This window comes from Nelumbo nucifera, chromosome 2 (assembly GCF_055504915.1).
Source record: "Nelumbo nucifera cultivar China Antique chromosome 2, China Antique-T2T, whole genome shotgun sequence".
NCBI lineage: Eukaryota > Viridiplantae > Streptophyta > Magnoliopsida > Proteales > Nelumbonaceae > Nelumbo > Nelumbo nucifera.
The window spans coordinates 68,079,932-68,152,020 of NC_142650.1; the positions used below are offsets into that span (position 1 = coordinate 68,079,932).

At 36.5% G+C, this 72,089-nt stretch overlaps 2 protein-coding genes and 1 pseudogene across 5 annotated transcripts; 1 reads left to right on the forward strand and 2 right to left on the reverse strand.

Annotated features, from left to right (window-relative positions):
* Positions 1–14,018: 14,018 nt before the first annotated feature.
* LOC104601436 (5'-nucleotidase / magnesium ion binding protein) lies at positions 14,019–56,948 on the forward strand. 4 transcript variants are annotated; one of them, XM_010264757.3, is made up of 11 exons: positions 14,019–14,184; positions 14,464–14,617; positions 20,622–20,682; positions 20,777–20,909; positions 30,733–30,856; positions 32,141–32,197; positions 32,328–32,424; positions 34,591–34,798; positions 45,083–45,143; positions 55,449–55,515; positions 56,752–56,948. In XM_010264757.3, exons 1-10 carry the CDS (start codon positions 14,093–14,095, stop codon positions 55,512–55,514), a joined length of 1,053 nt encoding a protein of 350 aa, XP_010263059.1. In that variant the 5' UTR covers positions 14,019–14,092; the 3' UTR covers position 55,515; positions 56,752–56,948. The 4 variants fall into 4 exon arrangements, with proteins under 4 accessions (XP_010263059.1, XP_010263060.1, XP_088754603.1 ...); XM_010264758.3 differs by having other exon boundaries at positions 14,026–14,184; positions 56,748–56,948; XM_088898477.1 differs by lacking the exons at positions 45,083–45,143; positions 55,449–55,515; positions 56,752–56,948 and adding an exon at positions 44,681–45,035 and having other exon boundaries at positions 14,026–14,184.
* LOC148802307 (small nucleolar RNA U3) lies at positions 19,137–19,321 on the reverse strand (annotated as a pseudogene).
* Positions 56,949–61,602: 4,654 nt separating the features above from the next.
* LOC104601437 (uncharacterized) lies at positions 61,603–67,126 on the reverse strand. The gene is made up of 4 exons (XM_010264759.3): positions 66,411–67,126; positions 64,339–64,494; positions 63,553–64,233; positions 61,603–63,078 (listed from the first exon to the last, which is right to left on the reverse strand). The coding sequence occupies exons 1-4, from the start codon at positions 66,750–66,752 to the stop codon at positions 61,975–61,977; spliced, it is 2,283 nt and encodes a 760-aa protein (XP_010263061.1). The 5' UTR covers positions 66,753–67,126; the 3' UTR covers positions 61,603–61,974.
* Positions 67,127–72,089: the final 4,963 nt, after the last annotated feature.

A 72,089-nucleotide genomic window follows, 5' to 3' on the forward strand; every position in this document is an offset into this window, starting at 1 on the left:
TCTAGAAATAGTTTTGGTAGTCCTAATTATTAAATAAGCCATTGTTGCACCTTAACATAGGAGATATTTTGTATCCATAGTACTTTTTATATAGTCAATTCTAAGCACCTTATGTTTTTATCTTATACATGATAGAGACATGATAGATTGTATCAAAAAGAAGTTGCATAATCTCTTGACAAGCTCATTTTACTTTATTTTTGCCTTTCCCATTTTTTGTTATCTATAGATGTCCTTTTAGTAACATTTATTTCATTATTTCATTTTCTTAATTCACTAATGTTTCAATTCTCATTGTGAAGGATCTTATGGAGTTGGATGGTGTAGTGAATTTATCTACATTATTGGCTTCTGAAAAGAAAGAAGTTAGACAATGAGACACATCCATTAAGGAGATATTAAAGCAACATATGCTAAAACATGAACTGTATAGAAGCCTGCAGTTTCTTCTGAAGTAAGGCTCCCTAAGGTTCCACAACAAAGGTAATAATAGAACAGTTTCTATTGGGCCCACACTTCATATCATCTCCCAACACTTACTCAGCTAGTTACAGTCATTCCACCATTGCCACCATTATTTAATTATGCAGTCTCCACCAAAGGAACCACCTAGTTCTCCTATATTCAGCTTTGGCTCTAAATTGTTGACAAATAATTTTCTTTTACATCCTCTGGCTTTAGTGAACCATCAGCATTCAATTTGGCTCAAACAGGTCAGCTTCAAACCTATTTCCTTTTGATATTATGATGTTATTCATTTTAGTAACATTCCATGTCAAGTTTTTTGCTATTCTAGTGCTCTTTTTACTTCAGTGATACATGAAGCATAAAAGACACCACTTCTCAACTCTACAAAGTAAAAAATGAAAAAGGAATTTATATAAATTGATCTGCCCCTTCCTCTTTTCATAACCTAAATAAATCAACTTCTTTCCCAGAATTCAGTCAATGCTTGGGAACTAAAAATTCCTTACCCATGGCTAGTTGTTCAATGAGAAAGTGAATGTGAACTCAATGTTCCTCTGGGATTCACAAGCATATCTGATTCTATGGTTCTCCTGTTTGGAGGAAAATTTTCCAGAAGAGACCTTGTAAGTTTTCACGTACCTTCTATCTTAGCTAACTATTTAGACTATTTTTTGTTCTGGTCCACTTGGATATTTCCTTGCACATTTTCTGGTCCAGCCTTTTGATAAGGCTAGGAACCTAAAAATGATGGGAGGATATGTAGAGTTCTTCATGAAACCTGCCTTGGTAGAAACATACGTTAACCTCTAAAGATGGAACTTGAGGAACTAATTCAAAGCAAAGTATGTGAAGCCCTGCCTGGCAGCTGGGGAACAAACATGGACTGAATTTCAATAACCACATATTTGATTTCCTATTTTTCATAGTAGTCAAGCCCAATTTGTTTGTTTTCCTTTGCTGTTATGCCCTTTCCCCAAGGTTGCTCAATTGTGCAGTCTAGATTTCACTAGGCACTGTTACCAAACTCTGTTCTAAGACTCACTTGCACTTGTTTTGGCACATTTGACAATTGCAAGAGCAAATAGAAAAGCCTCTAGCAGAGGAAGTAGAACCATGTTATACCTTTTCATTGCAATCTCGGTTCAAATTGCACTGAAGGAGAACTAAAGAAAGCTTTGTGTAAGTTTCAGACCCAAAATGACCCAACCTTGTCACATACAGGGTATATACGATATTTTGATAATAGAGAGCAAGAGATGTTTCAGGTTTACTGTCAAATTACCAAGATAAAGGTTTGTAAAGCATAACCAAGTTAGTTGGGTCAGACCCAAAAAACATAATTAATATAGGGTTGACTCTGGGTATAGTATCTACAGACCCTATAGGGTCTAGGTTTTGACCTAGTTTTCAAGATCAAACTGCTATTCCTTTATATTCTTTACATCAAATTAGTTCCTTTAATATCAAATTGTAGTGAATCCATTTTGTTAGGGTTTTAAGAATGTCAGCTAGTTCACTGTCTAGATTCCATCCGGGAAAAGGTCCAAAAACTTTGATGATTAATGCCTTGATGTGTGGAATTCAGAAAAATGGTTTAAAAATCAGAAATTAAAGCAATTTAAACAGGTGAAAAATTCAGAAAAAAACAAGGTTAAATATGTTGCTCTTGATGTGCATGCAATAGTTATAATATGTAAGAACAATCTCTATTTTATCAAATTTAGATGCCCCTGGTGGACTTTAGCACATTTGTTCTTTGTCAACCAGGATTTAAAATTTATATGTAAAAATGATCTGCTTATGTGTTCTATTGAATTATGTGTACCCCAACCTAGTCTGTAAATATGATCAAGGCATGTTCTCACTTCTAAAAATGTTAGTGTCTAGCACTTCTTGGGAATAGATTCCCAACTAAGTTATTCTAATGCTTGTTCACGACCCATGCTTATAGATGTATTGATCTTTGCTATGCTAATCCTGTTTTGATTTTCTTAGGACCTTAAAAGAACTATTCCATGTCTTCCAACAAAAGAGATGAAGTTGGTCCATAATATTTTTGAAGGTAAATCGTTTGTAGGTCCTGCCCAGTGATCATTTTATTTCTACTTCTTGTTCTTATTTAAATTTCCATTTTTCTTTATTCCTTATAAGACTATGGGTTCCAAAAATTAGCCAAAATCCAATTTAGCATTGTTTGTTGGTCTGAATTGAACTCGGGTTGGGTTCTGATATTATTTATTCTTTAAAAAATCTATTTATATGGGTTTTGAATCTCCAAGAGTTAAATAAAACTACAACATTCTAACAATATTCTTTGATAATAATTGTCTTTGATTTTGATTTGATAACAGATCATCTAATCCATTGGGGATATTACTACTCTGCAAAACAAAAACAAAAAAAAATCTCAATGTAATTTATTGTTTTAAAGAAATAATGAAATGAATATATTGAGCCTCCCAGACTTCATATTTATTTGTCTTTGTTTTCAACCTTTTCTGTGAAGGAAGACACATGTGTGAAGCCCAAATTAATTCTCATTTACTATATTTGAATTGTCCTTATAAGAAAAGACCATTAAAGTTTAAGGGTTTGGAATGAGGGTTTCTATCATGGTTTTCAAAACTGGATCGGACTGGACGGTTGGACCAGAAAAACTGAAACTTGACTGGTTCCGCTTTCCTCCAAAACCGTTGATTTTGGTCAGCAAACCGCTGAACCATCCGGTTAACCGTTCAAACCATTTGAACGGTTTTGACCATTTTCCAATTTTTTTTAATTTTTTTTGTTAGAACGGGCTAGCCATTCGGGTTGAACAGCCAGACCGTTCGAACCGGTAACTGGACCCTTGACCGGTTCGATTACCGATTCATTTTTAAAAACCGTGGTTTCTATATTTTCCTTTTCTGTGCATAATTCTTTGCATTCTACTATATAATATTGCACCACTAGATGAGATAAAAAGAATGATATTTCATTGGATAGCAAGTGGGCTAGGGGGTAAGTCAGGATTTAGCATTAAAAAAAACATTTTTTTCAAAAATATTCTTTTTAGAAAAATAGTTTACCTATATTGGCAGCCATACCAAAAATTAAAATAAAATTCTCTTATTACTCTCTTTGAACATAGGCCATGTCCTCGTCCATGTTTTCCTCACAGGGGGACGTCACAAAACCGACCTAGAACTGAAACCACTTTGGCCACCGATTTTCGGGTTAGTGGTTCGACTGCCCAAGACAATCTCTTTATAATTAGTTCAAAGTCTTCATCTTCCTCTTCTTTGGCCATAAGGGCCTCCACCTACCACCTTCTTCCCTATCACAGCTCTAGCATCCCTCTAACAACAAACGGACAATGGGTTTTTTCTCATGTTCCTTGATAAATCGACCCACAATAACATTGAATATTGGGATTTGATCTTCACATAGCACACCTTACGCCGACCTCACAGCCCTATCCCACCATGTAATGGGAGCATCTCTCTATGAATAACAACACAAAGTACGGGCGATGTTCTCGATGTACGGCTGGGAGGCATTGGGAGGTCAGTGTGAGGAATAGATCCAAGCTCAATAACATTTGTTCCACCCAAAAATTGAGGAAGTTGGCAGCAAGCCGTAAAACATGACCATGGGTTGCCAATGGAAACCTATCCAACCATTAGAAACATCTGATTTTGCTTTGGATCATAATCATTTAGACTATGTTTGGTTTGAAGGAAAAGGTAGGAAAAGGAAGCGAAAGGTAAGAAAACTTATACGAGGTTTGTAAAGGTTTTTGTACCTTTTCCTTCATTTCCCTACTTTTTCCTTCAAACCAAATACAACCTTAAGTAATTAACCATTTAAAATTTTTAAAGTGGATAAGGGTAAAAGACTTAAACCTCCCCCTAATATTTACCTTAAATATTAAGACCTCCCCCCTCTTTTTAAAAGAAGGCAAAGACCTCCCTTGTAGAATGATGTCACCAAACAATAACCTCCCTTCCATTAGTAATTGATCAATATCTGTTTACATCTCACGTTATATGTAATTGATTTTTTCAAAAAAAAAAACCCAAATTTATCCTTTATAGGTCCTCAACAACAACCGAGGAAAGAATATCACACAAGAGGTCATACAGATAGCCCTCCGAAGAGACACTAACAAAAAGATCTCCTCTAGCATGGGAAGGTTCGATAGAAAAAACAATATTAAAAAAGTGGCGGACTCACCACCATCACCAAAGAAGATGTTGGATAGAAACAAGAAGGTGATGTGATTGAAAGTGCTTCTAATGGGAACTTTTTATTGGAGATTAGGGCAATAAACCCAGTTTTAGGATCTCATTGGGGCTTTCCTAGCTTTGTTTGGTAGCTATGGGCTTTTGTTGTACAATTAATCAATCCAATCTTGAGAATCATTGGAAGAACCTGAAGCATCCAACTCAAATGTATTTGAGGCCAATCCAACATGTTATTGACAAATTTGGAGCCAAGGGCAATGAGGTAATTTTTGAGGTCTGAAGGCTACGAGTCCGGCCTGCTAAGAGTGAAAAGATGTAAGAGGCCCCGAGTGTGTTCCCAAGGGTGAGGACTCTGACAATCAAGTTAGCCAGTGGCTCAAAATAAGCTAAGATCACCACAAGAGAGTAAGTGATAGCTCAAGTATGTATGTTGTACCTTTAGTTGTAATGTCCCTTTTATAGTCAGAATCACTCGGGAGAGAATTAACCATCCCATAGATTGCAGTCACATAGGGGGAATTAGAAAGGTGTTAGCTGACCACGACCCTTAATTAGCATCCCAGGAGTAAATGCGCCAAGATCGTACATTTGCATTAAATGCTCCACAACCTTTTAGGGGAGGTTTAGTCTTTTACCCTAAAATTATTCAAGGAAAATAGAGCCTAAAGTTTTCTCTTTTTCTTCACTTCTACCCTACCCAGCAAGTTGTAGTGGGAGTGAAGTGATCTCTAACGAACCTATATTGAATGAAATTCTACCCAAGTTTGTTTTACTCATTTTTTACTTTTATTTTTTTCTTTTGCAATTTTCTCACATGGAAAATGTCCCCATGCTTTGTATTTCAAACTAATAAGAAAGGAGTATTTTGTTGTTTCTAGGCTTTTTACTCTAGTAGTAGTTAAGCACATGTGTTGCACAGAAGAACTTTTTTTCATATTAATTACTTGAATTTTGGATATATCACAGTTAAGATAGGAATTGAAGATTAACAAAAGTAATAGTATGATTAAAAATAAACTTAAATACTTATAGTAAATGTGCACATGCATTGCAGTGGAAATTTTAAATTACAATGAAATTTTAAATCACATCATCATCATCATCATCATCATTATTATTATTATTATTAAATTTTGTATTCCATTTCTATCATAAATAAGAATAATTTTTATTTTAATAATTATTTTTATTTAATACGATGAATATATAACATTAGAAATGTTCCTAAATGTTTTTGACAAAATTATATACTTTTCATTTTTTGTGTTCTATCTTTTTTTTTAATATTTACTTTTTTAATTATGACATCATGAGTTTCTTTAAAAGGTTAGATCATTAACCCACCATTTAAATAAGAAAATAGCTTTGCTCTGGTCAGTTTTAAATTATATACTCTATCTACGTTATATAAATATTTGTTACTTATCACACTTAATTTTCATTTGACATAATTAATATATAAAAATCTATGATGCGGGAAAGACATGGTAGGAAGAGTTTTGACCAATCAAAACCCACCCATGAATTTTGATAAAAAACATTTGATTGGCTACCACATTTTTTATACCAGTTGATTGGTAAAAAATTCAAATCACATATCTTTCCAATATCATAGTCGAACCCAATTTTTATATATTCTTTGGAATACATGCACTTTTTTATTACTTTTTTAATATTTATTATTTAACTATCATATTATCGATCAATCCATTTGACCCAAACCACTTAGCACACCACCCAAAAAGAAAAATAGTATGCTTTCTAGGATGACATTAAATTTTATATTACATTCCCATCATTGATAAAATTATTTCTTATGTATAATATTTATTTGTGTTCAATATAATGAATGTATAATATTATAGATGTACCCAATATTTTATCTTTTTATAAATATATAACATTAGATATGTGCCCAAAATTTTCTCTACCTTTTCAATTTTTGTGATTCTTTGTATTTTCTATTTTTAAAAATTTTATTATTTGACTATGACATTATTTTATTTCTAGGTTGATTCTAAATTTGGAATTCCATTTTCATCATTAATAAAAATACTTCTTACCAACCACTGGTGGTAAGATTTTTTTTTGTATTATATATTTTACTTATTTCAATCTTTATTATTTAATTATGGCATTATTTATTATCCCATTTGACCCCAAATGGTTAAATTGCTTACCAACCACTAGGAGGGAAGAAAATGGTTTTGTTTTCAAATTATTTTTAAAAATATTTATTCTTATATTATTAAAATTGATATTGTAGATTTAATTAGTAAAATTTAATGATGAGAAAAATATATCTGAAATATAAGATTTAAAAAGAGAATATACCTTAGATATGAGATTTAATGAGAGAGAATATGACATCATTTCATTCTAGGTTGATTTTAAATTTGGAATTCCATTTTCATCATTAATAAAAATACTTCTTACCAACCATTGGTGGTAAGATTTTTTTTTTGTATTATATATTTTACTTATTTTAATCTTTATTATTTAATTATGGCATTATTTATTAATCCATCTAACCCCAAATGGCTAAATTGCTTACCAACCACTAGAAGGGAAGGGAATAGTTTCGTTTTCGAATTGTTTTTAAAAATATTTACTTATATTATTAAAATTAATATTATGGATTTAATTAGTAGAATTTAATGATGAGAAAATTATATCTTAAATATAAGATTTAATAAGAGAATATACCTTAGATATGAGATTTAATGAGAGAGAATATGAAAATAATTTTATTTCCAATTGGTTTGAAATTTTACATTCTATTCCATCATTAATAAAAACATTTCTTATTTATCATCTGTGTTTTCAACCTACCATTGACCTGGTTGATTAAATCGTTCGAATCGTCACTTGGCCTTGATTTCGGATCTGGTTCTGTTGAGATTCACCCTTTTGGTAAAAAACCATTGACTTGGTCAAAAATTGTCTAACCTAGGTAGTTCAACCATTGACCCTTCAACCCAGTCACTAGGTCGCGGGTTGCACACTTAATTATGTGCAAAATTTTGGAGGACATAACTTTGCACTCTGGTGTCTAATTGGGGTGAACTTTTTATTTATTTTAGGTAAGTTTTCAAGATCTATATGCCCAAAGGGCCTTAGGCATCTTGCCTTTCTATTTTCACAAAAAAATATCCCTTTGTTGGCCCCAAATTGTAATTTTTAATATTTTTTATAAATAAAAAATTTTAAATTGAATTAAAAAACATAAATAAATGTAACATAATACATATATTATATGTAAAACATAATTATACACTATTTATTGATAAAATATGTTTTTTACACACACACACACATATAGAGAGAGAGAGAGATAGATAGATATAGAGAGAGAGTTGATGTGGAGCGGTTTGACCTGTTCGACCTTGATAGTTAAACTGATGATTTGTGTTAATTATCCTACTTACTGTTTAATATGTCAAATATATGATGTTAAAAATGTTCACAATTTTGTTTATTTCAATATTTTTTTTGCATTTTATATATTTTGAATTTTACTATTTAATTGTGGCAACATTGATTGTCCCATTTGACCCAAAATGGCTTAATTTCTTACCACCACCTAGATGAAAACATTATTTTTTCAGGTAGATTTTAAAAGTTTAAGTTTTATGTTATTGGAATTATTAATTTATTATTATGGATTTAATTATAGAATTTAATGATGAAAAAACAAAATGCCTTAAATATATGATTCAATGAAGGTGAATACAAATTAATACCTTAAATATTGGATTTAATGAGAGAAAATTGAATGCATTGAATATCTTAAAACTACCTCTTTTCAAATCATTTAATAGCAATATTAGATTACCCTATTTGCCCTCATTTTTTATTAATAAATTTAAATATAGAGAGGTAAATTTTGTTCTCAAAAAAAATTCAGAAATATTCTTTGGGCTATTAGTACTTTTTAAGGTAGTATAGATTAATGAGTTAATAACAAGGTGTTTGATTCATTAGGAAATAATGCTCTTGCATTGTTAAATGAGATACAGATGCCTCGGTGTTCAATAAGGGTTAAAATAGTTACTCTAATGCAAAAATCATTCGACAACCCTTTTTATCATCAAATGCTTAATATTAAAAAAGGAATTTGAAAAAAATAAATAGATGAAAAAACACCTCATCAAACTATAAGAAGTTGTTTATTTAATAAGCACTTATTCAATAAGTGATTCTTAAAAAGCCCAATTAGAAACCCAAAGGCAGTAATTTGGAATTATAAGGAGGAATGAAAAAGGTTTTAATGGCTTAAATGTAGTATGACATTAAGGATTTAATGGGAAAGGAGATTGGCCAATGTTTTGGCAGATTTTTTTAGATATGCAAGGGGTTTATAGGGATAATCTGTTTTGAGCTCAATCGTAAACAAAATTTTATGGGTAAAAGACTCAAGGAGACCCTAAGTTTTCATAAATTTACTTAACATACCCTTAGTTTTCCAAATAGACTTAAAGATACCTTGTGGGCTGACCCCACATGACTTAAATTTATCGAAAAAGTACAGACAAGTCTAATGCAGATTTTTTATTTCTATTGTAGAGTTATAAACATTCAAAATGTCAACAATCCACACTCTATGCATCAACGCCCCTTGGGAATTGGCATCAATTTCAAGCTGGAACCTACCCCAACAATACTTTGGGCCTACAAATTCTGACCCTGGGCTTAACTGTCTTTCTCCCTAAATTTATCCTCATTTGATAAAACGTAATATGCCGTTTCATGAACCTTTTTTAATATTTTAAAATTCCTATTTTAACCATTATAAAGAATAAACCTCTTTTAAATGACAACAAGGTATATTTAAGTCTATTCACTTAAATTCTCTTTGAAAATTTGAAGAATGCAGAAGGGTAAAAAAGTCATTCACTTAAATTTCCTTGTGCCCAATGACCACAAGGTATATTTAAGTCTTCGAAAAATGCAGGGTATGCTCAAGTCAATTTGCGAAAACTCGGGATATGTTTGTCTTTTACCCAAATTTTATTCATTTCTTCGGGGGAGTTATGCACCTCGCACCTCCTGCTTCATGTTTCTATTAGTGTTCTTAAATAATCTAGTTTTAAAAGGCAAAAATACCCTCCTGCTTCATCATGTCTCTATTAGTGTGCTTAAATAATCTAGTTTTAAAAAACAAAAATACCCTCATGAGGCATCTTTGATACCAAGTTGTTTTTTGTCTTTGAATACCAAAAAGAAGTTGTTCTGTCTTTTAAACAAGGATATTAGGGGTTATAAGGGTTTCGTTAATTGAACCATGGGCATATATTTCAAATTGAATCGGTCCTTTTTGGTTTTTGCAATGCTTTGAATTAAAACCAAACTGAATCAACCGATTAAATCAGTTTGATTTTTAACCAGTTCGGTTCTTCAAATTTTCAACTTTATATATATATATATATATATATATATATATATATGTATATATATATTGTAGGCGCATTCGGCTCCCCCAATACGGGGCTGATGCGTGTGAGAGAGTGGGTGACAGCATGGGGTCGCCATAAGGACACGCGGACCCCTTCGGTACAATTGTAGGCGCCGCGTGTCCTCCGTTGGAATATCTCGTGAGCCCTCGTATGGCTCGCATCTGAGCCATTCGAGCCCAGCCGTTCTCAGGCAATGCGCCTCTCACAAGGTAAGGGATTTCAGAATTGTTGAGACCTCTCATATTCTCTCCTTTGAGGACTTAGTGCCATCAGTGACTTCATCTGGACCCCTCGGCTCTAGACTTACTGCTTACCTAGTGCAGACACTAACTTGACCGTCAGAGTCCTTGCCTCAGGTTTCCACCCGAGGCCTCTGACACTCTTTTCCTTGGAGAGCAATTTCCGAGAGCTCCTCTAGACCCCTCGTACACACAAGTGAGCAGCTGTGTCTTGATCTCCTTGAACGTCTTTCTCAGTACTAGCCCTCGGCCTCTACAGTATCTGAGGGAGCGATCTGCCTCGGCCTCAACACATCCTCTCTGAACCCTCAAAGCCTTCGGCCCTCCTTCGAAGCTTGGAAGTGAATTTACTTTGTTGCCCTCGACTAATCCGAGTGCCAACATAAATAAATATATAATAAAAATACAATACATGTATAATATTATACTATAACTAACAAATAATATATAATATATTATAAATACTGTAAATGTATATAATATATTATAAATATATTATATTTAATGCATATTATATATATATGGATACTTCCTGATCAGTACCCTAAACTTTAGGGGTCGTGTCAAGTCAGCCCTCAAACTTCAAAACGTGTATATGCAGTATCTTGAACTTTTAAAATGTGTCTAATAGGTCCATGTCGTTAACAGTTCATCAGTTAATTTTGGAAATGTCAAAACTACCCATCAGGTGTCATCTAATTTTCTTTATTTGCCACATCCACATAAACCAATTTAAACAAAACTCTTTCCGTTTAAATCATGATTCCAGTAAACTATGTTTTTGTTTCACCTTGATTCCAAGCAATCTTGTTTTTTGGCTTGTGGAATGATCGATTACCGGTTATCAACGAATATGTGGGTGGGCTACAACATAATCAACAATCAACAAAACCTTTTCCTTGTAAATGCTAAGTTCGACATCATTTCCCCTTGCATCCTAGCTGAGATAAGAAGGTTGCAGCAACTATCCAAGATGGATTTTACAAAATATAGGAAATTTTCATTAGTTACATAAAATAAAAAATTCAAGAATATATAGGAAATCGTAGCAAATGGCAATTTCAGCCATTGTCAGAACTTGGTTAGTTCCCAGCACCATCATTGGTTTGTTCATATCTGTTCTTGGCACCATCGTCAGTTCCCAGAACTGTCATAGCAATGGCGTAGCTCTTCAGACTTAAGATAGAATACAATGAACAATGTCTTTTTCTCAAGGATAGTTTGGGTATTTTAAAAAATTTAAGTGGCACATGTCATCATGTGATATAGATGACTAACGGAATGTTAACGACAAGGACCTATTAGATACATTCTAAAAGTTTAGGGATACTACATAGACACGTTTTGAAGTACAGGGACTAACTTGAGACAACCCCTAAGTTCAGGGTACTACTAGAGGTGTAAAGTGGGCCCATGGGCGGCCCATGCTAAAGGCGGGCCGTGTCGTACTGGCATGAGGGCCGTCATGGGCTGTGCCACCCTCCTCGATGAAAATTTTGCGGGTTGGCTCGGCACGGCCCATGGTCCAGGCCTAGGCGGGCTCGTGCCGTGCCTTGCCGTGCTATAGGCCTGGGTCGGGCTGGGCTGTAGGCTGTGCCATGGGCTTGGGTCGTGCCGGGCTGGGCCATAGAGCGGGCCTTGGGCCTGGGCCGAATCGGGCTAGACTCACTAATTGGATTATGGATATCAGGACATGATACGAATAATTATGAATTTGCGATTACCCAAAGAATAAATAAAGAAAAGTATAAAACAATTCAAATGGGAATTTAAGAATTTTATTTCATTTAAATTTGAACGAATAATGATACAAATTACAAAGCATACAATTATACAAATATTGAAATTATGAAATATACAATAGTTAGATACTTTAGAAACTTTATATTGGGATGAATGGAATATGAAAATGGAATAAATTAATAAAATGTAAAAAATACAATATAGAATTATAGACTATATAATTACAAATTGAAAATACAAAATTATATTAGTAGCAAATAAATTAAATAAAATTAAAACAAAATTTACAACAATTTGACAAAATAAAAAATTGTGGGTTATTTGTTAAAATTTACAATTTAAACAAAATTTACATATACATTATGATGAAAGCATTCACACACACTTTCATCATCTGCTTTAGGTAAAAAATGAAATATTGGGTGTATGTAGTAGTATCATGCCCTCCTTTGTCTTGTAATTGTAAAGTTGTAATCTATATTCTACATCATGATTCTTGACTGCATCTAGCCAACCCTGGTACAGTGGTAGTGTGGTACCTGCAGGTCCTGCACTAAAATGACTTAACAAGACTCCGATGGAATTGTAGCCTAGACACTGGAGGGGTTAGTAGATCACGGGTCATGTGCCATGGCGGGATTGGCGGCGAGAAATGTTCTCCGAGACTCTGACTTCTCCCAATATTTTTAAAATATATTTTCCATTATTTCAAAAATTCATTTAAATTGTGGGTTATTTCTTCTTCCTTCTCATGTGTGAGAAAATGTCTAGTCAAATGGCCAGTAACACCATTGCTACAATAGCTAAAGTCTTTTCTACATTTTTTGCAAACTGTTTTTTTCCCTTTCCCCTAAACATCCTCTATTTTTAAATATTCCCCAAATCGGGCTACTAAACTTGAGGTTTTGGGAAGAGCTGGCCATTGTTTTTTCAAATTCTAAAAAAATAAAATTAATTTAATTGGACTTACCTTGGATTGCCGGTTCAAAATCCCAACTTGATTTCAATGGTTAAAGCCTTTCAACGTGACAACGTTCAAGGCTCCAAGCCTCCCAAATTGCTGACTTGGAGAATTAGACTATGAGAGACTGAGAGTTAGAGACAGAGAGAGGAAAGACTTAAGAGAATAACTTAATAAGAGAATTGTTGAATGTTAATTGTTGAATTGGTGTGATGAGAATGGTGGAGGATAGGGCTATTTATAGGAATTGAACATAATTCAATTGTCCAAAATACCCAAAAAACTAACTATTATTTAGTTGTTGGGAGGGGTATTTTGGTCATTGTAAAGTTATTTATAACTTTACCCAAAAAAACCCCCTAAACTAGTTGTTATATAGTCATTGGGGGCATTTATGTTATTTTTTAACCCCCATAAAATACACAAATACCCCCTTAATATGACTGTTTATAGCTGTTGGGGGGTATTTCTATAAACCCCCTCCAAAAGCTGAAATTAGCCGTTGGGCCCCTTTGGGGCTAGCCGACAGGGCACCGGGGGGGCAACGGCTATATTCTGGGCGGGCCGTGCTTGGCCCGCTATGGCCCTTTAGGCCATGCTGGTGCTGGCCCATGAGGGGCCGTGCTGTGGGCCATGAGCAGACCCCCGACCCAGCACGACACTGACCTTCGTGCTGGGCCTGGCACGGCCCATGGGCCTTCGTTCCGGGCCAGGCCGAGGGCAGCCGGGCCCAATTTACACCTCTAGGTACTACTGATCAAGAATTTTCTCAATATTTTAATCACGTGTTTTTTCTAGGTTAACCGTATCTTCGGTTTATTTATTTATTTTTTAAAATATCGAACTGATCGATTCGGTTAATTCGGTTCGGTACCGGTTCGGAATATGAAAATGGGACGTGGTCGAATCGTTTCCCTTTGAAGCATATTATCCGAGTCCGAGAGTAAAGAAAAGCTTCACTCTCCGTTCCACTCTGCAGTCTCTCTCTCTCTCTCTCTCATGACTTGTCGACTCCGTCTCCAAAGCATCCTCGGTGTGAGCAGAAGTAGCATTTGCGAACGACGTTTCTCTCCCGCTCGGACCAAACCCAGGTTCCTTCTGTGTCTCTCTACATACACACCTACATGCATTCAGCATTCATTCCAAACCCATATCCTTAAAAGTTAATGGGATTTAGAATTCTTTCCAGTTTTCACTTTCCTAAGTCGCATAACCGCGCATAGATGTATACAGATACATGTATACATACATGGTACATATGTCTGGGCATATTTCTCTTTGTTACGATCGTCTGTTCCGGGTTCGATCCTCTACAACTGCACTTTATGCTCTCTGTTGATTCATTTGTTGTATTATATATATACAAATAGGGTTTGGTTCAGTACGAGTGCATACAGGGCTGAGGTTGGAATGGAGAGAAGTGATCGATCCAAGGTCTCCGATGGAATGGTGGTGGTCGGCGATCCTCAGTTGCTCGAGAACAAAAAAGCTGCAATTCGGAATGCCGGTCCTGGAAAACTCCAGGTTTTCATCTGAACTTGTTGACAATTTATTTGTGTTGGTTTACATCTTCTTTATAGTTTGTTTTATTAAAATTTTGTTTTTTATTCAGTTTCTGGTATATAGATACGAATGTGATACACCATGAAAACTAAGGAATCGTTGAAATTATGGTGCTTTAACGTTGCACCCAGAAATGAACTTTGAATTACTTTGGCCCAGATGGCCAAAAACAGAGGAAAATCCTCTCCACTTGTATATCACAGCTTCACAAGACTTGGATTGCTTAACAATAACTGCTCTATTCGGTTTCCTTCTATTAGCTACATTTGGTTGCTCCTGAACCTAATGATTCAATTAGCAACTTAAAGGATGCTAAACGACTAGGCATTTCCAAGACAGCCCAGAATTGGGTATCAAGTGATGCCAAGTCTGCTAGGTAAACCTATATTATAGTAAGAGGTGATTAATGGTTTACCAGTTCAGCATATACCAAGCTCACGAGACAATGATTTGCCAAAAAACGTACTACAGTTGATGCGTTTGTGAACTAGAAGATTTTGTCAAGCTCAGTCATCAATGTGGAGGAAGAATGGTATGTTAAAGGGGGCACCTGAACCCCATACATTTTTGGAGAAGGATGAGGGGGAGGCAACCAAGAGAGTCATGAAGAATAAATGAAACAAGAAGATGCCTCTCACATTCCACCTTGAACTGATTCTCCAAATAAGATGTTTAACCATACCCTTCAAGCTTCCTACTAGCTTGGTAAGAGCTTCTACTTCCAGTATTTAAATACATCCTAAGTGAAAGGGTGCTTGTATTTTTTTTCCTCTTTCACATTAAAGCAGATATTACATAAAACTTCTTTTTCTGTTTCTAAGGCAAAGAAATTTATGTGAAGCATACATGATGGATGCTGTGGGCATGGAATCCTTTCCAATTTCACACTTTTTCTGAACCTCAGTTGGTATATTAACGAAGGAAAGAAAATAGGTAGGTTCATTTAATATGGGGGGTTGAATTATTCAGTTAGACGTTCAATGAAGGATTAGTAGTATGTTTGCCCACAAGGTGAAAGTTAGAAAATCTTATATATATATATATAAAACAAACCATTTCTAAATTTTCCCCTAGAAATTTTGATGCAGTGCATTACTTTTTGCTTTTACCCTCAAATTTGGGAAGAAAGGAACTCTAGAATCTTTCTAGAGAAGGAGAGAAGCAAGGAAGATGTAGACCAGAAGTGCTGGCCCTGTTGGAAGGTGTTCAAAGAGCAAATGATCTGAACATTAGGAAGTTGGTTGTTGAGGGTGACTCCGAACTGGTAGTAAGTTGGTTACAAGGAGAGGATTCAAAGTTTCGGATATATAGCAATGGAAAGAAGAAAGTCTGGTGGTTGACAAGAGATATGGAAATTTCCTTCAATTGGGTTAAACGTTGCGCCAACATGGTAGCTGATGTACCCCCTTTCGGAGGTTTTTCCTTCTCTCTTTGAGCTTTCTAGTTTTAAAGGTAAACCTATTTGTGATTTTATCAGCTCTCCTCATCCCTTTCAAACCCGAGTTGGAATCTTGGCTTCACTAGAAATCTGAGAGAATCTGAAATTTCCAATGCCTCAGCTTTGCTTCTTCTGTTGAGTTCAGTATGTTTGGGGAGAGTGGTTCAGATTCTAGAGTGTGGACCCTTAGTCAGTTGGGCTCTTTTTCCTGTAAGTCCTTTTTGAATTCTCTTATCTCCACCACCCCCTCTCCTCATTTCCCTGTTAAGGAGATGCGGTCTCGGCCCATCCCTCCAAAAGTCAGTGCTTTTTGTTGGGAAGTGTTTCATGGCTCCATTAACACCTGTGATTTGCTTCAGAGGAAAAGACCAAATTGGTGTCTGTCCCCAAGTTGGTGCTCTTTATGTAAGTTGTATGGTGAGACTACCTTTCATCTTTTGATCTCCTGTGCTTTTGCTACTTTTATTTGGGAGTGGTTTTCATCTCTTTTTGGATGCAGTTGGCTTCCCCCTGATTGTCTGGAAGGTGTTTTTAGCTCTCACCTTTTCAACTGCCCTAAAAGAAGAGGCAGAATTATGTGGAGATGCACTAGAGCAGTAGTAATCTAGACAATTTGGGAGGAAAGGAATCTTAGAATCTTTGAAGACAAGGAAAGAAGTAAAGAAGCTGTGATTGAGGTGATTACTCTCAGAGTAGCACATTGGGTGAGCACTTTAAAGCTCTTTGCTGACTTTAAGGTTGAAAATTTCTGCAGATCGTGGGGAATAATTTCAGGTTCTTCGTCTAGAAGGCAGATTGTTCATGAGGCTTGGTCTCCTCCATGTGTTGGGTGGAAGAAATTATACTTTGATGGTAGTTGTATGGGCAATCCTGGACCATCGGGTATTGGTGGGGTAATTAGGGAAGAAAATGGAAACATTCTAGCTTTGTACTCATGTCCTATTCAGCATGGAGATGTGGTGAGATCAGAGTTATTGGCAGCAGTCTACGGAGTAGAGAAAGCTAAAGAAATGAGGATTACTAAGCTGATTATTGAAGGTGATTCAAAAGTAGTTGTGGGCTGGTTGAAAAAAGGGGAAGGAATCGTATGGAAGTTAAGGAATGAATTCAGTAGATTCAAGCAGATTTCTAAATATATGATGATCCAAATAAGATGGATTAGGAGGTCTGCAAACAGTTTGGTTGATGGTCTGACAAAGCAAGGAACTCAAAGACAATCTATGTTTTGGGCAATTCTGTAAATAGTGAATAGTTCTGGGTGGGCTTTGTTTTTGTGCGCACAACTCTTTGTTGTATCTCTATTTTTTAATCTAATGAATCAATTTTGTGTTGCTGATAAAAAAAAAAGAAATGCTAGCTGATGTTTTAGCCAAACAAGGGGTGGGGAGAGATTCTATGTCATGGGCAATTTTGTAAATAAGTGAATAATTGGGGGAGAGATAAGGGAATTTATCTCTCATTGACTAACACTTACTTCTGGATTTCTTATGTTGTACACTTAACTCTATCTCTTTAATGAATTGAAATTATGCTGTTATTGATAAAAAAATGAGTACCAATGAAAGAGAGTTCCTTTAGGATTGAGGAATTCTGATCTTGTCTCTCTGTTGTAAGGTTTGAAATTAGCCTACTCCTTGGGTTGGACTGATTGTCATTAAGGCTATGTTTGGTTTGAAGGAAAAGGTAGGGAATGGAAGGGAAAGATATCAAAACCTATACAAGGTTTGTAAAGGTTTCCTTGCCTTTCCTTGCCTTTCCCTACTTTTTCCTTCAAACCAAACGTAGCCTAAGGGTGACTGCCAAACAGTAATTGGGTGGCTGTCACTAGTGTAAATGGCCCTTGGGCTCTTGGAGATTACATTAGATAGGCAAAAGCATTTTATTTTTTTGATAAGCAACACAAAAATGATTCATTAGATTATAAAAGCATATACAACAAGAATGCAAGGTGCCAACCAGCTGGTTGGTAAGGTCTCCTGCTGGTCGTAGCAGAGACTTGGGATCGAATCCCTCCTGCACCTGAGTTGGGTGGGCTATGAGTTGGGGGATGGGCTACCCCCTGTTGTGTAGCCCTTCAAAAGATAATCAAAAAAAGCATATACAACAACAAGTTGTGGGCAGAAAAAGAAGCCCAAAAGAAATATCCCACTAATTACAAAACAGCACAAAACATAGATTGTCTTTGAATTGTGTTTAGCTGGACCATAAGCCATGCTGTTAGCTGATCTCCTAATCCATCTTATTTGAATCAACATGTCTTTAGATATCTGCTTGAAGCGCCTGAGCTCATTCCTTAGCTTCCATATTACTCCTTCCCCCTTCTTCAGCCAATTCACAACAATTTTTAAATCTCCTTCAATAATCAGCCTGTAAATCCCCATTTCTATAGCTTTTTTCAATACCACATACTGCTGCCATCAGTTCTGATCTCACCACATCACCTTGCTGAATAGGACCTGAGTACATGGCTAAAATATTTCCATTCTCGAACCTTTAGAGAGGCAAAAGCATTGGCTTCTAGGGTTTTCCAGATAGGTTCCTATAACTGCCAATGGTATTGTTGATGCATTTGAAAGGGAAAGAGTAAGGAGATTAGATCTTCTATGGAGTGTCCCTGGCTCGGTGATTCCTTTATAAGGGTGGCTTGATTTGTTTTTAGTACCTAGCCTTTTATGTTCTTATGTCTTTTTTAGCCGAGAGCTGTGCATCCATCCTCACTACTCTTGATCGTATGCAGGGTAGGGTTTACAGTCTTCAATTAATGATCTACTTTCATTGTTGTTGTTAAAAATGATATTCAAATTAGACATAAGGAGATTAGATCTTGTATGGAGTGTCCCTAGCTTGGTGACTCCTTTATAAGGGTGGCTTGATCTGTTTTCAGTACCTAGTCTTTTATGTTCTTGTGCCTGTTTTAGCCAAGTGCTGTGTATTCATCCTCCCTACTCTTGATCATATGCAGGGTAGGGGTTTTACAGTCTTCAATTAATGCCCTACTTTGATTGTTGTTGTACATGACATTTTAATTTAATGAATTAATTTTGTCTTGCTGATAAAAAAAGGCCTACTTTGATCGTTGTTGTTAAAAATGATATTCAAATTAGACTTGAAGGTTTTTTTTTTTTTTTTTACATAATTCTTCTACCAGACTTAGGTTCCTATCTCCTTAGAACTCAAGGATACAGAGGTATGAGCCTATAGAACAGATCCTGTTCAAGTAAGGTCGTAAGATTTTTTTATTTTTGTTTTTTTGAAACTGTAAGGTAAAGTATTTCATTCAAAAATCAAAAAGATACAAAGGATGTATCCTGTACAATGAAATTCTTTACAAGGATACAGCCAAATGATCCTTTACAAAGAACCAAAACATCCAAATATCCTTTTTTATTCCTTATAAAAAGAAAATCCTTATAAAAATGTACTAGTGTGTATATTTTTAAACAAAGATTGATTTGACAACCAAGAAAACACCATGCCAACCACTTTCTTGAAAGCCTCTTCTTTTGAACTCTGTCTTCCCTCAAATATTCTGCTATTTCTTTCATTCTGTACTGCCCAAAACACTGCCTGGGATGATAAACCATGCAACCCTACCAGTCTTTCTTAAACCCCTTGTAAACCAAGCTTCGATGAATCCATTCACATCACCGAGAAGCACATCCTGGCTCCAAATAGATCCAACACTCTTCCCCAAATCCAGAATACAAAATCACAGTAAATCAGGTGATTAGTGGTTTCCACACATCTTCTACACAAGCTGCAACCCTCATCATCCACCTCCACACCTCTTCTCAGTAGATTGTCCCTTATCAGAATCTTATGCAGCACTGCTGTTCACACAAAGAAAGCCAGTTAGATGGAACATTTCTGATCCAAATTGTCACTTAGAAAATCAGAGTGATAGATGGGGTGGCTTGGGGGATTCCTTAATTTTGTTCATGACTTCTCGAGAAGAAATGGTTTGAGTCATTTGACAGTAGTTGGACTGTTGGAGAATGTGGTTGAAGTTCTGAGGGGTAACCAAGCAAAAGGGGGTCAGCTTTCACACCTCTCCCTTCTTTGTGCATGGAGATGGTTTGGATTTTTCTGTAGATGAGAGGTAGTAAATTTTTAATGGTTTGATGTGGGAATGAAGACAATCCCAATGTCATAAATTTCACAGTATTGTATTTTGCATTTTGCAGATGTCTGGTTAGAGTAATTGGAATTGGATCTAAGAAATTCAATTCAAGCAATCCCAATTCTAAGAATTGTAATTCATGAACTTGAAATTTTGATGTTTGACATCCGTTTCAGTGTGGAATTAGCCCAAAATTACAACTACAACTTTGCTATAATGGAATTAGCACAAAACTACAATGTATGTGGAACATTTAAAAAATATAGGTCACTTTTAACAAAAGGCATTTTAGCCATTTTTAAGCTATCGGTTTAAGCTCTCTCAAACACTGGCTAAACATGCTTCTCTATTTTATACACACACACATACATACATACATACATATTTTTAATTCTTTTCAATTCCAGGTAATTGCAGATTTTGATGCTACACTAACAAAGTACAGGATAAACGGCTGCTGTGGCCAGAGTAAGTTTCTTTTTTTTACCAGATGCTTATTTGATTATATTTATGATTTTTCTTCTGGAACTTAACTTTCATTTTTCTCTAATTACATGGTTAGCCAGTCATAACTTGTTGCAGCAGAGTAATCCTGAGTATGACATCAAAAGACAGGAACTATATGAATATTATCATCCTTTAGAATTTTCTCCCATAATTCCCATTGAAGAGAAAACAAAGCTCATGGTAGAGTGGTATGAGATTCAATCCTTCTCTCTTGACAGTATTTTGCTTACCTTATGTAATCTCACTGATTGAGTGCCTCCTCCTTGAAATTTTGGTTCTTTAAAAAGGGTTAAAAAACATGAAAACATATGGGTGTCTAAGTGATATGAGAAAAATTGATATCCCTGGCCTGGGATGATATTATGATAATGATGTAAGACAGGAAACAGAAATCCTACTAGAACATACGTGATGCATAAAGAGACATGACTGAGCGTTGTTTTGCAACCTCCCTGACAGTCTAACTCTGGACAGTTTGAGCTCCTGGCTCTGAGTTGAATGCAATTCTCTTCTTACTGTTGATTATAGAAAAAAACTAACGGGGACCCTGCGATGCATGGGATTTATTAATCGAAAGTTAAATAATAGTAAGGGTCATTTACTAAAATGTTAAATACCTCTTATAGTTTCATGGATTTACTAAAATCTACCCTACAGTTAGCATTTTACTAAAACATCACTTATAATTTGCAATGGATTTAATCAATCTTCCATTAGATGACAGTGGAAAATGACAGTGTTGACCCTAATGTTCATTTAAATAAATTTAATCAAAAGAAAATAAAAATAAAAATACCATTTTTGCCCTTAATAAGACACGGGCAACCACTCTATTGGCTATATTTGGTCAATTTTGTTTTCTATACAAAAAAGTGTTAAGGATATTTTTAGAATAAAAAATCATGGGTCTAATGGAAAAACAAACACTCCTTAATGAAAGGTTGATTAAGTAAATAAGTTGTACAATATATGGGATGTTTTAGTAAAATGAAAACTACAAGGTAGGTTTAAGTAAATATGTAAAACTATAAGGTGTGTAGGATTGGCAAGGGATTCCCCGTCCCCGACCCCAATTCTGAAATTAATCCCCATCCCTGATCCTCGATGGGGATGGGTTCCCCGTGGGGACCCGAATTCCCAAAATGTTTAAATTTAATAGTATTTTTCTAAAATAAATTTATTTAAAATAAATAAAAAATTTAAATTATAGAAAATTGTTTGAATATGTTTTGATATATATATATATATAATATAAATAATATAATAGTATATTTAATATAAATAACATTTAATATATATAATCGGGGGCGGGGCGGGGCGGGGGACCTAAATCCCCATCCTTAACCCTGATTGGGGATTCCTATTATTCCCCGTTCTCTGCCCCGCCCCGCCCCGCCGAAATAATACCCATCCTTGGCCCCATCGGGTTGGCAAAGTTAGGTCCCCGTCGGGGATGGGGAAAATTGCTATCCCTAAAGGTGTCTTCTAGTAAATGACCGTAATAGAAACACATAAGAGTATACAATTGTTTTATATTTTCAACTTTTTAAATAATTAATAATTATTCATATTTTATATATTACTTTTAATAAATTATTTATAATACAAAAATAACAATAATTAATTTCAGTCAGGTTTATTCATCAAACTAATGAAACTGACCAACCTGATCAATTCGACTTGAGTTGCTCGGTTCTAGTATTTTAGGTCATCTTTGGTTCAAAAATTTCCCAATTCGATCAAGTTGGATTAATTTCACTTTGGCCATATGTAAACCGACCAAAATCGAACGACCTAACTATGGATATATATTAATATTTTGTATTTTAAATATAATTTTTAATATGAAAAAGTGGGAAATTTCCCATATTTCTTAGTCTAAAATGTTTTATATCATAAACCTAATTTTTAAATTTATTTTTTAATAATTGCACTATAATTTTTAAAATTAAATTTATTTTTTAAGTTTAAATCTTTTGAACCAACTAACTAAACCAAAAAATTGATCCAAACCGATACAACTTGAGTGGGTTGGATTTCACAAAAGGTGAATCGGTTTCAGCTGACCAACTCCCCAACTTGGCCAAGTCAATTTGGTTGGCCAAATAGCCTACTACCAAACCGAACCAACTCACAAACTTTCATAATTTCAGCTAAATTAATAGTCTCATCTTTGATAAATAAGAATAGTTTAATCTCCAATAATTATTGAAAATTTATAGCAAAAATACACAATTATTGAAAATATATTGATAATGAAAAAAATACAATAATTAGAAAAATACAATAAGTACTAAAAATATATTAACTTAGTCAATAAATAGTATAATCTCAAATAATAGTTTAATCTCTAATAAAAATTAATCAGTAAGTTATAACAAAAATATAATAAATACAATAAGTACAATAAATTAAATTTAAAAATTTCAATAATAGTAGTTTAATCTCCAATGGTTATTAAAAGTTTTCTGTTAAATATTAAAACAAAATAAATTTATACATAATCATTGAAAATACATTTATCACAAAAAACAATAAATAATTACTGTAATACAATAAATATTAATTTTAGTATATTACAAATACAGATTAAGAGTTCAAAATTATTATAAATAAATATTATTTTTTGAAAGTTATGTTCTCGAATTATTACTTGGTATAATTGAAATTAGTTATTTACAATATTATGTAAAAATATTAAATTATTATTAATTTCAATATTATGTTATAATTAATTTTCTGATTTTCAGAATTTTTTAAATTTATTACATAATTTCTTTATTTTAACTATTTAAAATATAGTTATGTTAAATATTTTGTTATTTAAAATATTTATTTATTTATTTATTTATTTAAATACTTAAATAATATGTAAATTATTTAAATATTAAAATATGAATTATTTATTGAATTTAATTATCCATAAAATCATAATTTATACTATTATTACATAATTTCATTATTAATTTTGTAATATATTAAATTATTATTAATTTCAATATTATGTAATAAATATTTTTCTACTTTGAAGTTTTTTTTTTTAAAATTTATTACAGAATTTCGTTATTTTAACTATTTAAAATCTAGTTATGATAAATATTTAGTTATTTAAATATTTAAATAATCTATAAAATATTTAAAATCTTTTGTTATTTGAATTTTATTTATTTAAAGCTATTACATATTATTAAATATTTAAAAAACATTTAAATTGATCGTTCGGAAAAACATAATTTAAATTGTTAGTACGTAATTTCGTGATATATTTTGTAAAAATATAAAATTATTTTTTATGTTTTTAATAAATATTTTAAATTTATTATATAATTAGAGATAATTTAGGATAAATAGGAATTAGAGATAATTTAGGATTGAAACTCTCTACTAAATTAGAGATAACTTTGGAGATAAATAGGAATTAGAGATAATTTATAAGATAAATAGGAATTAGAGATAATTTTGGAGAAAGTAGGGGATAGTGAGGGAGGTAGTTTAGGAGAAATTTTAGGAAAAAATATTATTTAGTTATTGGGAAAGTGCATCTCATTGGTTGTCTTGAAAATGACATGGAATAAAAAAATAAAAAATTCAAAAAAATGGAGAAAATATAGATAGATAGATACGTTAGGAAGAGACATGACTTATTGAAGATGAGACTTGAGTAGAGGTTGCAACTGAGCAAATATAAGAGAGTAATAGAAGAATAGACAGAGAAAGAGAATAAGAGGAAATACACCTCACCATATTCAAACTTTGAACTCGCATTTCATTCATTAGATATGTGCTAAACTTTGCATTTAACACACCATCTCTTATTGGCTCCAACTTCAACTAGGAAGTTGGGTAGGAACAATTTCTAATTGCTTTAAAACTAAGAAAAAACCATAGGGACACTCAAATGTGGATTATAGCTCATAAAATAACTACAATAACCTGGTACTAATCTTACTGCATCCAAACCAAAAACAACTCCAGCATAGACTATTAATTTAGAGACTTAAATCCTGTCTTGGACTGACATGTTATCAATAAAATGGTTATAACTATATTAAAACCTGTCTAGTTTACAAGATTTTGGTCTTGTTGGATACATTACTTAATCACCTATGGAAATCCTGGGCAGTCTGGCATTAGGGGTGTTTTTAGATGCTATGATGGCAATATAGCAGTCTTACTGTCTTATACTCAGGGTTTAAAAGAACCTTTGCAGAGGTTGTGACAGGTGTATTAAATGCAAACTAGACTGTCAAGGCTCTAGGATTGGTGGGACTGGCAAGGTGGTTGAACAGAGAGAGCTAAGGGCCAATTCGAAAGTTCAATGAGTGAGTGGGCTTAAACCGACGTTAAGTAAAGTAATTAGTGGGCCTCTAAATGGGTCTACAAAGCAGGACAAGATGTTGGGTTCGCAAGGTGGGCCATCGGATGGGCCAGGTGGGATAAGTGGTAACAGGCCAGGTGGGGTAAATGGTAATGGGCCAGGTGGGATAAGTGTTAATGGGCCAGGCAGGATAAGTAGCAATGGGCCAGGCAATTTAGAGAGGAGGTCATGTGCCTCTCTAACTTAGTTGGGAATCTATTCCCAAGAGGTGCTCTACGAAGATGGTGATTTTGACTTAGATTGGGTACGCTATGAAGAGGAGACATCAGATGAAGAGTCCTATGGCCAGTCTAGTATCGGCAGTGTTAAAAGCAACACATGGGAAGTTCTTCTAGAGGATGCAGACTTAGGAACAAGACTGCTCTTTGAGAATTCTTTACTGACCCCAACCAAATATTCTTTGGAACCTCAGAAGAGTGACGGTTTGAAAGGTTCTCCCTTGAGAAGAGAAAACATTTCGAGCGAAGGCAGAGAAGTTCTTTTCCTATTTAAGAGTCAAAACTAGGGTGACTGTAGAGATTTTACAGTTTCTCCACACTCGGAAAGCAAATCTGCAGACGGTTCCCCTTCCACTGCTAGCGGTTCAAAGTTTAGATTGGAAGAGAACCCCCCCAACATCGGCCCTGTCCAGTGTCAGCCTCCTTTGCATGACAGTCCTCCGCTTCTTGGTTCTGGTATGTATTGCCAAATTTTAGCTAATTCTATTTGTGTTTCAGCTAATCCTCCCCACCTTCCTGTGGTTGTTGTCCAGCCTGCAGCTGAGGTTGTAGAGGATTCTAAGGAGGAAGGGGAGGAAGGTAGTTGTCCAGCCTGCAGCTGAGGTTGTTGTCCAGCCTGCAGCTTTTTGATCAGTTGGTTCAGGTAGAGATACAGTCCAGAGGGGGTTTGGAGGAGGAAGGTAGTAGTCCAAATCTGATGTGTTTGGAGAAGGAAAAGGAAGACAGAAAGAGTGGGATGAGAGCCAAAAAGGCAAAAGGAAAAAACAAGAAAAAGCAGCAGAAGAAAGAGATAAGAGAAAGGAATAGAATTGATTCTTTAAACAAGGAGTTAGAGTCACCGAAAAAAGAAAGAAGAAGATGAGTGAGGTGGTGAGGCTGAGGTGTGGAGTTGATTATGAAAAAGGAGGTACAGGCAGAAAGGAAAGAAAAATGATTTAGGTTAAGATAAGCATCAGGGTCTTAATAATTGATGTTTCCCATGAAGATAATTAGTTGGAATTTTAGGGGGTTGGGGAGTCAAAGAAAAAGAAGGGTGATTAAGGAAGTTTTTAGGAAAGAGAAGCCGAATATTGTACTAATTCAAGAAACAAAGTTGGAAGAGGTGGATAGAAGATGGGTAAGAATTTTGTGGTCAGCTAGAGGCTTAAGTTGGGCTTTTGCACAGTCGTGGAGAGCCTCAGGAGGCATTTTAACAATTTGGAAGAATGAGGAGATGGACTGTAATGAAGAATTGATTGGCAACTTTACGGTCATAGTGAAGTTTAGGAGGAAAGAGGATGGGTTAGAATAAGGGTGCCAATGGACCGGTTTTGGATTGGACCAATCTGGTCCAAAATACTTATTAGATTGGATTGGACCTGGTCTGTCCATAATAAATTTATATTGGATTGGGTTGGGTTAAGCTAATATCTGGTCCATCAATATAAGACAAGGATATAGGTGTGAATGGATCGGGTTTGAGTTGAAACCAATCTAAATCAAACGAATTTGAATAGATTGGGCGGTCCAGACATTGAATTGGACTGGCCCAAAATGGTCCAAACTCCAAAATATTCATTGGATTGGATTGGACCTGGTCCATTTATAATGGACTCACATTGAACTGGATCAGATTGGACCAAATCTAGTCCAATTGACACCCCTAGGTTAGAATGGACTTTAACTAATGTCTATGGTCCAAATTCATATAGGGAAAGGGGAGAATTTTGGGAAGGACTAGCAGCCATAAGGGGTCTTTGGAGTGGTCCTTGGTGTTTAGGGGGTGATTTTAATGTCATTAGGTTTGTGAGTGAAACAACTAATCCTAGCCATAGGATCACCTCTAGCATGAGGAAGTTCAACCTACTTGTGGAGTTCTTTGAGCTAAGAGAGCTACCCATGCTACAAGCCAATTTCACTTGGTCCGACTTTCAAGAAGAACCCTTGTATTGTAAACTAGATGGATTCTTATTCTTTGCAGATTGGGAGACTGCTTGGAGGGGAATGGTACTATGGGCACTTCCTAGACCAACTTCAGATCACTGTCCAACTAGGCTTTCACAAGAAAAATTAGGAGGACCTTGTCTGTTTTGGTTTGAGAACATGTGGCTACTTCATCCTGAATTTCTAAAGAAAGTACAACAGTGGTGGGAAGAAGATCAGGTGGAGTTCAGGTGGAAAGGATATAGATTCTATAAAAAGCTACAAGTTCTGAAAGCTAGGATCAAAGAGTGGAACAAAGAGGAGTTTGGAAGAGCGGAAGAAAGAAAAGAATGGATTGCTAAAAGGATTCAAGAAATTGATACAGAGGAAGCAGAGAGAAGGTTGACAGTAGAAGAAAGGTGGAACTTGAAATAAGAATTAGAGGAAATCATTAGAAAAGAGGAGATAAGTTGGAGACAAAAGTCTAGATGTAAATGACTCAAGGAGGGAGATGGAAATACTAGGTTTTTTCATACCCTGGCAAATGGTAGAAAGAGGAAGAACACCGTGGAGTGGTTGGAATGAAATGGAGAAGTGCTTACAAGGGAGGAAGAGATAACAAGAGCATTTGTGGATCACTTTAAAACCATTTATGACAGTCCTAGCAGATCGAGAGAGGACATCTCTGATTTTGAGTGGCAAACAGGGAGTAGAGAAGTAATGGAGGAGTTGGAAAGAAATTTTGAGATCTAGAAAATCAAAGATGTTGTTTTCTCAACGGAAAGATTTAAAGCCTTGGGTCCATATGGTTTCACGATGGCCTTTTACCAAGATTGGTGGGAAATCATAGGTGGGGATTTAATGGAGGTGTTTCTAGAATTCTTTGAGAGAGGTAGGATTAACTTAGGTGCCAATGCTACTTTTATAGCTTTGATTCCCAAAAAGATGGATGCAAGACACCCAAAGGATTTTAGGCCCATTAGTTTGCTTGACAGCATGTATAAGATCTTCTCTAAGGTGTTAACCTCAAGAATTAAAATGGTACTTCCGTATCTGATTTCTCCAAACCAGGGAGCCTTTGTGATTGGAAAAGGCTTATGACTTGGTAGATTGGGGTTCTTTACTGGAAGTTTTGAGAAACAAAGGTTTTGGAGAAAGGTGGTGTAGATGGTTAAAAGGTTGTGTGTCTTCGTGCCACTACTCTATTTTGGTGAATGGGGTAGCCAGGGACTTCTTCCTTGCAAAGAGAGGTCTAAGACAAGGGAACCCTCTCTCTTTCTCTCCCTTCCCTTTTACCTTAATAGTGGATGTTTTGAGTGTTATGATTTCCAGAGCTGACTCCAGAAATCTTTTAGTAGGGAGGCAAGAAGTAGTTGTCACTCATTTACAATTTACAAATGATATAATTCTCTTTTGCAAGGGAGAGCCTGAGGAGATGGTCAATCTGAAGTTGTTGGTAGAAGGTTTTGAAAAGGTCTCTCATTTGAGAGTGAATTGGAATAAAAGTTGTGGTTGGAATTAGTAGGTCAGATGAGGAGGTGTCTTCCTTGGCTAGGATGTTAGGTTGTGAGTGGAGTGATTGGTATCCAGTCTTGGAAAGATTCAACTAGTAGGGTGGAAGAGGAGTTATATCTCTTTAGGAGGTAGAATCACTTTAATTAAGTCAACACTAGCAAATTAGCCGGTGTACTTCCTATCTAAGTGGTTGTGGAGGTTTCCCAAGGAGCAAGAAAGTTTGTGGCATAGAGTGATAGAAAGCATACGTGGATTGGCGGCTAATGGATGGGATGCTGGTCTCAACCCAAGGGCTTCTCGTTCCTCTTCGTGGAAAGGCATCGTTGGTATCCTAGCCACCTTTTCTCCTTTCATCAGGTATGATGCTTGTTCAGGTAATAAGGTCCTTTTTTGGGAGGACACTTGGACCGGGGACCTACCTCTAAAGGATAGGTTCCTGGCCCTCTACTCCCTGTCCTTGAACAAACTTTTCGTGTTTCTAGAGAGTTGTGGGATCTAGGGTTTAGGAGAGGGTTGAGGGAGTCAGAAATAGGGTTGGCAGATGATCTTTTCTCTCTTCTAAACTCGATGTTTTTGGACCAATATTGTCCTGATATTATAATTTGGTCTGAAGAGTCCTCCGGTTGTTTTTCTTGCTCTTCTTTCTTCAATGCTTTAGTGCAATCTTCCAATTTAGTTTTCTCTTTTCTTGTTAAAGAAATGTAGAGTGCTCCTATGCCACCAAAGATGAGGAGGGCCTTTTGTTGGGAAGTGGTTCTCCAAAAAATCAACACTTTGGATTTGTTACAGAGAAAAAGACCAAATTGGTTCTTATCCCCTCATGTTTGTAGCCTTTGCTTGAAGAGTGGTGAGATGGTAAATCATCTACTAATCTCTTGTCTTTTTGTTACTCTTATTTGGGATTGGTTCTCTTCTCTCTTTGGGTGCAGGTGGGATCCTCCTACAAGTGTGGTGGATCTTTTTGAATCTAGCTTTTTCCGTCAACCAAAGAAAAGCAGAAGGGTAATGTGGAGAACCAACAAGGGCAGCAGTTCTTTGGGCAGTGTGGGAAGAGAGAAATAACACAATCTTTCAAGGGAAAGAAAAATTAGCACATGAAGTCATAGAAGGGATCACCATCAAGGTTATACACTAGCTGAAATCGCTGGACCTGTTCAAGGATTTCTCTGTAGATGCTTTGATTAGAGGATGGAGTACAGTAGCAGCTTCTTCCTTCCCTTCTTTAGCTATTCAAGAGGACTGGTCTCCCCCTTTAACTATGGCTGCTAAGCTAAACTTTGATAGCAGTTCTGTAGGTAATCTAGGCCCCTCTGGAATTGGGGGTGCCTTTAGAGATGGGGGAGGAAAAGTCGTGGCCCTTTTCTTCTGGCCCGATTGGCTTGGGGGACTTTCTTAGAGCATAAGTTCAGGCACTCCTACAGGGGCTCAAATAGGCTGAACAGCTGGGTTTTTAGCAGTTGGAAGTGGAGAGAGATTCAAAACTGGTAATAGGTTGGATGCAAACAAACAGCTTATGTGCCTGGTCCCTTAGACAAACCTGTAAGGGAAACTATGCAACTAACAAGGGAGCTTGAAGTCTGTTTTAAATGGACTAGGAGATCAGCCAATCAATGGCTGATACTTTAGCAAAGAAAGGAGTTAGTAGGCAGAACCTTTTTTTGGGCCTGTTTGTAATCTTGATGAGAGGTCCCCTTGTTTTTGAAGGTGACAGTTTGTACTAAGTGTTTTGAAGAATTAATGAAAGTTACCGTTTCCCATAAAAAAATACAAAGATATAAGAATCAAGCTTTAAAAATCTCAAATGGATCAGAATTTGAACCACCAAAAAATTCTGATATTGTCACTGGTGTAAGAATCTGTGGAAAGTTGATTTCTTCTTCCATGGTTTCTTTCCCTTTTTCCATTTCTGATTATGTAGTGTTTGGGATGTTTATTTTCAGTTATACTCCCAAGCTAGCTAGATGTTGAGAACCTGAAAATGCATGCTCATTATTGCAGGTGGGAGAAAACCCATGCTCTTCTTATTGAGGGAGGCCTTACATGTGATGACATAAAGAAGTCTGTGGAAAGCGCAACAATTGAGTTTAGGGAGGGTGTATTCGAATTGTTTGAATTTTTAGAGGTAGATGCTTGCCTTTTTTGCATGGTTTAAAATGCCCCTAATTTCCCTAATATTTCCATGACATATTTCCAATTCCATGGGTAGAGACACGAAATTTTACTGGAATTGACATTTCCCCAATGAACATCACTAGAACTATGTGGAGTACAAGAGATAGTTTCCATGACATATTCCCATTTCCACTTCCATGGGCAGCGACATGAAATTATACTAGAATCGACACATTCCATAGTGAACACTACCAGTACTATGTGGAGTATAAGAGATAGTATTAAAACATAAGTTGGTGACAATATTGTAGACATGTGAAGTATCAAGTTATTGTCCACCTAACTTACATGTTTACAACTTTAAGCTAGCTCAATATCCTTTTCAAACATGAAGTTAAATATTAGTTTTTATTTGTGTAGTAGATTATTTTGTTGATCTATTACAACCATTTACATTTTTATGAGTTTAAATTTTGCTTTAACCATTCTATCATGAACCTCTGAATCTTGAGGTTCACAGGGCAACTTCAGAACATATTCTTTTGTCTATAGCCTTAGTTTCTTAGCTTTGTTTAGTGATTTGAAACAAGATAATAATTTAAAAAGGTGTGCATATGCTTCTTTTATCATTTCATAAAATATCATTCTATATTTTGCATATTTTACAATGTTTCCACCATGTCTATAATTTTTACAATATTACCATACGATATTTTTGACATTTCTGACATGTTTCATGTATTTGGATGACTGACATTTCCACCAATATTGACATATTAAACCAATACCTGATTCAGAATTCCTTTGAGTATGGGGCTGAATAGTTGTTGACTTTGTCTAAACAACTAGATGGGAAATTGGGCTCAAGAACTAGTTAGTGAATTTGCTGCAAATTTAGGATGTTTTCAGCAAAAGTATCAGGGGAACATGATGATTTGGTTCATTACTCCAATGTTGAATCTGAGTTTGGTACTGCAACTCTAATTAAACAAAATAATTTTGGAGAAGTTCTGAGCCTTAACATCAACTTTGGTTATTTGACTGAGGGTTGCCCATGATGATTCGGTCCATGGCCGAATTTACTGGACTGAAGGTGGGCAGACAAAAACTAGTTTCACAATTTTGTTGACTTGTCATATCAGGTCATTTTGTTTCTCCTACACATAACTGTTGGTACTAGTTAAGTGGAATCTAGAGCTGGTTAGATGAAACATAAGACACGTATAGTAGAAGTTATGTTTTAGCTTTTAAGGAGTGTTTTCTCACCTCCATCTTTTACCTTTCCAATTGGCAGGAAATAGGTGTGCCTGTTCTCATATTTTCTGCAGGACTTGCGGACATCATTGAGGAGGTTAGTTTAATAAAGCTGGTCCATGGTGGCCATGCTAAAGAACTTCTGACAATTGGAAAATCATTTGAAGCATTTCTATAGCTCTTTTTCTTGACGGATTACAACATAATATATTTTCATTCTTTACCAGGTCTTGAGGCAGAAACTTCGCAAATCATTTAAGAATATCAAGATTGTATCAAACCGAATGATATTCAGTAAAGATGGTCATCTTGTATCTTTTAAAGGTATATTGTATATAGAAAACCATAATTAGGGACCATTCTGTTCTAAGATTATTTTGTGTTTTGGTTCTCATAAAAGTCTTCAGTTGGTGATTACATTTGTTAAACCTCACCTAAGGAACTGCCATTGCTTGAGTAAGTGTCTCTTTATTTTGGGAGCTCTATTCCTTGAATTCCCACTATTTGATAGGTATCACCAAAGGGAATATTTTGGACAAACACGGTTGGCAAATGCAACTTCCAGCCTATAAAATTTCTCCCTCATTCCCCTTTATATTGCTAAGGATATTATGTAACAGGAACAGATGGTATATATGTTATGGTTCCAGGTTTGACTCAACAAACCCGATAGACCCAAACGGATTGGGCTAGTTCTGGTTTCATGCAAGGATTAAAGTATCGATATCAAGTATCGTATCGAACAACTTGGATATGCTTTGGAAGCGCATGGATATAGACAAAAAATATGGAAACACTTGGATACACTAGGGAAACACATACAAATTTCATAATAATACATTAGTAACACTAAACTTACGGTCAAATAGCCATAAATAATGTATAAATATATGAGAAATATTTATATCTTAATGGTGTACATGAAAAAATATATTATAATTAATATAACTGGATGCATAGATATCATACAATGCATTAATCAAGAGTTCAAGACACAAAACATATGGACCTATTATATTTATCCTAATTCTTATATCAATTATTTTCTATTTTATTATTTTTACTTTTTAACATTAACAAAAAAGTTAACCAGATATTACATTCTCAAATATAAATTAAAATTTCATTTAATAATTTATAAAAATATATAATTTTAACTTAAAATATATCAAATCTGTTAAAATTTCTAAGATAAATATCACATTGCAAATTCATAATTTTTAATTACTAAAATAATTATTTCATTATTAAAATTTTTATTTCTATAAAGTTTTTTGAAATTAAAAATCATTTTTTCATATAAATGTAATTTATTGGATTTGATAGATTTAATTAAATATTATATTATTGCATATTTTGTAAACAATTTTTTTAATTTTTTTGTAGGATATATATCATGCACAACTTTATAAATTTTAAGGACTAAGATAATTATTCTATTATTAATATTTTATTTGTATAAATTTCTTGAGATTAAAATCATCTTTTGATGTAAATGTGGATTTGATAGATTATCTATTCTATTTATTTATGAAATGTAAATATTATTTCTTTTAATTTTTAGTTGGAGTTGTTAAACATAAAAAATCATTATTTGTTTGGATTGTATATGGTCACAAAAGTTAATATAAATTATTTTATTTCATTAAATGTCATGAGACATGAGATGACTTTGTGGTTTGAAGTTGTGTTAAGAGTTTCAGTGTTAGGCATTAGGTGATCTGGGTTCAAATCACACTATAAGTCTATAAGCTTCAATTAATTTTTTTAATAGAAAGATGCTGTGTATCGGTTTGATACGTGCGATTTACAGGTACATTTCCAGTTGTAGCATATCCTGTATCATCCTGCACCGTACCGATACGATACGCCCCGTATCGGACGTATGATATTGATATTAAAATCTTTGGTTCCAGGATCTGGTACCGATGGGTTGGTTCTGGTTCCTAATCTATTGTCCCGATTATTGTCGGTTCTGAATCAGTTCTATCCAGTCCCAAACCGATTCAGACCTGACCCGAGCCATGTATATGTTAAATGTATAATATATTAAATAAATTAATGTATATATATATTAAATTATAATATTTTCAGCAGGTTTATTATAATCGACCAATTGGTTTGGTTCTGGGTCTAAAATTCCAGACCCTGTAGGGTCTGGTTTGGTTCCGGTTCCTTAATATTTCTTGTTGGGTCAGTTCCACTTTCTACCCAGACCCAACCCACTGACAGCTCTATCAATGAGTATAACATACTAATCCTTTATATATCTTCCATATCTATGACAAGGCAGGACAACTTCCTGACCTGTCACTGTACTATGTTTGTCTTCTCTTGTATGCTTTCCTCCATAAAGCTGATATGCTCATACACATGCAATATAGTGTAATCCATCAGAGGTTATTGGTTGGCATATTATCATTTTTCACCTTGTTACTGTTTGAACACTTATTTTTATTATTTATTTATTTCATTTTATTTTTATTGTAGGCAAGACAATCCATGTTCTCAATAAGAATGAACATGCTCTTGATATGGCTGCACCTCTTCATGATCATTTGGGTGGCAATGATGGGCCAATTAATGATAATGCTTCAGTAAAAAAAAGAACAAATGTGCTGCTTCTTGGTGATCACATGGGAGATTTGGGCATGTCTGATGGGTTGAACTATGAAAATCGAATTGCTGTGGGGTTCCTGTAAGTTAAAAACCTAACATAGTTTATTCATTTTCTCTGAAACCTTGTGCATTAGATACCTCCTGTATTGCATGGAGTTTCTTTTGTTGGTAAAACACAATAGATTTCAATTAAACAGTATACATGTTAAAATATATGCTGCTGTACAATTTTTATTGATAAATGAGTAAAATATTATTATCAAAGGATTCAAACTCTTAAAAGCATCCCAAGAGAGGTGCATGGTGTGGCCTCTCCCTTATAAGATATTACAATTCTCAGAAACTAGAGAAATTACAATGCCGCCCAAAAAAGATTCCCTAGAAGCCTCTTGTTTGGCTTGGAAATTTGCCACTGCATTTGCTAACTTGTCCACCTGTTGTATTCTAGTTGTCATATTCCTTGTCAGCCATTTGACTTTCTTTAGAAGGTCCCTATAGCATCGGATGACAGAATCTGGATCCAGCAACCAGTCCACCACCACCTTAGAATCTCCTATAATCAGACTGCCCACATTGAGTTGATTTGCAATCTGAATCCCTTGTACAACAGCTGGCAACTCAGCTCTAGTAGAATTCTCTATTCCCTCTAGGCCTGAGAACAAGGATAAGATGTTGCCATCCTTATTTCTTGGAATCCCACCTACACATGACGGGCCCCAGTTATCTAGATTGCTTCATCATTTTTTTTTTGATCAGTAACAAAAAACTTTCATTAATTAAGAAGAAAAGATTTAAATACAAAGGTAGGGGGAGGTAAACTCTCTTAACTCTCCCCCAAAAAGAAAATTACAAATTTACATTGCAGCCCAAAACAAATGACTTCTTCCCACCTCCTGTTTAGCCAGTTCGTCTGCAAATGAATTGGCACATCTTTTAACCCACTTGATGTGCACTTCCATTCCCTGAGTTAACCACTTGAATTGCCTTTGTTCATTAATGTATGTCCATAGCCCATCATTTGTCTTCTCTATCCAGCCAATTACCACCTGTGAACCTCCTTCCATAATCAACCTATTTATATTTAGTTCCTTAGCCCTTTTTACCCCCTCTAACAAAGCCAGAATTTCTGCTCTCATTGAATCTTCGAATCCAATAGGTCCTGAAAAAATAGCTATTACTTAACCTGCCTGTCTGGAAGCACCACCAACCCCTGATGGCCCTAGATTTCCTTCATTGCTCCCATCAAAGTTGAGCTTGATAAAGCCCTTCATCGAGGGATGCCATGAAGGATGGACAATGATTTTGCTTGGAGCTGAGACTGCTATTTCCTGCCAGTTGTTCACAATGGTCTCTAAGGGAGCATCGTCAAATAGGTTCACTGTCCTTACCTACTGTGCCACCTTCAAGTAATCACTTCTATAATTGTGTCTTTGCTTCTTTCCTTTTCAGCAAATATCCTTTGGTCCTTTCCTCCCAAATTGTTCAACAAACCGCTGCCCTGGTGTCGTGGATGCATTCGTGGGAAGAATTACCGCCGCTGGCAGCAGCAGTGAGGGGGGCCCACACAGCAGCTTATCTTGCCACGTCAACTCTTCTTGCCAGCTCGCCAATAGTTTACTTATTCCAGTTCTGTTCTTACTTATCTAGTTCTGTTCTTACTTATCTATTAGAGATAGGAACTGAGTTCTGTTAGAAGTCTGTTAGAAGTAGGAGTTCTGTTCTTACTTATCTAGTTCTGTTCTTATCTATTAGAGATAAGAACTGAGTTCTGTTAGAAGTCTGTTAGAAGTAGGAGTTTGATTTAAAGTTGGATTGTCCTAGCTTAGTCGAATGGAGTAAGGAGTCTCCTCTTGTAATCTCCTATTTAAGGAGCTGTGATTTGGGAATAAAGTATTCAGTTTCCAGTTAAAAAGAAGAGTGAGGAGAGTTCGGGTGGTCTCTTGGACAAATCACCCATTCGGTTTTCCACAATGGTCTGCACGCAAGGGAAGGCGCAAGGGGAAGCAAGCGGTTCTCCCCGTGGACCGACCCGGGACGAGATCCTACGCCCGGGCCCATAACACCTGGTGCACCTCCACAAGATTTTCCCCCTCTTTTTAACCCGACTACCAATTGAATAGACGAAGAGGCTTTGGATGCTTGAAGGGGGAGTCCACCTGCAACCAAATAAAGAGAAGAACCACTTCCAAATAGAAGAAGTAAAAGGGCAGGATATAAATAAGTGAAAGCAAAACTCATCATTGGCTTTACAGAGGGTGCACCAGCTCGGGAACAAGCACCAAAAAGGCTTCTTTCTTTGAATTTGATCACAAGTATAAATTTTTTCCAACGCTATTTCCTAGCAAAGTGTTTTGACTCTAGGTGGGACCGGTCTCCCCCACACTTCTTTAGAAGGAAAGGGATTGGTAGGAGGAGTAGGTTGAGTTAGGGCATTGAAAAAAGAGGCACAAGCGAAGGAGCTAGAAGAGGAAAAGGGTCCAAATCCTGGAATCCACCCTAGACGGGTCCAAGAAGACCTTTTGAAGTACCTGAACCAAGGACCATGCCAACTCCACCTTTGATTCTCTGAGACATCGTCTAAACCCCAAATCCCAATTAAGCTTAGGACTTGGACCAAAGGATGAGACAAAGGTTGAGGCAATCATATTTTGGTACCTAAAAAGAGAGAATAGGGAAGGAAATTGGTCTTCAAGTGGTGCCTCCCCCATCTACACATGTTCCTAAAACTAGGGGTGTTCAAATTCGGTTATCAAACTGAGAACCGAACCAAATTACTTAATTCAATGTGGTTCAGTTTTAAGATTTTAATTTTTTTTGGTTTTCGATTTTCGATTCGGTTTGAGAAGAATGCAACCGAACCGGACCGAAACTGAATTAACCAAAATATACACATATATTTACATTTTAATTATAAAAATTCATATCAATATTAGCATTAATATATATTAACATTACTATTTATATTAATAATAATATATAATATGTATTTTAATTATAAATGCTGTTATATTTTAATAATAATCATTAATATAAATATAAACTACATTTATATTTTAACTAAATGAGTTAACCAAATTAAAACTGAACCGAACCAATTTAAATTCAGTTCAGATATCTAGAGCACAAGTTATACCTCACAAAAGGTAGAAAACAAGGATGACTTGGATAGCTTTCCAAGGTGCTGTAGTAGTTTATCTGGCCGAAATTCCTGTGTCCCAACCATCTGCCATCAGCCCATGTATGCTCTTAATCACCTTTGTCCATAGTTCATTTTGATCCATCGGAAATCTCCATAACTATTTTCCCAACAACGCTGTATTACTCTTCTGAATGTTCCCGATTCCTAGACCCCCCAGTTCCTTACTTCTAGTTGCCACTTCCCAAGTAACCCTATGGTTCCTCTTTTCCTCTCCCGACTCCCACAAAAAATCCCTCATGAACTTCTCTAACCTTTCTACAAATCCTCAGGCATCCTAAAATCCAAAAGGAAGTAGATAGGTAGGTTGGACAAAGTTGATTTGATCAAGGTGATTCTTCCACCAAGAGAGAGATGATTCCTTTTCCAAGAGGCAAGCCTTTTTGAGAGCCTGTCCACCATCGGGTTCCAAAAATTTACACTTCTAAGGTTGCCCCCAGAGGTAGGCCCAAATAATTCATTAGTCATTGGCATACCTCACAACTCAAAATTGTTCCACATTCAAATACCTCACCATCGTCCATGTTAATGCCTGCCACACAAATCTTACTAAAGTTAACTTTCAGATTTGTCATTTTCTCAAAAACTTGGATCGCCTCCTTCATATTCCTCGCTCAATTTAGATCAGCTCCCTTTCAAAATAAGACAGTATCATCTGCAAACTGCGAGTAATAGGCACTCTTTCTCTTCCCACTCTCCAACCTCTCACCAAACCCCTTAAATCTGCTCTCTAGATAAGGATACCTAGCACTTCAGCTACTAGGGTGAATAAGAGAGGGGGTCCCCTTGTCTAATACCTCTAATGGTTGGAAAGTGATCCACTATTGTACCATTAACCAAAATTGAGTAATGACATGTACTAATGCATCCTTTAATCCACTTGCACCACTTGTCTCTGAATCCAAAGTTCCTCATCACTTCCAACAAGAAATCCCAGTCCACTGCATCATATCTTTCTCTAGATCTAACATGCAAATCAAACATTTCTTTCTAGATCTTTTTAGCTCCTCCACACTCTCATTAGCGATAAGGATTTGGTTGATGATTTGCCTATCCTTGACAAAGGCACCTTGATTTAGGGAAATAATAGAAGGAAGCACTGATTTAATTCTTCTTGATAGCACCTTAGCAATAATTTTGTAAATGTTATGGACCAGACTAATGGGCCTAAACTCCTTAGGTTGTATTGCCCCATTTTTCTTTGGAATCAAAACAATGAAGGTAGAGTCTAATCCTGGATTTATTACTCCTCTGCTAAAAAATTCATCAAGCACCTTTTGGACATCCTCCTTCAAAAAGTCCCAACAGTCTTGGTAGAAAGCCATAGTAAAACCATCTGAATCTGGTGCTTTAGATCTATCAATTGAAAAAACTGCTTCCTTTATTTCTTCCAAACCAAACCTTATTTCTAACCAGCTCTTTTGCTCTTCCAAAACTCTTGGCCACTCTAACCCTTCCACACAAAGTCTTCCAAAGAGAGGTTTCTAAAGATAAACTTAAAATGGTTCACAAGGGCTCTAGCAATTTCATTTTGTTGATCAATAGTCTCGCCTTCAACTTTACAAACCCTTCCAAAGGTGGTGTCCAAGCTACATTTGTTCTATTCCTTCCAGTAGAACTATTGGTCAATTCCTCCAGAAGTCATCAAAAGAAAAGGACTGAAGAGAATTTAGAGTTCTCCATAACTAATTGATGCAAGTAGGAATCTTGATATCACAAGTTGATTCTTGAGTTGTTATGACTTTTATTCACATATAGTAAACATGTATATAATAAGAAGACATAGTAATGGATACATACCTTGAATGTTTCGTTTAATTCTCTCTCTCTCTCTCCTCTCTCTCATTGGAGACCACACTTTCTTGAAGAAGTGTCTGTGTTGGGCAGGAACCCAGCAATCGGTATTAGAGTTCAGAATTACACCACCGTGCCAACTACAAGGTCTGATACTGTGGAAGATAGGATTGATCATGTGGAGATCAGCCTAGGTAAGATGTTTGGTGAGCTCCAAGAAATAAATGAGACGCTGGCGGTGGTGGTGGCTCAACTAGGACGGGGAGTGATACAAGCTACCAGGAAGGGGGCCATGAAACTTCTGGACAAGAACAGAGCTAGCAGGCAGGAATGGAAAGCCAACCAGATTAGCTTGACTTTCCTAGGTATGCTGATAATGACCAATGCCTTGGATTTTCAAGGTAGAGCAATATTTTGAGTTCCATAAGACTCCCAACAACCAAAGGGTCTTGATCGCTTCATTCCACCTAGAAGGTGAAGCCATACTGTATTTGCAATGGTCCTGATGCACTCATCCTCAGGTGTTGTAGGCAGATTTCACCAAAGCCCTGCCTATTCTATTTGAACTGACGGGTTTTGAAGGCCACCATGAATCTCTGTCTAAGATCTGTCAGATAGGAACCGTTAGCGAATATCAATAGGAGTTCAAGAAACTGGTGACAAGAGTGCAAGGTAGGATGAAGAAGGCATTGCTTGGTTGCTTTATTGGTGGCTTGTGTGAGGAGATCAAGGCGGAGGTGAAGGTTGTGCAACCTTCATATGTAACGGTGACCATAGGACTTGTGAGGAACAAACTGAGAAGCTCAATTGAGTCCAAAGGGTTACACGACCCCAGGCTGGCCCACTGCTCAAAAACCCACCAAGAATTGAGCCCCTATGATCATCATGTGCAAAATTTCCAGCAAAAAGAGTGGACGAAATTTAAAATTTTCTAGAAAGTCTAATGCTGGAATCGCACAAGATGAGAAAACTGGTTTTTCTCCTTGGATCATTTGGGATTATTGAACCAAGAAAGGTCGAATCTTTGGATCAAGAATGAGTATAGTACCCTAATATTGATATCCACAAGTGCAGGGATCAAAGTGGTAGTTCACATCCAAGCTCAGATTGTCCCAAGAATATCTGCAACAAACTGAAAATGGTGCAGTCTTGTGTTTTCAGTCATTTCCTGAAATTCCAGAAAGAATGGTGATCTGTTGGTCACAAGTTGGAGTGATTTTCTCACTCTAATTTCTTCTGGAATCACTCTCTAATGATTGTTATTAAAGTCTGGTCAAATGGGGTTGCAAAAACCTAGTTTAGTCTCTCACAGTGGGTAGGCCGGATTCAGCAATGTGTAGGGAGAACAAGCATGGTGTGATCCCTATGTTTTGAGCTCTATTTATAGACAAGGGAGATCTGGAAGAGTCCTCTCCTTATCCATCTAGGTTTCCCAACTTTTATTAAGAGAGAATTGGAGAGAGTCTTGTTCTCCTAATTCAGTCCAAATACTAGAACCTTTCTAGTTTAGGTTTCCTAGTCAAACATAGACTTTGTAATTCATAGTTTGAGTAGGACTTAATAGAAAGACTTGTAACCAACTTTAAGCAAACTATTAATTTTTTCAAATTACTTTAATATTGGGAGATCTTAGCTTGTATGGCATGGGACCTACAACTTAATGAGAGAACTGGCAAGTCATATGCTCTTAATACATGAGCTGGTGGGGTTGGCCACTTAATGTCAATTAACCTAATAGGCTAATTCGGCCATACCTGTTATGGGCTCAAGTAACTTAGCCCCATTAAGTGTCTAAGCACTTAACACTTGGTACCTTACCATCCTAAAGATCCAAGTCCATTGGTTCAACTCATTATGTGATAATCAAGTCAATACAGCCCAATTTACCATTTGCAATTAATCTCTTTACTAACAATACTTGACACCATATTAGGGGAAGAACTTTTTCCCTCTTTGTCTTTATGCCATGACGTCCAACATCCGACACCAATGGATCTTTTATGGAGGATTCAGATAATCCTACTGCTGACAGATTCTGGAATCTAGGGAGGATATTGTATAAAGTATTCTCTATGTCTTAACATAGTAGCATATCCTATCACATTGATCATCAATTGACATACCATCCTTGAATACCCCAATATACCTAGGTATTTAATCCCAAAAGGATCTCACTAGTTGGCATATCAATGATAGACAAGTTTGATACTCGATTTGATATCAATATCAAGTCTGGGGATTAAAAGTAGCACCCAATTGCTCCACTTGTCACAAAGTCTAGGAACACATTAGGTTTGGTCCATTTCAATGTTTCTTGTAAACACTCATTACCTTGGGCAGTGTGAGAATGGCAACCTTGTTAGGATTGACTCCCCAAGTCTATCCCCTGGTTGTGATGATTTAAGTCCATATTATAACAACTGTGTGGCCTCATACATAATACTAATATGAACTGGGGGGTGATTTAGCAGAACAAACCCCATGACACATGAAAGAAATGTTCTTTTATTCATAACAAATATATGTACAATAAAATAGTTGGAGCTAAGGGCATACACTATCTAATAGCAAACTCTCTCCAGGCTGCCCACACTTGCCTTACCTGATTTCAACAAAACATTTATACTTGAATATGATCCTTTGGTGGTGGGCAGGGCACTGTTCTTATGCAAGAGGGTCAGGCAGTAGCCTATCTCAGCAAGACACTCAATGGCCAAGCACTCTGGGGTTCGATTATATAATTGAATACAAATCAACAATGTCTAAAACATCTGCTTGAACAAGTCCACACAAATGCACAACTTAAAATGGGCCTACAAGCTTATGGGGTTTGATTTTATAATTGAATACAAATCTGGAGCTTCTAATCGAGTAGCTGGTGCTTTATCACAGATGCATGAGCTCACATCTCTCTCAGTTTTGCAACATCAATACCCCTTGTTGGACCTTCTTAAGAAAGAAGCAAAAGAGGACTCTGGTCTGCAGCTTATATGCACAAAATGGGCCCAAGACCCAACACTAGTTCCTGAGTATTCAGTAAAAGACTCCACTCTTTTCTTCAAGGGACATCTGGTCCTCTCTTCTACTTCAGTGCACCTATCCCAACTGTTAAAATTATATCACAGCTCCCCAGAGGCCGGGCATTCAGGTATTCTGTGGACATACCGACAAATTGCTTCTCATTATTTTTGGGTAGGGATGAAATGCATCATTGAGGGCTTTGTTGCTTCTTGCCTTGTCTGTTAGTTCTAAAAATATGAGGCCCAACATCCTGCTGTGATTCTACAGCCCCTGAAAATATCAGAATTAGTTTAGGATGAGATTTCACTTGATTTCATTGTGCGATTACCCAAATCAAAGGGCTTCTCTATCATTGTAGTTGTTGTGGATTGCTTATCTAAACATGCCCATTTTATACCCTTGGCACATCCCTATAGTGTGGCCTCAGTAGCAGTTGCATTTACAAAAGAAACCGCTCACCTCTATAGGACACCTAGGCCATCCTTTCAGACTGTAACCCTACCTTCTTGAGCAAATTTTGGCATGAATGTTTCAACCTTCAAGGGTCTATACTCAATACTTCTACCAGTTAGCATCCTCAAATGGATGGCTAAATGGAGGTTATTAATAGATGCTTTTAAACATCTTTGAGGTGCTTTATGGCCAAGACCTTCCTCCAATACTTCTCTATGAGAAGGGCTCTACAGCAATTGCTGCTCTTGACAACCACTTGACAGCAAGAGACAACATTCTCAAACAACTCAAGGCCAATCTATGTAGTCCTAGGAACAGATGAAGGCCTAGTATGATCCGCTGCCATCGTCAGTGTAGAGATGGTGGGCCAAATGGGCCTTAATGTTTTATTTTCTCAATGGGTCCATTAGTTTCTTTGTTTATTAGCTAATTGGCGTTAGTTGTGGGCCTTGTTTTCATTGTTTATTTACTGTCATTAGTTCAGCCACCCTACCATGGGTATTCTTATAATTATACTCTAAAGTAGAATTAATCCAAATAAAAGATGATTAAGGGACCGGGGAGAGATACAACCAAGCTCTCTTTTCTTCTTCTTTCTTCTTCATTCTTCTTCTTTTATTCTTCTTCTCAAAATTCAGGATTATTGCTGGTTTATATTTCTTCTGTCAGGTTGAATACCAGGTTGGGGATTTAGTTTATCTCAAACTTATTCCATACTGACAGGCCACATTGGCTCAAAAAGCTTGGCACAAGCTCTCTCCCAGATTCTTTGGACTTTTCCCTATCATTGAATGTGGGGTCAGTTGCTTACCACCTGGGTCTTCCCCAACATTGCCACCTTCAAAGTTTAAAGGCCATGTTGGGCCTACAGTTTCCACATCACAAGTCTTATCTGATCTTGGTGAGTATGGCTATGCACTGCTGCAACCTCAGCATGTGCAGGGCTACAGATGGATCTAGAAGGGGCAACAATTAGTTCGTGAAGCTTTGGTTGAATAGCAGGGTGTGCCTTATGAGGATGCTACATGGGAAGCCTATTCTTCCTTACACCAACAATTTCCTGATCTCACCCTTGAGGATAGGGATGCTTCTTGGGGGGAACTGTTAGGAACCAAGAGCAGGACAAGGTCATCAGTAGGCCTATTGTTCAGAAAGTTTACATAAGAAAGAGGGACGTGGTACAAAACCAGCTGTACAACAAATTCAACAAGATAATAACTAATAGATGCAAGTGGGAATCTTGATATTGCAAGTTGATTCTTGAGTTATTATGACTGTTATTCACATACAGTAAACATGTATAAATAAGAGGACACAGTAATGGATACATACCTTGAATGCTCGATTAATCTTGATATTGCAAGTTGATTCTTGAGTTATTATGATTGTTATTCACATAAAGTAAACATGTATAAATAAGAAGACACGCTAATGGATACTTGAATGCTCGATTGAATTCTCTCTCTCTCTCTCTCTCTCTCTCTCTCTCTCTCTCAGGATACATACCTTGAAGAAGTGTCCGTGTTGGGCAGGAACCAAATAAATCCTCTATTTGTATATTGATTACTGAGAAACTCAAAAACCCATTATGATTCTAAAGGAGCTGATGCTGATGTTTTGGTTCTGATTGTAACGATCTAAACGTTAAGTGAAAGATGAACTTTTGTTTTTGCCAATAGGAACATAAATCTTCTCTCTGCTTTTTCCCCTGATTTTTTCCCATCATATGCTGGATATTATTTTTGGTAAACATATGATGGATATTTAAGATAGCTGCTTTTTTATCAGTATATTTAAGATAGCTGTTCCCTTAATAAATTTGTTTTTCCTGTGCTTTTTGCGTAACTTTCATACCATTTACTAAAAAAGAGTAAGTGTTTAAGATGATTTCTGATGCAGGAATGATAACATTGAGAAGTCTATTGGAAACTATCAAGAAGCATTTGATGTTGTATATCTGGTGAGTTGACTGTCAAATTGCAGATCAGTATCTTTATTTTCTTTTCAGAGAAAACTAGGGATAACCTTTTCAAGATGGAAATCTTGGTAGGCTACTACCATATAGATGACACATAGATGGTGAAGTAACCATAGGAACAATCAATTTTTTTTTTTTGGTTCCACACACGAGATCTCATGGAAAATAAAACTGTGAGATGACTGTTGTACAAGTTCTGTACTTGGTGTTGAGACGTAGAGGACCAAAGGGGGAAAAGGAGAACAGGTGTTTTTTGAGAGAAGACCTGCTGATTAAGGAGAAAAATCAAATTTCCCAGTTTGTTAGACTGCTATATATATGCTTAACATAAACCAGAATTACTGAACTAACCCCATTTAAGTTGCAAATATATAGGACAGATATACCCTTAGACAAAAAAAAAAAGAACGTAATATACCAAACATAAACACTAATATTATCAACACTTCCCCTCAAGCTGGAGTGTTTATGCTATCTAAACCCAGTTTGTTGATGAAGTCGGTCTGAGGTTGATGCAATGCTTTAATAGATAAATCTGCAAGTTGGTCTTAAAATCTAACAAATGGAGTTTCCACATCACCACTCTTAACCTTCTCATGAATAAAGTGATAATCCACCTTAATATGTTTTGTCCTCTCATGAACACTGAATTTGCTGCTATACAACCTGGTTATCACAGTGAAGATACATTGGGAATGTTGCTTTGATTCCCATCTTTATCAGCAGGCACTTAAGCAACCTAAACCCTTTTCTAGTGTGACTCAGTGCAATATTCAACTTCAACACTTAATTTGGCAATCACACTTTGCTTCTTATTTTTCCATGAAACCAAATTTCCAGAAGAAAATACCTAGTAGGTAAACTGGCATAGTCAACATTTGTAAAACTCTGATTGAGAGGTGTCAATGGTCCTTATGCATCACTCCCAAGCCCAGGGATCCTTTCAGGTATCGTAGTATCTTGACTATTGCATCTAGATGTGGTACTCTAGGTGAGTCCTAATAACATTAGCTACAAAGATACATCAGGACATGTGATTGTTAAGTAGTTTAGCTTTTCAACTATGTCTTTTGCACTATTGTGGATCAGTGTACAACTCCCCTTGATTTGAAGCTATCTTGATATTTGGATCTGTAGAAGCAGATAATGGTTTGCATTTTAGCACACCTGTCTCATCCAATAACTCAAGATTTTTTTTTTGTTTATCAATAAGGAATACACTTTATTAAAAAACAAAGCCAAGTACAAGAACAGTGAGAGATAAGCTCTCTTAACTCTCCTACAGAAGTTCAATCACTATCAAAACAAGGTAAAAAGATGTTACAATTGAGCCCAAATCATAGAGGCCCTATTTACCCCTTTCCTTGCTAGATCAGCAGCAAAGAAATTAGAAATTCTTTTGACCAAAAGCACCTTTACTTCAATGTCTTGTGTTAACTTGAACTTTTTCCTTTCATATCTATAATTCCAAAAACCACTCCTCTCTTCCTTTAGCCAGTGCACCGCTAACTTAGAATCTCCCTCTATTAGACAGCTTTCTAATGTTCATATCCTTTGCCCTTTTTACCCCTTACAAAGCTGCCAATATCTCAGCCTGTAGGGAATCTCCCTCCTCAATTGGAACTGAAAAGAGAGCAATTATATTTCCTTCTTTATCCTTAAAAACACCCCCAATTCCTGATGGCCCTGGATTTCCAGCACTGATCCCGTCAAAATTCAGCTTAACAAGCCCACTAGTTGGAGGGGGGGGGGGGGGGCAAATGGGAATTAAGGAATCCTTGACCGAGACTGAAGAAGCAGCTTCCTTCCATCTTCTTAAGAAAACTTCCACTGGAAAATCTTTAAAAAGTTCCATGGACTTGATCTAGTGTACCACTTTTTTGAAAATCACTTTTATGACCACTTCTCAGCCTCTGTCATTATCTGAAAAATAATCTTGAGTTCCTTTCTTCCCATATGGTTCAAACTATAGCAGCCCTCACACATCTACACATGATCCTTCCCCTCTTCTTTAGCCAATTGAAAGTTATAGAGGTAAACAAGCTTTGCACATTCGGCCGGGAGGGGGGATCAATTACATCCAAACAAAGAGAGAAACCATTTCCAAATATCTTTAATGAAAGAGCAGGAGATTAATAAGTGATAGCAATTCTCACGATTAGTTTTATAAAGAACACACCAGTTAGGGGGTAAACAACTTTTAGGTCTCTTTTTTTGAAGCAAATTACATGATTGATTCTTTCCAGGAAGATTTCCCAACTTTAGGGTGGATGGGCTTGCTGTAGACATCTTTTATAGGGAAAGGTTGCCCACCACTAACATTAGGTAAAGTTAAGGTTTTGAAGGAGGAGGCACAGGAGAATACACCAAAGGGTGAAGGGGTCTAGACCCGGCCATTAAATTTAGTAGGATCCAAGAAAATCCCATCAAGTAACAGTGATATACTATTTAACACTGTATTCTTGGAGGCTCTTCTTAGACCCAAATCCCACTCATACCCAGTTCTAGAATTGGAAGGTACCAAAAATGTAGAGATCAACTCATTTTTGTAATTATAGAGAGCGAGAGAGAGCAAACTGTTAGTGTTGACTGTATATGGACAGTTTGGTCTTTTCATTTATGTTTGGTGTGAGGTGTAATGTTTAAGTTGAGTGATGTGTCCCATACTTAAGTAGGGGCATAACAGTCATTCTGTTTATTATAGAAAACTATAAATATAAATCTGGCCGACTAGAGAGTGATTTTTCTCTCTAGTTCGAACTGACCTTTTCTCCATCTTCTCTTTTCTTCTCTTCTCTTCTTCCCTCTTCTCTCTTCTATCTTTTTTCTCTATTATTAACAAACTAATTCTGGTTCAGATCTGAGTTTTATCATGGTATCAGAGCACCTGTGGCAAATTCAGATCTGCCTAGAATTCTTTTCCATCGCCATTCAGCCTAGGGTTTTCCAGATTTCTTCATCACCTATTGGAGATAAGAAAAAGGGCTGAAAAGGAGTAACCACCCTTCCCTTTTGGAGGCTTTCATGCCTCCGGTTAGTGGTTTAGTGGTTGTTTGTGGTGGTTTGTAGGAAGTCCTCTAATTGATGGTTCAAAGAGGGCTGTTTCAGGTGGTGCAGTGGACAGTCAAGTACAGGTTGACTTTTTTGTTGATCAAATAGGTGGGCTGTATGGGTGTTTCAGTTTGAACTGAGTGGTTGGTGAGTTTCTATGTTTGTGGTGTGTATTCAAGTAGTATTGTGGTGCTGAGAGTGAAGAATACTAGTGACTGTTATTGCTGAAAACTATGACAGTAGGTGCCTTCAGCAATAACCTGTCACTAGAGTGCTGTGTGTGAGTGAAAAAGGAAAATAACTGTTACTAGTGTGCAGTGTGGTGAGAAGTGAATTAGGCATGTGACATACAGGTGAGTGAAGAAAAAAAATTCAGATATGGGAGACAGTAGTGAACACAGGTCTAGTATTATGGTTCTCCCCGATTACCTGAATGTTCAGATGACTTCTATCAAATTGAATGGTGAGAATTATGTGCCTTGGGAGAAACCTGTAGAAGTCTTTCTTAGGGCTAAGAAAAAGGTTGATTCTTAGGAATATAGTGTTTGGGAATAGTATGGAACCCAAGATTAGTGTGAATTTTATGTTCTTAGATACGACCAAGGAGATCTGGGACCATGCCAAGAAACTGTACTCTGGACAAGACAATACTACTAGAGTGTATCAGCTTTATCAAGAGTACTTTAATTTGCAACAGGGTAATCAAAGTTTTGCCGAATACTATGCTAGCATGAGGAATCTTTGCAATGAGTTGAATGTGTACTATCTCCTCATTTCCGATGTTAGGATTCAACAACAACAGAGAGGGCAACTCGATGTAACCAGAATTTTTTTTTGATAATTGAAATAATTTTATTAATCAGAAATAGACAATAGTACAAAGTCCCCAAGGAAAGGCACAAGTTGCAACCTCTCCGGGCTAGTTAAGTACAGATTTCCAAATTAATAACAACTTACAAAGAAGCACAAAAAAGATCTTCCCTAGAAACCCCCTGTTTGGCTAAAGCATCAGCCAAAGAATTAGCAGCAGACCTACTAACCTATTTTACCTCAACTCTCGTATTGCTGGTTAACCACTTTATTTTTTTGATGAGATCTTTGTAGCCCCAAATGGTGATATCGAAGTTTAGGAGCCACCTTGTTACCACTTGAGAGTCCCCTTCAACTACGAGATGCTCCACCCCAAGCTGGTTGGCGATCTGAATTCCTTGTACTGCAGCAAGGATTTCTGCCCTTGTGGAATCCCCCACTCCCACTGGTCCTGAGAATAGGGAAATTATGTTGCTGTCCTTATTTCTCAGGATACCCCCTATACCTGAAGACCCGGGGTTGCCTTGGCTGCTTCCATCAAAGTTCAGCTTGATGACACCTTCCAAAGGCGGAACCCATTCTGACAGAATTCTATCATTCTTTGTTGAAGTGTTAGCTATTACTAGCCAATTCCTCCACAAGTCATCAAAGGAGAAGTCATCAAAGATATCCACAGTTTTCAGCCAATGGATTGTTCTTGTTAGGATACAATCCTTCATTTCATCCAACCCTCTTTCCTTCTCTAAGAAAATTCTTGCATTCCTTTCCTCCCGAAGAGTCCATAGAGTGGCTGCCCTGACACATTTCCACATAACCTTACCTCTTCTTGTGTGCCAAACAAAGACAGATGGGTTGAATAACAAGCTTAAATCAGAAGGCGTAGACCACCTACCTCCAAATAAACAAAGGCTACACCTCCATATAGCTGTAGCAACGGAACAAGAGATCAGCAAATGGAAACAATCCTCATTCTCGGAGATCAGCAAATGGAAACACCTCCATATAGATGTAACCAGATTTTTAGTAGGGCTGAAACCTGAATATGAACCAGTGAGAGCACAAATACTAGGTGGGTCAGCTCTTTCCTCTCTAGAAGAGGTGTTTGCTCGTCTTCAGAGAATTCCTGTTGGACCTACAGAGAACTCTAATATCTTTGATAGGTTTGCCTTTGCAGTGACAAGAGGGGGAGGTTGTGGAGTTAAAGGTGGAGCTTGGGGAGTTCAGCCAAGTCGCTGTGGTGGTGGTGGACTCATGTATGGTCGTAGTGGTGGTGGTGGATCCATGTAAAGTCATGGTGGTGGACACATTGGAGGCCGAAATTCAGGGGGAGCTCATAACAGAGGAAGTAGTAATGGTCCAAGGAGGTGTACACATTGTGGTATGGAAGGGCACACTATCAATTTTTGTTATGATTTACATGACCCACCTTCCAACTTGGGCAAATCATGCAGTGGCAGTGATGGTAGTTCAAATCAGGATGTTTAGCAAATTGATCAAATGCCTTCTACACCTACGGATGCCTCCGAGAAGGAGATGATGAGTGTCCCATGTGATGAGTATGAGCGGTTTATCCAGACCATGTCTCAACAGAATATAGCTACTCTCGTACATTTAGGTATGGTGCATGATTGGCCCATGTAGATCATAACAAAGACTGATAGTAGGCCCCTCCATACCATAGTGTGTACACCTCCTCACACCATTACCATGCCCTCTACCATGTGCTCTCCTTGAGTCCTGACCTCCAAAACATCCATCACCATGGTTGAACATGGGCCCATTACTTACACCACGACCTAGCTGACTTCCTTGAGCTCCTCCTCTGCCACCACGACCTCCACCTCTAGTTGCTGCAAGGGCAAATCTATCAATTATAGTAGGATGCTCTGGATGTCCAACAGAAGTCCTTTGGACACGAGCAAACACTTCCTCCAAAGTAAGAAGAACAGATCCGCCTAGTATATGCTCTCATTGGTTCATAGTCAGCCTTCAACCCTACTAGAAATCTGGTTACAACAAGTTGTTCTATCTGTTTTTCTGAACTTTGACATCAGATGCAAGGGGATATAAACATTCAATTCATTCCAAAGATTCCTTATACTAGCATAATACTCCTCAAGACTTTGATTTCCTTGTTGTAGATTAAAATACTCTTGATAACCTAATAGAGGTCATCTGCACACTAAGATAATCAAGGGGAATCATAAAATCCAACTCACTAGTACTTCACACCATTTCATTTGCTAACCACCACACTGCACACATGTTTTTTTTTTTCTTTAACCATAACTGTCACTGCAGCCCTGCTGTTTCAGCACCATAGAGGATACCCGAATGCACCAAAAACACATACTACCTATTCCACATTGTATCACCCATATAACCTACTTGTTTTTCTTGTGGTGTGTTTCTGTGTAATACCGTTAAACTGGACACTTATGAGACTCGTGTTAGTTTAGAATGTTCACAGCCGTTGGATAAGTCTGGGGAGATTTATCCTGCTAAGGCTGACATTGGTGTGCTGCCAAATGTCGGGGTGGCCTGTCTCAGCCACCAGGGTGAGACTCAAGGCACATGCAGTGTAGGATTAATTGAATCTTTGAACCGAACCAGATTTTTAGTATTGCCCTGGATCTTGGAGATTGATAAGCAAAACTGGAAAGTTACACCTGACCCCTAGACTTGATTATGATACTACACTAGGTGTCGGATCGGGCTATCTTTGATATGCCAATTAGTGAGATCCTTAGCGGGGGTCAAAACCTGGGTGTGTTGGGACAGTCTGAGAATTCATTTGAGTGGGTAATCATAGTGACAGAATCAGCCCCTTTGTCGGACAAAGGTAATGATCGAGGATGCACTCTCTTTGATGGAAACCAAGACTGCCGGCAGCCGATTTCAATCATCGAGATTTGTTTTTCAAAATATATTTTATATGAGATATAAAAGTATATATATTATGGTTTCCAAACGTTTGCAAAAGGTTTTAATTCCCGGGATCCATGTGAGCAGAGAGTGCAGCACTGTTCCTTGCAGCCGAGGAAGAGGTCCTCTCTTGTCGGGTAGTGTTTGATCATTATGGGCTGAGAGGTTAAGTGTAAGACCGTTGGGGGTAATACCTGATGGGATAATCTTGCATCTGCCCACAGTCCTTAGGTGTTACAAGGTGGCTTGGCCCAGGGACCACTTAGGGTAAGTGTTGGGCCCATAGAGCCCATGTGATGGGTTTCAAGGGGTGCACTGTCCATAACAGTGTATTCGGCCAGGCCTTGTAACAAAGGCTAGGCTGAACCCATATGGCTGATGTGTAGATCAATGTTTGGGTCCCACGCCATACAAGGAAGCCCAACTAGGCAGCAGTTTGGAAGGCTAAGTGAGCACATAACTTTATTGGGTCTAAAGCCCATTTTGAACTGGACTGATTTGATCAGTTAAATAAGGGGCGTATTCTGAGATTAGATTAGCAGATAGGATTGGGTCTTGACCTTGTCCACTCAGAGAGTCCAGATCTAAATGTGATTCAGATCTGGAAACCTCCTAATGAGATTAAGAGAAGACTGATCTAATCTGCAGATAAGATAAGGGTTTACCCTTATCACTTAAAGGGAATTCTGATCCAAATATGATTTGGATCAGCAACTCCTAATGGGATTAGGAGCTAATCCCTTTAAGGTTATAAAAGGAGGAGGGGGCGGAAGCCTTTTGACACACTTCACATCCTGTCTTCAGAGCTGAAATCATAGAAGAGAGAATTCAGCATTACTGCGCTAAATCTCTCTTGCCGCCTCCTTCCCGCCGCCGCCATATCTGCCAGTTCGATCTCCTGTTCTCAGTGGGAGTGATCAAGATCAGATCTTGATATCAGTTCTTTGTGGAAGGATTGATTGGAAGTAGTGCTCACGTACCATCCAGCTGACTCTTGCGAAGGATCTGGTTCTTTTGAAGAACGCTGCTGATTCTGCTCCATCCTACACTGCGCCATCTTCAGTGGGAGCAGTTTTTGGTTCCTTCCTTGGGCGTGAACACCTCCATTGGGAGATATTATTTCTCCGTATCAGGTATACCTCTCTCCTGTTTTCGTTCAGATCTGGTTCGGTTCTTGGTTCAAGATTGATCATTGAAAAATATGATTTTTCTAAAATAGGGAATACGATTCCCAGGGGGAATGGGAAAAATTTTTGAAATTCGCCCATTCTATTCCGCAAGATTCGGGCATCCAAACGATGGATATCTCATCCCTTCAGTTTGAACTTCATAAATCAGCACTGTACTGATCTGATCACCACACCACTTGAAACAACTCTCTTCGATCCATCGATTAGAGGGTTTCTACAAATCACATGAAATGAGCACCACACAACCAACTGGAGGCATGAAGACCTCCAAAAGGGAAAAATGAAAACTCCTTTTCAGCCTTTTTCTGAAACTCCTAGGGATTGATGAGATCTCTGCAGAGATCTAGGGCAAAAGACGAACCAAGAAATTCTGGGTTAGCCTGAACTGTTTATACTTTATAGTACCTTTTACAGGAGATGGGGTACTCAATTGACACCCCTATGAAGCTTTATTGTGACAACCAAGCTGCAGTCTACATCTCTTCTAATCCAGTTTTTCATGAGAGGACAAACCATATAGAAGTTGATTGTCACTTTGTGAGAGAGAAGGTACTTAGTGGAGTGATAAGTACTGCTTATGTTCACACTGGAAGTCAAAGGGCAGACTTGTTCACCAAAGGGTTGAGTCGGGGAAGAGTGGACTACATATGTAACAAGGTAGGACTATATGACATATACTCACCAGCTTGAGGGGGAGTGTTAGTGTCGACTGTATAGGGGCAGTTTGGTCTTTTCATTTATGTTTTGTGTGAGGTGTAATGTTTAAGTTGAGTTATGTGTCCCATATTTAAGTAGGGGCATAGCAGTCATTCTGTTTATTATAGAAAACTATAAATATAAATCTGGCCGACTAGAGAGTGATTTTTTCTCTCTAGTTCGAACTGGTCTTTTTCTCTTTCTTCTCTTCTCTTCTTCCCTCTTCCCTCTTTTCTCTTCTATCTTTCTTCACTATTATTAACAAACTAATTTGGGTTCAGATCTGAGTTTTATCACAAACAAAAAGGGAAATTGGTCTTTCAAAGGGGAGTCCCCAACCCAAATTTGTTCCCAAAATTTGATGCAGTTACCAGAATACAAATCGTACTTGATCTAGGGCAAGAACAAAGGCTCTCAGTGACAGAAGTAGGAGAGCTAGAGTGGGAGAATGTGAAAGAAGAGAAGTACCTTGGGCGGTGTGCCCTTAAATACCTGTTTTGGAGTGCTGTTGGGCTCCTTGCTTGAGGGACACAAGTGTCCCAAGCTTGCCCTCGTCCAAGGGTGCACTCCACCCCTTGCAGCAAGTGAGGGCATGCCACGTTGTTGTTCTCTACGTCAACCGAGCTTACGGTTTGTCACAGTCCACTGTTCAGCCACATGTCAGCCACATGTCATCCATGTGGTGGTTCAGCCAGGGTGAGTTATGACCCCATCAAAAACTATTAACAGAAGTCAAGAAGTAGCAGAGCTAAAAATAGACTAGATGCCACAGATCTCTGAAAAGAACCTGATGAACTCCTTTAGGACTTATTTGCTATAGTAACTATGGTATCAAGCTGTCCTCTCATGTGGATATGCAGTGATAGAGGGATTGGATGGTACCCAAGGGGTTGTCTCCTACAAACCCAAGCTTCCAATACTTGAAAACCCAAGTTGGGGTTGAGCAGCAACTCAATCAAAAAGAAATCCCCATCTAGAAACAACTCTTTTCTCTTTTATGAAATCCAATGGCTTGCTGGAGAATCCACACAAAATATTTACACATAAGCCCCTACAATGACCCCTCTTCAAGTAACTGCTGAAGAATAAAAGTAACTTCAAACACCCTCTAAAGGAGCAACTTTAGTTACAAAAATGTCCAAAGGACCAACACTTGATTATGCTTGACTAGAACCCAAATTATGAAATAATGAAAACGCCCCAAGACCAAATTAACCATGAAAACTACCCAAAACAACTATTTGGGACCCTACTAAAAAAGCAAGGAGATAACACTTTTCTACATTTTTTTAGATGCTCATCCCTCCAATAGATTTTATAAGTAGGCATTTGAATGAGAAAGGCCTTTTTTACCAGAAGGTCTTGTCATTTGACAGTATGGTCAACTTTAGACCATTGCTGTACACCAAATATAAAGGGCTGACAATCTGGATTCTTTAGTACTACTGCAACCGTCTCTTTTGTGAGGATGAGGTGCTTTCTGAGTTTTGTTTCATGTGCAATCTCTTGGTTGTGGTATGGTAGATTTAAGTGTGCTAATAGCTCAATAAAATATCTTGATTTATCTACAGCTATTTATTCTGATAATGCTGACTTGCAATACTGTTTCTTCCAGAATGATGCACCCATGTGGGGAGTGGTCGAGCTTGTCTCTCAGATCTGTTCATCTGAAAATCATTGAGGTATTTGGTTATTGTTTGCTCCATATCTTCTTCAGGATGTGCCTATCATTATGTTGGTGGAAATTTCCTGCAAGCAAGTACTTAACATGCCTGGTTACACCTGAGTGTTGTTTCCCTGGGAAAAAAAGGAAAATGATTCATCATCACCATTTTTATTCAGTTCAAGTGATATTACATATATCGTATACTATATTTTCATGCTCTTCTTTTGGTTTTACACCAATTTTTAAACCTCAACTTGCAAACCGTGAGACTCATACACAAGCATTGGACTGTGGCATAGTTTTCAAGGTGCCAAGGCGAGATTAGGTATCTGGGGTGGGGGTGATTTGTTGCCTAGTCACCTAGGTGATGGATTGTTTTGAATAAAAACCATGAATTCTAGGGTAATTCTCTAGGTTCCATAGCAAACATCAACTATCATTAACTAGTAGAAAAGAAACTTCAGAAAATAGAGAGGCTGAACACCTAATTTTGTCCTGGGAAAAGAAGAAAGGATGGAAGAAAAGAAGAAAATAAGAATCAATGTATTGATTTGACAAAATTTTGAATTCTTCCTTGATTACCAGTTCAGATTTTGAAGTCTTTGAGGGTTCAAGACAGCATACATGTAGATTGAACCCTAACAAATAAATAAACAATAGAAAGAAGCTAGTAATTTAACTCACAAACTGATTAGTTTAATAATGTCTGTTTTATTATTATAATTTCAAAAGGTTAAGATAAAAATATACAACAGGACCATTTTAAAAGTATTTTGGGGATTAAGTGAGGTGATCCTCTATGGGCGCCTTGTCACCTAGGTGGGTGACTAGGTGGGTGCCCAAGTGTTGCATTGACTACTGCACAAGTTGCCCCAAAACTTCCTCTCCTTTCACAAAAGCTAACTGCCCTCCTCTATTTCTGGAAAATTTTTCTTATCCCAAATGTTGGAACACTTTTTATTATCACTCACATCCCTTCTGTCAGGAGTCCATGAGTCCATCAATGAAGCCAACACTTAATCGTATTATTTTTAAAATATTTCAAAAATCCAAAACCACCCTTGGGATACAGGCAATGGAGATTTTCTTAGCTTCAATCGTGAATGCTGATGTAGTTTTTCATCAGTGTTATGGGATCACTCATGGCTTCTCACTCCAACAGTGAAAGACCAATTCAATTTGGTATTTTTTTTTTTATTTTATAATTTTCTTTGGTGAAATATATTTTTGATTATCTCATTTTTCTAGCCAGTTTGGACATCAGGACATTAATTCCATTTCACATTCTGTTCATGAGATCACGGACTCAAAAGTCAGGATGAGTGGGGGAGGTCAAGAAGATTTTTCAGAAATAGGGTAGGCTATTGGAAGTTGGAACTTTTCTGAAAATGCAGGGTGTATGAAATTGCTGTATTTGGTTTTATAGAGATGAATAACTTCTTCCCTCAATTTTGTGTTTCTCTTATTTTCTATCATTCTAAACATAGCATTAGCGACAGTATTTGCAAATGCAAAAAACTACAGCCCAAGGTGCCTTGAAATGCAGGTTGGGCCTTAAAGCCCATATAGCAGGTCCAGTCCATTTACAAAATACAACTACATTGAGGAAATTGAAAAATGGGCTTTCTCAAAAGGGGAGAGAGATATAAATCTGATTACTCCCTTGTATCATTGGTTCATGGTTTGGGCTTCCTCTCCTATTCGGAATATTTTCTTTTTATTTTTTGAAACCGTGCAGTGAAGGCAGGCATCGCAAATTGATGATTGTTACCTGAATCCGTTTCCTAGAAAATTGAGATATTAATAACAAAACAAAGGAAGATCTGATCTTATGTCAGACAATTGGAAGAAGGGTCCCTTTAAAGAAATGAAGAGTGTACCCCAAATGACAGCCTTACCAGAAGTGACTATGCAATTCTCCTCATTCATGGGGATGAGAGGAAGTAAATAGTATTGTCTTCAAGTTTAAACTATCCGAAACACTATGCACATTGGAAAGGCAAATTTAAGAGATGTATTGTGATACGTCTTAGATACAGATGAAAAATTAAGATAAGTATGAAAATGTTATAAATACCCAAATAAATCATAAATAAACATTAGTATCACTAAATATAAGACATAAATGAGCTATTTATGCATAAAAATAACACACTTTAGTGGGTTTTATGAAAAAAATATTATAATCAATATAGGGGACAAAAGCATACCATCTAATAAAGTACTTAATTTAGTTCCAATCTTCCAAGTTTCATTCTAATTTTATAAAAACTAAATTATTTATTTTTATTCAAATAATTATTTTGCATGTTTTATTCTAAAAATTAAATTAAAATTAAGAAAAGTAAATATGTAACAAAAAAGTTGAATCGATTTATGGACATAATAGGTCAAATAAGTATTTTGTATGTTTCATTCTAATTCTTTAAAAGGTAAATAATTATTTATTTTTATTCAAGTAATTATATTGCATGTTTTATTCTAAAAATTAAGAAAAGTAAATGTGTAAAAGAAAAATTGAATGGATTTATGGACATAATAGATTAAATAATTATTTTGCATGTTTTATTCCAAAAATTAAAAAGTAAATATGTAACAAAAAAATTGAATGGGTTTATGGACATAATAGATCATCCATATGTTTATTGTAAATACTTTTTATTACAATTTAAATCATAGCAAAAAATTAGAGAAATAAATAAATATTTATAAGCTAAAAAGGAAAAATAAACTAAAATTTTCATATAATATTTGAATATATTGATGTATGGAATTATGGACCATTCTAGATTTGTCTTAGTTCTACAACATACACAAGCTATAGGGTTAGATCGCATAAAATTGAAGAAATTATATATACATATACATACATACATATGTATATATATAATTCCAAAAATTAAAAAAGTCAATTATTTAGAAGAAATTTCAATTGATCTATAGACATGGTAGATTATCTATAGATCTACAATGTAATCAATTTTAAGAGGTAGATCACAAGAAAAACCTAAAATTTTCATTTTTCAGATTTTTACTATTCTGGAATTTCTTAAAATATTCACAAAAATCTACATATAGCAGCAAAATAAGTAAGATTTTTTGCACAAGAATAGCATACCAACATACATAAAGATGTTTTTAAGCATCTAAACTAAAAAAAAAAACCCCAAAAACATTGGCTAAAAATGTAAAAAAAAATTGCAAAAACATATTTATTTTCGCTCCATTTTTCAGAACTTTGAAAAACTTGTTGAATCTTGCAAATTTATAGATGTTTTAGCAGATTTTTTGCAAGATCTGAGTCTCTAGGAAGGTTAAGAAGCTTTCTGGAGGGTTTGGGGAAGAAATAGGGCTTTGGAAATGAGTTTAGAAGCTCTATTTCAAAACCACTTCTATTTGCGTTTCCATAACAATAAAGTCATTGTGTATCAATAGCATATTGGCCAACACGACCGAAACTCATCGATATGGTACCGATATGGCATTGATGCGATACGTTCCCTGTGCTAGAAACCCCAAGATACTGTACGTATTGACTGATACATGACAAAATTTTGAACCTTGATTCTCTGCAATGTAACATCACTTCTATGTATTTAGGCCCCTCTGTTTTTCGAGAAGTTATTTATCTAGATAAATGTTACCTGGATAAGTGTTTCTTAGGAAATACTTACCTGATAAGTGCATTTACCCATGTTCTTTTAGTTTCCTAGTAAATAATAAAATGACCATTTTAGCCATAAAAAGGCATTATCAAATGAGCTATTTTGTCCCATCAAAGTGTTGGTAACTTTTCCAAGATAAATAGCTATCAGTAGGGAAAGCAGGGAAAAGAACCCCACATTTGCTGGACTGATGTGGACTATGGAGGATTCCTACTGGTGTTAACTGAACTAACTCTCCAATCATCCTACCATTTGCTCAAATTGTTGATTTCATCAGATGAGTTGATCTTTATTAAGGCTACCCAACAATCCATTTGCTCAAATGGTCTGGATTAAGAATAAGAAGCATGTGAGCTGAACCGCTAGGAGAAGGAAGGGAGCTTCTTTGGTGATGGTGGGAGTCCATCACCATTACCGTTGCAATGCCAGTATCTTCTCCCGTGAGCACGAAAGCATTTGATGATATTGAGAGCTGAGCTGATAGAGAAAGGAAGGAAGCTTCTCTCTCGTGATGGTTGATGCCCCATTCTCGTTGCAAAATTGCAGTGCCACAGTATCCTTTCTCGTGAGCTTGACTTAGACTGTTCTGTAATCTGTACTGCAACCATTCTAGAGGCCCATAGATTCTTTGATCAGTAAATGGTTTTTTGCTTTTTAAATAGGGACTAGTGCCCCTCTGCCTGTCATAGCTCACTTGGATTCCAAGTCATTTCCGAGACAGCTACTGTTTCTGTTTGAGTGTATGGTTGTGTTTTGATGCAACTAGTACCGTACGATAGAAGGGAATATGAATGACATGGAAGATCCAGACCGTTCGTTTGAATTGGGATGGCCAAGATTAGGGATGCCCACCTCACATTCTTTCCAATTGAACAATAACCCATCAATTTCATTGAATTTTTTTTTAATAAAATAAGTGAAAAATTTTATTCCTTTTGTCACATCCTTGGTGGATCATGGGTGGTTGCCACATGACATGAAAAAGGCATCATCATTGGAAAACCATGTGAACCCATTTTGTTCTGTCATCATGGTTTTAAATTTACAGCCATGGAAATATGAGAAATAATGGGTGGATTTGTTTCAGTTAAAATTTCAATAATCACTTCTTTCTTCTAAAATTATTTATGTAAAATATTGGGGAAAATTTATGATGCCGCGGAAAGAAGATATGATATTAATAAGGCTTTGACCAATTACAATCTCCCATGAATTATGATAATAACCCATCTGATTTGTTTTCACTTTTTTTATACTGGTTGATTGGTTGTATATTTTTTCCAGTAATAAAGCAATTAATATTTATTGAAAGTATTTTACCTAAAATTGGGGTCAATTGAAAACGGTTGAACTGAATGGCTTATTGTTTTTTGTTTTGGATAAAATAATTAAATAAAAAATATCAAGGACTTTAAAACCTCAGTGATAATTTATTTTACTAAATGACAAAGCAGCAAGTCATTCAGTTCAATTTTCAGCCACTTCATCTGTTACCAAATGGTCCCCAGGAATCCCATAACAGCTGAAATCTCTGAAACTTAAAACCTTGGCTGCCACCTGTAAAAAGAGGACTGTGCATTGAGGATTCCAGCTCAAGCCCAGATTCCAACTTAGAGCTTCTTATTTGTCTGTTACTGAGATGGAAGAGGATCGGAACAATTGTTTTACATATGATAACAGGGTGAAGGAAAGGATGAACTTGGCAGAGCTTTCAGCTTTCCCAGAAAGGTGAGGATCAAAACAAATCAAAGAATCTTTTCCTTACTTCCCAAACTCACATCTTTACAACCACAAAGAGAGGAATTTATAGTACTCCACAATAGCTTCTTTCTCCCTTGGCTGTGCTCTAAGCCAAATAGACCAAGAAAAGGAAAGCACAAAGTTCCCCTCACATGCCACAACCCTAGAATTTGCAGAGTGATAGTGTAGCAGAGAGGTCGCCTTGTTTCCTTGTTTCTTGCCAAAGTGATCAGATCCAGCATAGCACTGGCTCATCGCTCACGTGCACATTTGGTAGTAGCTGCTGCCGCTCTCTCCTATATTAAATTCGGCTTCTAGGGTTTAGGGTTCCTTTTACCCCTCACTTGCCACGTGTCTCATCTCTGCAACAAGAACAAGAAACCACGGCTATTTTTGTTGGTTTCTCTTCTTTTGAAGTACTGACAGGAAAAGATCCATAAAAACATCGCACTTGGGTTCCAAACCAATCTGGATCATGTGAGTTGTGACGTATGCAGGAGTGGAAATGGGTACCCGACCCACACTAGCCCCTTTACATAGATTTTTCCCATTTCTACATACCCAATTTCCAACGCATATTATTATATCATACAGGATACAGCCCGGTTGGATATATGGACCCGGTCCAAAACCCATCACTTGATACCCCCTACCAGTGGATGTTCTTTTTGTGGATTTGTTGGAAGAAGAACTAAATATCTCATGAAATTCTTGAAAGAGTTCTATAGATATTAGAAGTTACAACTGTAGTTTTGGAGACTCAAAAGGAAGTTATAGACACAACTAGACTGTCCATGTACATGATCCGCCAGTCCAACCCATTTTTTTAAACCACAAGAGACGTGAAAAATATAGTAACAGTCTCTTATGCACACACAAAACACATCTAACAGAGATGTCCTTATTTGCTTCCCTGCTCAATGTAGAGAAGAACAGCACTCTGCAGATGAAAAAGAGCACTCAAAACTTAAAATGGGATCATCTTTTCTTGACCCATTCAACATCGGGTATCACCAAAAGAAGAATGGAAAATTTTAGGATAATCACAACCCACAATTTACACAACTATCTCAGCAGGCTACCTCTGTCACTGCCACCACCATCTGTGCCACTGATGTTGCTTCTGCCGGAGGTTCGGGCTCTGGCTGTTGTAACTCTGTGTAGTGGAATTCAATTTGAAGCCGATGATGAAGAGGAGTAGATGCCATCAACCCCTTCTTGATATCTGCCTGCAATTCCCTTATGGGAATCGCCGCCAAGAAGTTTTTGATGTACTCTTTGCATGACTCCTTCCCTCTACACATAACTTCCTCTTCAGCCTCAGTCTTTCCAGATTCATCTGGCTTTGTTGGTACTGGAGGCCCTGCTGCTGGAGCTTCCTTATGATTGTTCTGCTGTGTTCTGGATTCCCCTGCAGCAGGCACTCTCTGCTGATCACCAGCAGCTTTTTCCTCTGACGTCTGTGCTTCACTAGGCATTTTTCGGATTGTTGTATGCTTGTCAAATTGAAGGATGTAAGCCTGGTTACAGCCTTCAAACAGCCTTTCCCCTAACGTGTCAATGATATAGTATGCTTCTGGTTCAACCTTGAGGACAAAAAAATGGTCATTCCAGCTGATAATGTAGATCTGGAGGTCACCATTATTGGGGCACTCCATCCCTGCATGACTGATCTCATCCCAGATGTTATCAAAGGACATGGCACCATGTAAAAAGTCAAAACCCTCCTCATCTATCGCATCTGGACGAAAGAACCCAATGAATGACTTCCTAGGGACAACAGAAAGGGGGCGGATCTTGGCCTGGAGGATTGTCTCAAGGTCAAAGTGCTTGTTTGGGAAACGCTCCCTGTACATCTGATTCTCACAGAGGTTTCTCCACTCTAGGGAGCCTTCCCTGATCAAGCTGTCAAACTCGGACTTGATGGGCATTGCATCACGGTTGGTCTGGAACCAATCAGCAATTACAGCAACCAGGGCAGTGCATGCACTTTCCCCAGCAGCCCGCTCACTACGTTGATCGATGGAAGCAAAAAAGACTTGAGTTTGGAGCTTCATGTGTCCATCACGGCTTATAATCTCCTTTTGCTCCCAGTTGCCTACGGCAAAATTGTCATCTCCAAATTCGGACATTGATGATCGATTTGCACTTGAATCTTCATCAGCCTTGTGCCACTGTCAAAAGATTGACACTCTTAGGATTCAAACTTAGCATAATCTTAGGTCATAAAACAAGTTTGGGGAATAAAAAATTTGTAATGAATTTTCAGTAAGTGTTTTGTGCTTTTTTGTTTTGCAAAGCCAGAATGTTTTGAGTGTTAGGTAAATTCTTTTGATCATTTTGAATGTTCAGTAATTTTTAATGAGTTATTTCAACTTGAAAGAAAGCTGAAATCATCATTAATTCTGATGTCCCTACTTGATGAGTATTTCTTTGGGGTCATTAACCAGTTGTTTCACTCTACCACTTGGGGCTGATACAATGATTTCCAAATTCAACAAAGCTACTTTGACAACAATAATTGGAGCCTATGGAAATCAAGTGAGAAAACCATCAAAATGCCATTCAGACTTCCACCAAAAGTTTTTGGCCTTTTAGGTTAGGAACTAATAAAGAAAAGGTAAATTCAGGAAAGAGTGGAAGCATACCCCTAGAGAAAAGGATTCATCTGAGGAGCTAAGCTGCCGGCGATCATAATCAATGTCATCTCCACCCTCTTCTGCATAGGCTTTCTTTAACAGTGGTTCCCCTTTAGATTTAGGAGATCTGAAACTTAACTTCCTCTTCCTCCAAGGCAGGATGCTTCGCTTTGAACTAGCTTGATCAGAGATTGATGCCACTGAATCCTTGACATGCAAGCAGCTCACATCTGATTTGCGGTTGCTGTAGTAAATCCAATCCTCATAATCCTCACTGATCCTCTTGTCAGAGTAAAATGATCTCTCAGTGCTGTTTGCATATGCCAAGGTACCATAATTGAATGACTTCCTAAAACTAGAATCTCCCTTCCCATCCTCCAATTCTCCATCATCAAAATCATCAAGGGAGTCTGTGTCAAATGGGTATATACAATCAGCATTGTCACTCCTTGCAGAGCACCTGCCCTCACTCCCCTCTTCCTCATGGAATGCCTTCTTAGATCTTTGAGTCGATACATACTCTGTGAATATTTTTACTTTTCTTAGACCTGCTTTGAGAGCGGAAAAATCATCCCTCTCTGCTGAGATAGATTCTCCAGACTGAGGTGACAATGGAACCGGAACTATCGATCTTGGTACTGTCTCTGCATGCTCTTGGGTGGTTCTCAATTCCAATAACCTGAGAGATAACTGTGATAAAAACAAATCTATAAATATAAAAGAAAAATGGAAGGTCTAGAAAAATGAGATATAACTGGCAATTGGAAAGAAATAGATATAATCAAAAGCACGTACACAAAGAGAGGGCTGAGGATCAACATTGCCACTAAGCAGAATGAGAGGGACATTTATTTCAAGCTCTTTCTCTTCAGCTGTAGAAGCAAATTCTGCAATGCTTAATAATGCTGTACCAACAACTGGAACCTTATTCTTTGGTCCTGATTTCAAAACCTGAATAAAGAACCAATCAGTTACATTAAAAAGAAAAAATAAAAAAAGAAAATATTTACCATATTGAAATCAAACATGCAGAAGTTAACACGGTACCAGAAGCTCAAAGTTGCATACAGAAATCTTTTCTTTCAAAATCAATGTAGCATCGAAAACATAAAACATACCAACTGCTAGTAATGCTCCTAGTTTTCATGGTTAAAATAAAAAAAAAAGGAAAAAAGCAACTCAAAGTCTTGGGGCACCAATAAAAGTAAGAAGGTTAAGTAAACAAAATGAAAAACCTCAAAAAAAAAAAAGAAACTGAACTTCTAAATTGAGCCCCTTCCATCTCAAAACAACACACGCTTAGTGCTTAGATGGAAGTTTGCAGCCCCATGAATAGAAGGATCAGATGGTGTAGTCATCAAGAAGGAAATAAAACTTTTGACAACATTAAACATCAACTTCTACAAAAGTTATCAATTATAAAAAAAAAAGAAAAAAAAAACTTCTACAAAAGTTATCTTTAAGCATGTTACGGGTTCAAAGATGTACATATTTAATGATAAAAAATAAGGGGGAAAATTTTCAAAATCCCCAAAACCAAGATAATCTAATTAAATCCAAATGAAGTCACGCAAAATGAATTTTCTTTTCTTTATTCTTTCTTTTTTGTTTAGCAATATTCTCTCTTTTACTTCTTTCCCTTTTTTATTGATAAATGAATATATTTTATTGCCAAGAGATTAAAGCAGTTGCAAGCTCCCCTTTTCGACAAATAACACAATGCTTAATCTTTGATAGCAATGAATACTACATGACATTTAAGTACACCGAATCAGAAAATTTTCCAGTAATATGCTTCACCGGTCTAGGTAGCCAAGTTGGTAAGATTCCAGGGGACAACCAAATAGAAGATATCAGCAATATTCCAACCATCCCAAATACCAAACGCAGAAAAGAAAAACAATTTATTTCATTAATCCATTTTCTGCCAATCATGAAACATATTCACCACAAATCCCAACAATGGTGACCTCAAATACCTAGCAAAAAAGGAAGATTCTTATATCCAAAAAGTACAGTAAAGCCGCATACTCAACCAAAACCATAGAAACTGCAACACATCGAACAGAAGCCTAGAATAGCATAGAAGGACAGAACAAAATCCAGAAATTGGATATAAATGTGACTAATGCAATATGAAATTCCAGTTACTAAAAACACAAAATCAGGAATATAGGTGCCATAAACATAATCAGAAATTCCAATTAAAATCTATATAAAACACTAACGACGTCCCACTCCAATTGGGTAAAACAAAATTACCGAATTTCTAGGATTAAGAAAAAAGAAAAGAGACGAATCCTAGATAAAAGCTCAGAAGATTAATTTATCTTATAAATATAAACTTCCATTTCAATGGAAAAATAACCTTCAAAAAATTCAATGGAAAAATCAATAAATTCATTAATTTGAGAGGAAGAAGCTAAAAAAATAAGAAAAAGAAAAAAATAACTCTCATATGAAATAACCCTACAAAATATTGTCAAAATTGGTATGTTTGTCACAACAGAAGGTATACTTGATCCGAAAAACACTGGAGAAGATGCAAATGACCATTAAAACCTAATATTCTCTAATGAAATCCAAAGAAGATGGAGAGATCGAAAAACTGGAAAAAAGAACAACTTGATCAAAGGCAAAATAAGATTGAACAACAAACGTTAATCTTGTTCATTGAAACCCCACAAAAATATGGAAAAGGGACTAAAAGAAAAAAAGAATAGAGAAGGGGAAAAACAGAGACTGATAGAACAGGAGTTCCTTCACTCCAAGTCTTCGTCAAACCGAAATCCCTAACGATCACCGAAAAATCGTAAAAAGAGAAGGATGAGCCTCAAAAGAACCAAAAGCAATGAAACCAAACTCACATTGAAGACCGTAAATGCGATCTCCCATGGATGAAACACATTGTTCTTGTAAGTTGAAAGACTGCATACACTCTGAAACTCCTCGTTCCACTCAACAACCCCATCGCTCTTCGCTTCCTCCTCCTTAGTAAAGTTCCTTTTCAGCGTCCGTCTCAAAGAACTCAAAGCGACCTTCGGACCCTTCCATCTGATCTCCACCATTAATCTCCGAGTCTCCCCTGACTTCTCCCCCTCATCCGTCCCAACCTGAAACCCCTCCATCCTTCGCAAAACCAGCTTCACCTCGAATTTCTTCGACAACAGAGGCGGCCATGGCCGCCATTTCATCATCTTCACCACCATTCCTCCCGGGATTCAAACACCAGATTGGCAGATTCCCTTCAAAAATCCCCAAATTTTTAGTCAAAATCGAACTCCAGATGAACCCTAAAAACTCCGGAAAACTGAGAAGACGAAAGCTCAATATCTACGTCAGTTAACCACTTCGCCTGAAACAAGAAAAAACAGATTTTCCCGCCGGAATGGCGAGTTCTTTGCGGCAAAAAGGCACCGGATCTTCAAAACAATTGGAAATCCGTGTGGAGATACAATCCAGTTTAGTAGAATTTCAGAGCTTTTCTCTCTCTCTCTCTCTGTGTCTCTGCCAATGAGAGTCGTCAGCTCGGAGAGACGAATTGCCGAATATGCCGTTATTTATATCCGTTAAAAAACACAAAAGTAGCTGGAATTAGATAAAAAATCAGATCATTAATATAAAATAGACTGAGAAAGCGCGGAGAGAGAGAGAGAGAGAGAAGGGGGGGATGAGACCCACCAAAATATCAAAATCCCAATTTCTTCGGTCACCCATTAACGTTTGGTAGTGCTTAACCCCCTGATGTTATTTTGTAACAAAAAGTACCCCGAATTTCTAGCTTTCTACTACTTTGTTCCATCCTTTGGTTAATGGGGTTGACGGTAAAAGTAAAAATACTTAATTGTCCATCCTAAAGAACAAATTATTTTCACATCATTGATGAGCCCATCGTTCTTAAGGCGTTTTCAAGATGAACTTTATTCAATAAAAAAAAGAGAATTGAGAAAAATATGTTAGAATTAAGATTTTAGAAAAATTAAGTTAAAAAGGAAAATGGTTTAATAAAATAATATAAGGGTAGTTTTTTTACGAAAAAATACAGATATATCCAATGCAGATTTCTGAATTCCACTACAGAGCTATAAATATTCAAAATGTCAAAAAACCCCACTGTACATCAATGCCCACCTTGACATCAATTCTGAACTGACAACCACCTCAACTATACTTTAGGCTTAAAAATTCTGACCCTGGGCTGAACCACGCCCTTTTAGGCCTAAGCCAAAATCCATTCATCAACAATAATTAAAGGTCATGAAGGAAAAAAATATATATATTTAAAGATATTGAAACAAGAGAGATCCTTTAAAAGAGGAGAGATATGGATCCATAGGCCAAACAATAGGAACAAATTTATGTAATGCAAATCTAGCAAAGTTATGGGCAACCTTGTTAGCATCTCTCATTTGAAAGACAACCAGACCTCGTCAAAGAGAGGATAGTAATTCCTGCCCACTTCATGGATTTAGGGTTAGCTTTTGTTTAAATTTGAATGGACCTGATCCAAAGTCCGAAACTGAAACAATGTAAAACCAAGCTCAAAGCCGGGCCCCTGAATATGTCTACTTACACATAGCGATCTATGATTGAAAATCACCTTTAAGAATAATTTTAGTGAAAGAGAGAAAATTGGGCCAGGTTCAAAGCTTTTAGAAAGGCAATGGTTTCCACTTCCTCATGCATAAAAGAGTAGTTTTGGATTTAAAAAATGTTTAATGAAATATTCTATAAGTTTAGGATTCGATTATGATATAAAAAATATATAATATCTGAAAATTCTCTGACCAATCAACTGAAATCATAAACGTCGATATCCAATAAGGTGTTATTTATCAAAATTTATGGGTGAATTTTCATTGGTCAAAACTCTCCCCTACCATATCTATTCCCGTTTTCGGCATCATAGATTTTCTCTATAATTTATTATGGAGTAGAGGCAATGTACTTGCACTTTACCCTTTTATTTTATTTTTATTACATTTTAAACCTTCTTTAATTACCTGAGATTAAATTTTAAACAAAGGTTTTTTTTTTTTTTTTACCATGTTACTTTAACGCTCTGAACGTTGATCTTGACTTCATTTATAACCTCCTTATCCACAAGGACAAAGCAACAAATTATTCGCTTCATTCATTTCAACTGTTATTAAAGGGAAAATTACTATTAGATGCCTCAAGACATGAGAAAATGCTGCAAACTGCCTTTATCCGTTTACTGTACAACCGCTCCAAGCTATTTATTTTTAATTTGTTCATAATGTTTAAATCCAGCCGAATTGGTTCACCATAGCGGTTCACTCTGGTCCAACCGAAAAACCTTTGAAGCATTTGACACAAATTCTTCATAAAAAATGTTAAGCTGGAAATTTTGTTTTATTTTTAATTTACCAAGTTTGGATTTTTTCCTCGCAATACTTGCAGCGGTAAATTTGAAAGATTTCCATTTTCATAAGGAAATCTGAATTCTTACAAATCACCTTACATGACACATTTAATAAGTGTGTCAGGGACCTATCTTATGTGATAGACCCATTTTAAATGAGTCTGCATTTGCTTCTGACACCAATCTTACAGCATAATCCGGTCATGCATCAAGAACATCTCCAGTTCTTGTTTATTATTATTCATAGGAGATATTCCCAATACATGGTGGGATGTTGCTGTGAGGCATTCTGGGAGGAGCAGATTCCAATTCATTTTAAGGTCATGTTTGGGAGTGTTTAAGTTTAAAATACGTGCTTATTCGAATAGGCACTTATTTGCATTTGACACGTTTTATAATCTTTTTCTCCAATAAGCACTTAAATAGGCATTTGTAACTATTTTGCCCTTATGAAAGTAATTTTATGAAAGTACTTTTATAAAAGAACTTTTACAAAAGTATTTTTATGAAAGCACTTTACGAAAATACTTTTTATGAAAACACTTTACGAAAGTACTTTTATAAAAGTACAATAAAAGTACTATTATGAAAGCACTTTAATAAAAACACTTTTTGTAAAAGTATTTTTATAAATTTTAACTAGGCATAATTTATAAGTGGTATTTTAAAAGTCAAGTAGGGATAATTTTGGAAGAAAAATTTTGAATAAATGCATAAGCACTTAACAAAAAGTTGGAAATTTGGGCTTAAAAAATAAGCCCTTATTTTTAAAATAAACACTTATTTTGGGCTTATTTCACAAATACTAATAAATGCTTAATGGCCCAAATAAGCACTTATTTCGAATAAGCACTTGCAAACATGGCCTAAATGAGACATTGTTGTAGATACTCTAATATTGTGATGATTTTGTTATCCTGTATTGATTTGGTCCATTTCTATTAGACCTGGCTTTGACAAATCACAACCCCTTATGAATTTTGATAAAAACCCACCTGACAAATCATAAAAGCTTTTATGATATTGATTGATCGGTTGTAAGTTTTTCCAATATCATGTCTTTCCGACATCATAGTCAAACCCTAAAAAAAAAAAACCCTTAACAAAACTACAGAAAATATTTATGTTTATCCAATCACAAAAGAGGCCCTGCAACTCTTTAAAGTTTTACCTGCAAGCTTCAATAACATATTTTGCATCAGCAAAATATCGCACTCGATTTCCATCTTTTAAAACAAACAAAAGAGAAAAGCTCCCATCCCCACCTAAAAGTTCAAAGTATTGATACATATTCATATATATACATACATATTCATTGATACATATTCATACATCATTTTTTGAACCCACCGATATGGCCAAATAATAAAAAATATACGAGGAAAGTCCATTTTCAGTCATTAATACCCTTTGGTAGCCCATCTCTGATTTGAATAATGAAACCTGAAAATAATCTTTCTATGAGTTCAACCCTTTGAATTGTGTGATATATAATTCTTGCATATTACACATATCGATACTTTGAAGTTTGAACCTTACATAAAGAATAGAAACCATACTTCTTTTCTTGACCTTAGTATATCATCGATCAGTCAACTTTGATGCTGGTGAAATCAACACCTACTGACTTTGTTTTTGTTTTCAACCCTGAGAAAACAAATTTCATTAAGAAATGCTCAGAATACATTCGAACACATTGCAGTAAAATCTTGTCACCACCTATTAAAATAGGTTACACATGTGAAAAATCTTGTCACCCTTTCTCTGCTTAATTATATGCGTATGTGAAAAATTAAAAATAGAGAATTTACTAAAATGAAAAATAAAATTTTAAATTAAGCATCTTAATCTCTTTTTATAAAATCTTATAAATCTTAAGATACAAAAATGTATATTCATAAAAACCCTCTTAATTTTTTTTTATTTGTAAAAACTAGAAGGAGTTATACAAGACCCGGGGTGGGGGCGTAGCTTGGCCCCACGAATCATCTCCACAGATAAACAACAAAAAATGTCCCATTGCTAGGAAAATTGAAGTTGGAGTGATTCAACAACAGGAGGACTTCTCAAGAGTTCACCCATCTTAGTACTACTCTCTTAATCTGTCTCTCACTCTCTTACTTCAATAGTTAATGTTTGTAACATCTATTCTCTCCCATTAATTCTCATTTTTTTCTATTTATTTTTAAACTCCTTTTCGACCCTCTCTAATAAAACATGGGTTAAAGGCTAGCCCAAGACCAATCCTAAACATGAACCTTGGCCTAGAATCAAACTAATGTCAAAACCCAAATTTGCTAATCCAATCTTAACAAATACAGTAGTAGGGTGGTCAAGGGATTGGATTTGGCATATAATTGGCTCAATGCAAAACCAATCCCAACCTGATGGAAGAGTAATACAATCCCAATCTGATATGTCAATGAACCAAACAGGACCGGGGTGTCAAATTGGAAAAACTGGGAATTGGTCACCTAATTGGTTCTGTTTCACCCCAAAACAGCTTTTTGGCAAAAAACCATTGATTTAGTAAATGGACTGCTGACCTAAGCAATCGAACTATTGAACCATCGACCTAAACAATGGTTTTTAGCCATTTTTTATTTTTTGTTTTTTGTCAGAACAGACAATCCATTCAGTCCAAACAATTGGACCGTTCGACCTAGGAACCGATCCTCTGAACAGCTCCCACATGTAGTACAATTATACGCAACCAACCAAGGCCTTTTGTACACAAGTTTCAGTGTTATAATGTTAACCAATTGGGTATAAGGTTTTGCACTGACCAAGAAAAACCTCAAAGGCTCTAGTGATTGATGAATATCTCCCTTTGAGGACAAGATCGCTAACTCACTCCATTTCAAGCATGAGGCTTTCTCCTTGATTGTGATCCAAACAAAAGGAATGGAGGAAATCGTAGAGGATGATTTGAGAAGAAAAATATTAAGATTTAGGATCCCTATTCAAAACTATCTTACTCAAATTCTAGTTTAATTTTGTTTCGAGTTTTACTTTACTTTTCTTCAGGTTCTATTTTACTTTATCTACACTACAAACAAATAAAACAAAGTAACAACTGAAACAAAATTAAACAAGAATTTATAATTTAGCACCAACTCATGTGTACTCCCAAACATGAGTTCGCATCCTATGAACCCGT

What these genes read in the sequence shown, in the direction of transcription:
- LOC104601436 (XM_088898476.1), top strand. Translation starts at nt 14,093, where the DNA reads ATGACTTGTCGACTCCGTCTCCAAAGCATCCTCGGTGTGAGCAGAAGT. An exon ending in ACAAAGCTCATGGTAGAGTG is followed by an intron (nt 20,910 to 30,732) that starts GTATGAGATTCA and finishes TCATTATTGCAG; the next exon opens with GTGGGAGAAAACCCATGCTC. An exon ending in TTGCGGACATCATTGAGGAG is followed by an intron (nt 32,198 to 32,327) that starts GTTAGTTTAATA and finishes ATTCTTTACCAG; the next exon opens with GTCTTGAGGCAGAAACTTCG.
- LOC104601437 (XM_010264759.3), bottom strand. Translation starts at nt 66,752, where the DNA reads ATGGTGGTGAAGATGATGAAATGGCGGCCATGGCCGCCTCTGTTGTCG. An exon ending in TCGCATTTACGGTCTTCAAT is followed by an intron (nt 64,495 to 66,410) that starts GTGAGTTTGGTT and finishes TTCTTTATTCAG; the next exon opens with GTTTTGAAATCAGGACCAAA. An exon ending in ATCCTCAGCCCTCTCTTTGT is followed by an intron (nt 64,234 to 64,338) that starts GTACGTGCTTTT and finishes TTTTTATCACAG; the next exon opens with TTATCTCTCAGGTTATTGGA.